General features: G+C 64.5%; 2 protein-coding genes across 2 annotated transcripts in view; one reads left to right on the top strand and one right to left on the bottom strand.

The window, feature by feature from the left end:
• The first annotated feature begins 6,618 nt into the window (after nucleotides 1-6,618).
• On the top strand, nucleotides 6,619-8,641 carry CDKN1C (cyclin dependent kinase inhibitor 1C). The gene is made up of 4 exons (XM_058304966.2): nucleotides 6,619-6,773; nucleotides 6,968-7,586; nucleotides 8,023-8,164; nucleotides 8,275-8,641. The coding sequence occupies exons 2-3, from the start codon at nucleotides 6,977-6,979 to the stop codon at nucleotides 8,157-8,159; spliced, it is 747 nt and encodes a 248-aa protein (XP_058160949.1). The 5' UTR covers nucleotides 6,619-6,773; nucleotides 6,968-6,976; the 3' UTR covers nucleotides 8,160-8,164; nucleotides 8,275-8,641.
• Nucleotides 8,642-38,273: 29,632 nt separating this feature from the next.
• KCNQ1 (potassium voltage-gated channel subfamily Q member 1) overlaps nucleotides 38,274-55,275 on the bottom strand; it is a 316,058-nt gene continuing 299,056 nt past the window's right edge. Inside the window, exon 16 of the mRNA XM_058304965.2 lies at nucleotides 38,274-39,168. Coding sequence (XP_058160948.1) covers nucleotides 38,959-39,168 — 210 coding nt within the window. The 3' untranslated portion in view covers nucleotides 38,274-38,958. The remainder of the gene's footprint in view (nucleotides 39,169-55,275) is intronic.

Below are 55,275 nucleotides of genomic sequence, written 5' to 3'. Positions count from 1 at the left end.
TGCGTGGACACAGCCTCTTCCGGGGGCCCCTCGCTTGCCGGGCTCCGCTCTGCACCTGGCCTGGCTGGGACCGGGGCTCCCGCAACCCCGAGGGGTCAAGGCCTCGATGGGGGGGCCTACAGTGGCTGCCGGGGGGGATGTGGGGCACTCGGGGCAAGAAGGCCACACGGACATGGTTCCTGAAGGCCGGAGGTGTTGGGGGCCCCGGGGTCCTGGGGTGCAGCCTGAGAGAAGCTGTGTCCTCTTCCTTCCATACGGCCAGCCTGCCAGGGGGGACAGGAAGGGGAGCTGGGATTCCCGCTCTTGGGGGGCCCACCCTGGGCTTGGGGGCACCCTTGTGTGGGGCAACCTGCTGCCCGGCACTGCCTGGTCCCGATTTCTCGGGACTGCTGGAACTAGGGAGGTGGGGGCAGACAGGGACGGCTGGTCACTCTGTCCTCGTGGGTCCCCTGCGGCCACACAGACTCCCGCTGGGCCTTGGCCTCCAGGAAGGGATGATGCTGGAGGTGGAGAAACAGTTGGGGCAGTAGCACAAGGGCCAGAGACCACGGGTCACGGGTGCCCAGTTTCCAGGACCCCCCCAAGGGATGCCTCACCCCGACTTGTGCACTCAGAAAAGAACGAGAGCTTCAAGGCAGAATGGTGACCGTCCAGCAAGGCCAGAGCGTTTGTCACCAGGTAGCAGGGTCCAGGGAGAGCCACCTCACACTTGCTCACTAGGCACCGGGCTGGGGAAACTGAGGCTGGCCAAGCCCTGCCCCCGCGAATGTGGCCCTGTTCATGAAAAAACCTTTGAAGATGTCCTGAGCTGAGTGGCCTCCTCGGCCAAGGAGGCTGGACCCAGAGGCCCCTGCGGGCCTCTCCAGCCCCTGTCCTCCGGGCAGCGGCCGCGGTGACGGCAAAGGCCGGGGTCGTCCCTGCCCCGGCCTGGCGGTCCAGGGGTCCCACTTACACAGCGGGTCGGGGGGAGGGCCGCTACCCCAGCCCGAGCTCCTACTGTGCGCAGCCCGCGGCCTGCAGCGCCTCTGTGGAGCTGTCCTGGCGGGGGGCAGGGGCCCCTTTGGCTCCCTGCCTGCCTCCTCGTGGCCGCGGGCCGGGTCTCGGCAGCCCCTCCCTGTGATGGGGGAGGGCTGGGGGCGCCCGACGGGATCCCCCATCGGCCCCTCTCTGGAGGTGGCTCCCCCAGCCCTGCCCGGCGCAGGGCTCCCGCTGGCCCGGTGGGCAGAGGTGCTGGCCATAGTGACCCCACGTGCTCATCAAGACGCCTGGGGGGCGCCGTGGCCGGGCGAGCAGGGAGGGGGGATCTGTGCACTCCCGGATTTGTTTTTCTCTGGCAAAGCGAGCAGCTGGGCCTGGGGACGCCCTCCTGGCTTCGACCTGCGGGAGGGGAGGGGGAGCCCATGGGCCCTGAGACCCCCCCATCCGTGTCTGTCCCTGGGGACCCCCCCCCCCCCAGCCCTGAGAGGGTCTGGCGGGAGCCTCGGATGCCCAGCTGGCCCAGTGTCCCGGCCTCCGGGGCTCAAACTAGTCAAGCCGCAGGCAAGCTGCGTGAGGCCGGAAGTCCCCCCACCCCCCTGGAGACCCCCGAGAGGAGCGGCCCAGGGCCCCTTTTGGAGGTGGGGTGGCCGGCTGTCGGCGTCCATTCCCGGAACCCGCTGGTTCCTTCCCGCGGCCGCCCGGGCCCTGCCCGCCCCTCCCGCCGGCTCCGGGGAGCTGGGACCACCCCCCTGGCCGGGACCCCGAGCACAAGGCAGCCCCTGTAATCGGAGCTCGCCAATCGCGCTCTGCGGCCTGTGGCCGCGTCTCCAGAAGGCCAGCACCTGCGGAGGACGTGCCTGGCAGCGCCCCGAGAACAGCCCGTCCTGGGGGGCGGGGAGGGAAGCGGCGCGCGGGAACTCGGTGCGGGAGGACGTTCTTGCCGCGCCCGGCCCCTGGGCCGCCGCCAAGCGTGCACCGGAAAGCTTCCCCCCGCGCCGGGCGCCGAGGCTGGGCCCGCGGCCACGCGGCCGCCCCGCAGCCCGGGGCCTCCCGGCTCTCGGGTTGGGGGTGGGGGGCGGTTCCCGTGGGGGGGGGGCGGTGGCGGCCACCGGCCCCGTTTTGGGGGGAGAAGGTGGAGGCCGGGAGGGTCGCGGCTTCCCCGGGGTCTCCCGCCGGCGGGGGCAGCGCTGGCTCCAGCTGGCCGCTGCCGGGCCCAGGCCCTTGTCCAGCACCCACCGTGGGGGACGGAGCTGGAGGCCGGGGGGAGGGGCGCTGGTGGGCTGGAAGTGGCCAGGCTGGGCCCTGTGCCGGGAGCAGACTGGGCGGGTGGGAGCCGGGGGCCCTCGGGGGGGCGTCCCAAGCACGGCCGGCGCAGATGAGCGGGCAGCCGGGGAGGGTGGCAGGCGTGGGGAGCCCGGGTGCAGCGGAGGCGCCCGAGACCCGGGGAGGGTGAAAGAGGGCCACGAGGAGGTTGCGGTCAGGGCCCCCACCCGAAGGGCGGTGGGGGGGGGGGGTCAGACACACAGGCTGCCTTGCGGGTACGCCCCTCGCCTCGCAGGCGTTTCCTCGAGCCTTTCCCAAGCCCCCCTGCCTGCAGAGCACCCTGGGCCGCCCCTGCAGCGGCCCCCCTCGGGCACCCCCCAGGCCGAGGAGGTAGACGTGGGGTGGGGGTCTCTCCCTGGATTCTGGGTCGGCAGGCGGCGGCGCATCCCTTGTCCGGTGCGCCCTGGCCTCGCTGGCGGCCTCCTTCCCTAGCCCCCACTGTGAAATAGCCAGGACCTCCGGCCGGCAGCTTCCTGGCGGTGTGCTGGACGGGGCACGGGGGCCACTGCAGGGGCCGGGCGCCGCCTGGGCCCTGGGGTTGCTGGCGGGTGGGCGGGCAGACCGGGCTTCAATCCCGCTCCAGCACCCGCACGCTGTGCGACCTTGGGAAAATCGCGTGGCCTCTCTGAGACTAAGGAAAGTGCTCCCCCAAGGCCCAGAAACTCTTTCTGGAACATTCCTCCCTGCCAGTGACGGGTTCCTAGCAGGGAGCGGGCTCCAGTGATCCAGAGGAGTCTGGGGGGGGTGGGCGCGTGGCCCGTGGCCCGTGGCCCGAGGAAAAAGTCCTCGAGGCCTTGACTCCTTCCCAAAGAGACGCCCCCCCCCCCAAGGCCTCAGAATCGGGGAAGGGGCCCCGGGCCGGCTTTCCCAGGCGGGAGACGGGGCTCGGCCGCGCCCCTGCCCTGGGCCGGGTGCCCCAGGGCTCCGATTTCGGGTTCCCGGGGGAGGCCAGCTGCGGACGCATTCCTGACGAGGCCGGGGGACAGCTGCGCAGCCCCCGCGCGGGGCCGGGGCCGCGGGCCGGGGGCGGCCAGGTGAGGCGCCGTGCGCGCGCCGGCCGCCAGGGGGCAGCGCGGGGCCGCGGATGGCGCCGGCCGCCTCCCCCGCCGGCCCGCCCAGCCCCGGCCCGCGCGGCTGCCCGTGGGGGCCCCCGGGGGGCGCCTGGTGAGCGGCGCCGGCCCAGCTGCCCCGGGCGCCCGCGGGGCCGGCCTGGGGGCTTCTGCGCGGCGCTGCCCGCGGGGGGGCGGGGGGAGGGGCTGCGGCTTGGCAGCACGCGGGGGCCCGGGCAGGCGGGGAGGCGCCCCCGCCCCGCCAGCGTCCCCCGCGCCCCGGGGGCGTCCCCCCCTGCGGCTGCAGGGACGTGTACGTGTGTGTACTTTGCCAGTGTTACCAATAAACGAATAAATATGCTTTGAGAAAGCCTAGGGCTCAGGGTGAGGGGGCGAGGGGCTGACGGCGGGGTCAGGCCGGCCTCGCCCCCCAGGAGCAGAGGCAAGTTCTTACATCTTCCCAAGCCCCGAGTCCTCATCTGCAAACGCCGAGGGGAGCGAGCCTCTGCCCCGCGGCCAGCCCGCAGCCTTGGGGGCCGAGGGCACAGGCCCTAGTTCCCCGTCCCGGCCGCCCTCGGGGTGCACGGAGGCTGCCCGCGGCCCCCAGGCAGGGACCTAACTCCTTCCACCTCCAGCCGCTGCTCTCCCGCGGGGTCTTGGGGGCCTCCCTGGGGCCCCCGTTGGCCGGCAGAAGGGGGCGGGAGGGGGGAAGGACCGCAAGGGTGGTTTGGCTGGGCCAGGCTCGGAAGGGGCACGTGGCACTCCTGCCATGCTGCGTGGCACATCCTGTCACGTGACTGGGAACCGTGGGCTCTGCTGGGAGGAAGACAAGATGGCCTGGTGCACAGCATGTCGACTCTGTCGCTCTGCTGGATCGGGCGAGGATTTCAGGAGATTCCGTGCAAATGCTTGGGGGGGGGCGGCCGGTCCCGCACAGAGCCGGGTGTTCCGCTCCCGAGTGGCCGCCCCACCCCTGCACGGCCAGGCCCCCGGGAGCCAGCACCCCTGGCCATCCTGCAGCAACTCAGCGCACACAGATTGTTCCTTTTGTTTCCTTTTTCTTAGGATATATTTTTAATTACAACATAGAGCCTGGTCGTTGTATCCAGACCAGATGTTTGCTTGCCTTGGGGACCCCCCCCCCCACGGGGGTGGGAGGTGGATAAGGCCCCTCTCAGGGTCCCGGCCTTGGACTCCCCGGTCCTCGGCAACAGGGCTGGGGGAGCAGGGCCCTCCCCATTCCTGGGTCAGGGTTGAATTCACCAGTCAGGGCCACACTCCATCAAAGTCAGGGACTCGGAGTCCAGGAAGGCCACCTCAAGGCTCCAGAGAGACAGGGATGGGGTCCCCAGGGCCCCTGGATTGCTTCACATTAAACTGGTCAAGTGGAGAAATACAAGTGGGAAGCCCCCCTGGGCGGGGCACGGTCAGCTCCTGCTCACTGAGCTCACTGGCCGTCCGGAGCCCAGGACCAAGTCCTCTGGGCGTCTTGGGGGGGGGGGCAATCAACAAAGAGCTGGGGTGGCGGTGGGTGCAGCTCGGCCTCCCTCCTGGTGAAAGTGACAGCCTCCGAGCAAGCCCTGGGCGGGGGCTCCCAGCCTGCCCCTGTTCTGGCTCCAGCTGGCAGGCTGGGGATTCTGGAGGATTCTAGAGGCTTCTGGCGTTGCCGGCAGTTCCTTGCCTTGTGGCCGCAGACCCACCCACCGGGGGGTGGGGGCTGGATGGTATCAGCCCTGTCGAGGGCCCCCGGGACCTGGGGAGCGTTTGTCAGCGCCCCTTTATTTTCCCGGAGATAAAACATGACAGCAGCCCCTTGAGCTGTGGGCTGTTTGGAATATACAGTACAGAAAGGATAAAGAAAACAAGGCAGCCAAGTGCTTGCACGCACGCCCCGCTCGCCTGCTCTCGTGGCCGGCCGCGCTTCCAACGGCACCTCCCCGGGCGTCGGGAGCCCCTCGCCTCCTCGGCCAGCTACGCCACGTCCCTCCCCCCGGGTTCCTGACTCTCGGAGCCCACTCCTTCCCACACACTCGCCTGCCGCCCTGGAGGCCCCTCACCTGCCCTGTGGCCTCCCCACTGGCTCCTCCCCTGTCCCCTGCTGGCAAGGCTGAGCAGGTTGACTCAGCCACGGGGGCTCCTTCCACCAAGGTCAGAGTCTCAGAATCTGAGAAGGCCACCTTTCAGGGGGCTGGACCAAAGCAGGGTCCTGTCTCCGACCAGCTCCCCCCCGTAGGAGGCCCTTCCCTCTCTGCAAACCTGTGGCGGGACCCTCTGACTAGCACACCTGCCCCCCCCCCCCAACACAGGGGAGCTGTGTCCCCACCTGGGTCCTGCACGCTGCCCTCCCTCCACGGACAGGCCTGTGAGCGTAAAGGGCAGCCAAGCCAGACCCCACTGTGGAGCTTCCGCCCTGTCCCTTATGCCCGCTCCGCATTAAGCTCCCGCAGCGGCCTGGGGGTGCTGCGCACGGGGTGGGTGATCCGGGGGCCCTGCGTGTCGTGTGTGTCGTGAGAGCTGGGCTGCTTCCCGGCACTGGGCGGGGTACTGGAGAGAGGGGGACAGGGATAGGCAGGCACGGTGGGCCCCGCGCAGCCAGGCTCAAGCTCCAGGCACCCGAGGACGGGCTCCCGGGGGGCCCGCCCCCCACCCCGGCGGCCAGGGCAGCGCCCGCGCTCGGCCCGCGGCCCAGCAGGTGTGCTCCAGCCCCAGGTGCGCGGGCAGCGCCGCGGGCCGCGCGGGGGCAGCCGCAGACCTCGTCCCGCCCGGGCCCGCGCAGGGCCCATCGGGCAGCGGCGGGTGAGGTCCCGGGGCGCGCCGAGCGGCGGCGCTGGGTGCCCGGGAGCCGGGCGGGACGCCGGGCCTGCGGGGAGGCCGCCGCCCGCGCCGCCGCCGCGCAGCCCCCGCCTGCAGACAAAGGAGCCGGGCGGGGGGCGGGGGCGCGGGGCGGGGGGCGGCGCGGGGGATGGGGCGAGGGGGCGGGGCGCCGCGGTGTCACGTTACTGCCCGCAGCGCCCTTTAACTCCCTCCCACGCCCCATTCACCGCCCCCCGGCCCGCTCGCCCGCGCCCCGGCCAATCAGCTCGCGGCCCCGCCGCGCGCCCCGCCCCGGGGCCCGGGTGGGTGTGTGCGCGCGGCCAATGGGCCGGCGGGGCGGGGGCAGCGCGGCGCCGGCCAATCGCCGCCGTGTTGTCGAAACAGAAAATACTATTTCATGCTAATCGCGGCGGAGCCCGCGCGCGCGGGGCGGGGCCGGCGCGTATAAAAGGGGCGTGCGGGCTGGGCGCTGCACAGGCCAAGTGCGCTGCGCTCAGGTTCGCGGGCCAAGCGGTCGGAACCGAGCGGTGGGCACCGAGGGGGCGCGGCCGTCGGCCGGAGGACTTCAGACAAGCCACACTGGGAGCGGTTTTCCGCGCAAACAGCCAGGTAGCGGGCGCCTCCGCCGTGCCACCGCGGAGTGCGCCCGCCGGGCTGCGCGCTCGGGGTCCCCTGCGCCTGGGGACCCCGAGCGCGCCGCCCTCCTCCTCGCCCTCTCCTCCCCTGCCTTCCCCTCTCCCCGCCCGGCCCCCGCCGTCCTCCCCGCCCGCAGCCCGGTCCATGTCCGACGTGTGTCCCCGCAGCACTTCGCGATGGAGCGCCTGGTGGCTCGCCGCACCTTCCCCCTGCTGGCGCGCACCAGCGCCTGCCGCAGCCTCTTCGGGCCGGTGGACCACGAGGAGCTGAGCCGCGAGCTGCAGATCCGCCTGGCCGAGCTGAACGCCGAGGACCAGCGCCGCTGGGACTACAACTTCCAGCGCGACGAGCCGCTCCGGGGCCCCGGACGCCTGCAGTGGACCGAGGTGGACAGCGAGTCGGTGCCCGCCTTCTACCGCGAGACGGTGCAGGTGGGGCGCTGCCGCCTGCTGCTGCCACCCCGGCCCAGGCCCGCCCGCGTCGTGGCCACCCCGCCCCCGGGGCCGCCCGCCGCCGAGCCGCTCGACGACGGCGAGGAGGAGGCGGCCCCGCCGCCCGCCGCCCCGGCCGCGCCGCCCGCGCCGCCCGCGCCGCCCGCGCCGCCCTCGCCACCCCCGGCCCCGGCCGCGGCTGCGGCCGCCGCGCCCCCGGACGACGACGAGCAGGACGCGGCCGCGGCGTTCGGAGAGCCGCTGGCCGAGCAGCAGCACTCAGGGATCGCGGGGCGCCCCGCGCAGGCAGCGGCGGCCGCCGCGGCCAAGAAGCTGCCCGGGCCGCTCATCTCAGGTGAGTCCCGCGCCGCCCCGCCCCGGCCCCGCTTTGTCCGGCCGCCCGGGCGCTCCCCGGCCCTCGGGGGCCGCGCTCGTCCCCGCCTCCTCCGTGGCATTAAAGGGCCCGCGCCGCCCGCCGCGCCCGCGCGCCCCCGCCCGCAGCGCCGCGGGACCCGGGGCCGCCCGCCCGGGGGGAGGGGGCGACGGCGAGCGCCGCGCCGCGGGGCCGTGGGGGGCGCGGCGTCGGCCTTGGCCGCGGGCGCGCGCGGCGCCGAGGGGGTTAAGTGCGGCGGCCGCCCCGGGGGGCTTGGCCGCGGGACGAGGGGAAATGCTTACACAGCACATTGCGCGGCGACGTAAACAAAGCTGACCCGCCGCGGACCTCGCGGGCGGGACGGCGCCCCCGCTCCGGCCGCCCGGCCCCGCCCCGACCCGCGCCGCTGTCCCCGCAGACTTCTTCGCCAAGCGCAAGAGACCCGCGCCCGAGAACAAGGCTGGCAATGAGGTGCCCGCCGGGTGCCCCTCGCCCGGGGCTGCTCCCGCCGCTGTCAGCGCGGCCGAGCAGACCCCGCGCAAGCGTCTGCGATGAGCGAGGTGAGTGCCGGGGCGCGCGCGGGGAGGGCGCGGGGTGCCCGCCGCGTCCCCGCCGCGCCCCCGCCGCGCCCCCGCCGAGCCCCTGCTCACCACGCCTCTCTCTCCCGCAGACCCGCACCGCGGAAACCTCGAGGATCCCGTCGGGACCCGGGAAGCCTCTTTCACGCGACCTCGGCTGGGGCCGCCCATGTAGCAGCAGCCGGCAGCGGCCGGCGCAGAGTAGCGATCGGTTTATGTCTAAAGATTATGTTTAAAGATTGAAAACTGTGCAATGTATTAATACTTTCTATTATACCTTCAATGTATTCTGCATGGAGTACACTGGTCCCGAGGTGTGAAGCTTTAAGAGTCATTTATATAAAATGTTTAATCTCTGCTGATCTCAGTGCAAAGCAAAAAAAACCAACAAAACTAACAAAAAAAGCTTAAAAAAGGACAAAAAAGAAAAAAAAAGAGAAAAAAGGGAAAAAAAAGCTTGTATATTTGTACAAAAAGCTTAAAAAATTATGCTAACTTATATTTTCTATTTATGCCAGGCGTGGGCTCCTTTGCCCCGCGCTGGCAGGGCCATTGGTTATTATGCCAAGACACGGTCGCCCGCGTCTGGCCACTGACAACTGGCCATTTACTTTCCATCTGACCGCGGGGGAGAGAGGGTGGCTCACCAGCCCTACCTGCCGTACCAGCCCATCTAGCTTGCTATCCCTTTGCTCTATCGCTGTCTTTCTTATTTTCAAACTTAGAGACAAATCTGTTAAGGCGCAAAAAAAAAAAAAAAAAAAAAAAAAAAACCAAAAAAAACCAAAAAAAAGCCTCCCGAGCCGTCTGTGCCACAGCCCTGGCGCCTCTCAGGTTGGGTATCGATGAAGGGGCCCAGCAACGCTGCACTGCGGGTCCCTCTCTGCTGGAACCCGCCCTCTGCTTGCTTCTCCTGCACCCCAAAATGCCAGGGAGGCAGAACAGCGCACCGGGGCCCAAGGGGCAGCGGGGGACTCTTGTCCCTGCTGTGTGCCCGAGAGGGAGGGGGCTTTCTCCTGTGGCGTCGGCCCCTACCAGCAAGGGAGGCCAGAACGCAGGACCCTCGCCATCCATCTTGGGGCAGGGTGGGCTGGCGCAGGCCGCCGGTGGGGACTTGGGCGCAGTGGCCCCATCGGGCCTGGGTTGGCACATACCCCCTCCTGTCTGCTGCACTTTAAGACGGAACCCCAACTGCTGGGGACCACCAGCCCCAGGGCGGGACACAGGACACCCTAGGGCTGAAACACAGGGGCGCCTGGTGGGGGCTGCGGCCCCGGGGAGCTGGGGGGAGGGGCGGCCCTCGGGCCTGCGTGGCGGGACATACTTCCAAGCCGTGTCCACTCCTGCACAGGGTCCTGTGGGCCCCATCGGTCTCCTGGGTTTACACTGTTCCCTTCTAGTCCAAAAGAAGAGCACACATTTTGTATAGCTGACCCATAAACCTCTGAAAATTACAGCAAGGGTGACACAAAACAGCAAAGACAGGCGGTCCCACTGCGCGCTCGCTGCTGAGCGCGGCAGGAGATGCGGAAAAAGGGGGCATGTTTTTGAAGTTAACCTTCCTGGGCCTGGAGGCACCCCCCAAGCTCACACCCCACACTGGTCAGGGACAAAGGCCCGGCTCAGCCACTAGGTTCAAGATGTGCCCAGACACGGAATTAAGCAGGGGAGGGAAGCGGGAGACGGGGATCACCCGGGGGACAGCAGCGCCCCGACCCTGCCGCCCGCAGCTCCGTGGCAGTTCTGAACAGGAATTGGGGGCCGGGGTCTGTCCTCGGGGGCGCAGGAGAAACGCTGCCGTGTTCTGGGGGGGCAGGGCCACCCTGCTCAGCCTGCCGGACGCCGAGAAGCACGGCGGCGTCCACGGTGGGCCCTGTACATGGGGCAGGCGTGCCGAGGGGGCTGCTGGGCCCTCGCTCACGGCTCCCCCAGTTCCTGTCTGTGAAGGGTCTGGCTGGGGTGGGGACGTCCGCACCGGCAGTCACACCTGCCCAGGTCTGCTCCCGCGGCAGGTGGGCCAGGCCTGGGCGCCCTGCTCTGCGCCCCACGGCCCGGCCTCCAGGCACGGAGTGGGGGTCTGCCCACGGGCCCGAGCCTGCTGGTGGTGCCTCTCGAGGGTGACTTTCTCAAAAACAGCACGAGGGCTGCATCGGGTCCCCCCCTTCTCCTTCCTGATTCTGCAGACACCCCCAGAGCTGTGAGCCCGGCCTGCTTCCTGGGTCCAGCGTTGGCAGCTGCTAGGGACTGGTGGGGGGCGGGCAGTACCCAGGGGTCGGTGTGATTCAACACACTCCAATGTCGGTGCTTTTTGGGGTGCGCCTGCCGGGCCGCCCCTTGCCCCCACCCCCTCCCATTGGTTTCTGGTGCTTTCCTGGGCCTGATGAGTGGTGGCCAAAGGCTGGGCTTTGTCTTCCAGGCAGTGGGGGACCCCTGGAGGGAGTGAAGCTGGGGTGGCAGGAGCTAAAGGGGTTTTTGTTTATTTTTAATTTTTTAATTAAAGTCAATAGATCACAAAAAATATCACATTAAAAACCTAAGGGGTTCCCATAAAACCCACTCCCCACCCTCCACCCCCATCATTTTTGTAAACTGTATTTTTTTGAAGATATATACATCTCAAAAAATGTTACATTAAAAAACATAAGAGGTTTCTGTATACCCTCCTCCCCCACTCCTCCCACACCAACAGCCTCCCCCATCATTGTGGCACACTCATCGCACTCAGTGAACACATTTTGGGGCGCTGCTGCCCCACAAGAGTAATAGTTTACCCTGTAGTTCACACTCTCCCCAGTCCATTCAGTGGGTTAGGGCAGGATATAGAATGTCCAGCGTCTGACCCTGCAATATCATTTAGGACAACTCCAAGTCCCCAAAATGCCCCTCATCACATCTCTTCTTCCCTCTCCCTGCCCTCAGCAACTATTGTGGTCACTTTCTCCACCTCAGTCCTACAGTTTCTTCCATTACTAGAACATAATAGTCCTATAGTAGAATATCAGTAAGTCCACTCCAGTCCATATTTTATTCCTCCATCCCGTGGGCCCTGGGATGGTGATGTCCACTCCACCTCTAAATTGAGAGGGGGCTTATATTCCACATGGAGATTCTCCTGCTTGCAGTTGTAGGCACTCTTGGCTCCCTGGTGTGGTCGTTGACCACCTTCACCTCCCTGTTAGCTGACCTGGGTAAGACCAACGAACCAGAGAGTAGGAGTCGCCTCTCTGCTGAGGCTCAGGGCCCAGCTGGCACATGGACAGTCCAGAGATTCAAGTCCCCTGAGTATATGCCATCTGAAGGGATTTTTATTTTTTTAATTAATTAATTACTTTTTATTATTTATTTATTTTTTCCCATATACCCCACTCCCTACCCCCCACCACATCATTTTTGTAAATTGTATTTTTTTGAAGATATATACCTCACATAAAAAATGTTACATTAAAAAATGAGTTTCCCATATACCCCCCACCCAACCCCCCTGACCCACTCCTCCCACACCAACAGCCTCCCCCATCATTGTGACACACTCATCCCACTCAGTGAACACATTTTGGGGCACTGCTGCACTACACAGATAATAGTTTACCCTGTAGTTTACACTCCCCCATTACATTCAGTGGGCTATGACAGGATATAGAATGTCCAGCATCTGACCCTGCAATATCATTTAGGACAACTCCAAGTCCCCAAAATGTCCCCACATCACATCTCTTCTTCCCTCTCCCTGCCCTCAGCAACGATTGTGGTCACTTTCTCCACCTCAGTGCTGCATTTTCTTCCATTACTAGTCGCAATGGTTCTATAGTAGAATATCAGTAAGTCCACTCTAGTCCATATTTTATTCCTCCATTCTGTGGACCCTGGGATGGTGATGTCCACTCTACCTCTATATCGAGAGGGGGCTTAGATACCACATGGATGATGGATGGGATTCTCCTGCTTGCAGTTGTAGACTCTCTCGGTTCCTTGGTGTGGTGGTTGACCATCTTCACCTCCCTGTTAGCTGACCTGGGTAAGTCCAATGAACCAGAGAGTAGGAGCTGCAACTCTTCTGAGGCTCAGGGCCCGGCTGGCTCATGGCCAGTCCAGAGATTCAAGTCCTCTTAGCATACACCATCTGAGGGGATTTTTATTTTTTAATTTATTTATTTTTATTATTTATTTATTTTTTCCATATTCCCCACCCCCCACCACATCATTTCTGTAAACTGTATTTTTTTGAAGATATATACATCACATAGAAATCGTTACATTAAAAAATATGAAGCAGCAGATTTGGCCCAGTGGTTAGGGCATCCGCCTACCACATGGGAGGTCTGCGGTTCAAACCCCGGGCCTCCCTGACCCGTGTGGAGCTGGCCCATGCGCAGTGCTGATGCACGCAAGGAGTGCCCTGTCATGCAGGGGTGTCCCCCGTGTAGGGGAGCCCCACGCACAAGGAGTGCGCCCCGCAAGGAGAGCCACCCAGCGCAAAAGAAAGTGTAGCCTGCACAGGAATGGCGCCACACACACGGAGAGCTGACACAACAAGATGACGCAACAAAAAGAAACACATATTCCTGTGCCACTGACAACAACAGAAGCGGACAAAGAAGACATAGCAAATAGACCCAGAGAACAGACAACTGGAGTGGGGGGAAGGGGGGCGAAGGGGAGAGAAATAAATAAATAAATCTTAAAAAATATATATAAGGTTCCTGTATACACCCACCCCACCCCCCAGCCCATTCCTCCCACACCAACCGCCCCCATCATTGTGACACACTCATCACACTCAGTGAACACATTTTGGGGCACTGCTGCACTACACAGATAATAGTTTACCCTGTAGTTTACACTCCCCATTACATTCAGTGGGCTATGACAGGATATAGAATGTCCAGCATCTGACCCTGCAATATCATTTAGGACAACTCCAAGTCCCCAAAATGCCCCTCATCACATCTCTTCTTCCCTCTCCCTGCCCTCAGCAACGATTGTGGCCACTTTCTCCACATCAATGCTACAATTTCTTCTATTACTAGTCGCAATGGTTCTATAGTAGAATATCTGTAAGTCCACTCCTGTCCATATTTTATTCCTCCATCCCGTGGGCCCTGGGATGGTGATGTGCACTCCACCTCTAAATTGAGAGGGGGCTTAGATTCCACATGGAGATTCTCCTGCTTGCAGTTGTAGGCACTCTTGGCTCCCTGGTGTGGTGGTTGACCACCTTCACCTCCCTGTTAGCTGACCTGGGTAAGTCCAATGAACCAGAGAGTAGGAGTCACCTCTCTGCTGAGGCTCAGGGCCCAGCTGGCACATGGACAGTCCAGAGATTCAAGTCCCCCGAGCATGCCCCATCTGAAGGGATATTGAAAAGCTCCCGGGACCCTGGGGTAGGGGGATGGAGCGCAGGGGAGATGGCACACGGAGGTTCGTTAGGGGCTGCTGGGGCCATCTGGGCGAGGGACGGGACCGGCAGATGCTCCACGAGGGCCTCCAGCAGGCCAGGCCCTGTCCCGGGTGCCAGAGGCACACCAGTGCGTAAGAGACACCGTTTCCTGGAGGCTACGTGGGGCCGACTCACCCAGGCCGCGGAGGCGGGCGCGGCCCTGCGGTGGGAGCGAAGCGGCCCTGTCCCCCGAGTCCCCGCCCGCGAGGTCCGGCCTTGGTGGGTGAGAGCAGGGCCGTTAGGGTCTGTGGGGAGGGGTCTGTGCAGGCAGAGGGACCCAGTCCCGAGGCCCGGGCTGTTTGCAGAATCGTGAGGGGGCTTTGCGGGGGCGGGGCTCTGAGATCTATTTAGAGGGGAAGCAGTGGGACCTGCTGCTGGATTGGGGGGGTGGTATGGCAAAGAACAGGGGCTCCATATCCGGTGATCGGGGGCTATTCTCAGAGCTGAGAAGCCCCTCAGGCATGGGGAGGGTGAAGGGTCGGCCCCTTCCTCTGGGCTCAGCCCCTGCTCTGATTTCCGCTCTGAACCAGCCCAGGGACCGCGCTGGAAGCTCCGCATCTGAGCTCATCCTCTCAGGGGCCTGCCCGGGAGGTCTGCGTCCCTCCCCTTTCTGTGGGGACAGCAGGGCTCAGGCAGGCACAGCAAGAGGTGTAAAAAATCCCAACACCGACCCCCGGGGCTTTTTCTCCGGGATGGGTGGAGCTGGCTCGGGATGGCGAGTTGAGCCAGGGCTCTGTCCTCCTCCCACTGGCGCTGTGGTCAAGTGCATCCTTGTCCAAATAATCGAACAGTGGCTGCCCCGCCCGGGCAGGGGGTCGATGCCTCCTGCATTTGACATTGGACGCGGCCGAGCGACTTGGTGGATGAAATGGGATCCACGGGACACAGGCTGCTGATGTTTTTTTTTTTTCTCTATTTTTAAAAAATGTTACATTCAAAAAATATAAACTAAGAGGTCCCCATATACCCCCCACCCCCTCACCCCACTTCTCCCATATCAACAATCTCCTTCATCATCGTGGCACATTCATTGCACTTGGTGAATACGTTTTGGAGCACTGCTGCACCACACGGATAGTGGTTTACATTGTAGTCTACACTCTCCCCCAGTCCACCCAGTGGGCCATGGCAGGACATACAGTGTCCAGCATCTGTCCCTGCAGCACCACCCAGGACAACTCCAAGTCCTGAAAATGCCCCCACCTCGTATCTCCTCTTCCCTCTCCCTGCCCTCAGCTGCTGCTGATGTTTGAAAGCCAGCACGTTCCCACCTGTGAGCGCTCCTCTGCTGTGAGACCAGCAGGAGCCTGGTGGGGCAGCCCCGTTAGGGCACATGAAGTGGGGGCTTAGCCACAGCCCACCATGGGAGGCCCGGTGAGCCCCTGAGGCTGTGGGGGCAGTTACTGCAGGGTGATGCACCTTCTCTCCCGACTCTTCTAGATTCTCCTAAATGAGGAGTCCTGTCTCACAGGCACAGCGCAAGGCTCCCGGCACCGCCCAGCTGTTCTGGATCCTCAGCCGCGAGCCCAGGAATTCTAGAGCAATTCCTCCTGAGGGCCCTGCAGGTGCCAGCTCGAGCCTGTCCCTTTCGAGGGCCGAAAGTCGCGCATCCAACGTGGCTGCGCACGGGTCCCTCGTCTGCTTCTTGATGGCGTGCTATTCTGCTGTAGCATTTGCATGCGCTGTAAAAAAGCATCCAATAATCCCTCTGATTACTTTTCTCCTCTGATGAGAGAAGGAAACGATCAAGCGTTGGAAAGGGTCAGAGTCTTACAGAAGGAGCTGTTGGCCTGCAGGTTGGCACGCTCAAGTTCCGTCGGCCTCTTCCGAGCATTCGAGGCGCGCTGCTAGGCCCTGCAGTGAGGGCTTTGGGGCAGCCGAGATGGCGATTGTGTATGTTGTGTGGACAAGCCCCTTGGAATAAGAAGGCGGAAATAACCTCCGCCACCCTGAAATGCTCCGGCATGGGTCTGCCTTCTCAGCGGCCACCCGCCGTGGGGCCCCGTGCCTGGCTCTGTGGGCACCGTCTCCTTCCACCCCCAACCCCAACCACGGCCCTCCTGCCCAACTCCAGGCACAAACGGGCAGGGTGGACTCACGTCCGGGGACTTCTCTTTCGATTGCCCGACAACCCCGGTTCCAGCTACCCATGGCTGAGGAAAAGCCTGTGCCAACACTTGGTGGTTTAGACAACCGTTTTATGGATGCCGACCAGTTTATGGGGCAGGACGTTGGGGGCGTTTGGCCGGGCCGCTGGTCACTGCTGCGGCAACTGCTGCCACGCATCGCATTAACTTCACAAATCCTGGGACTGTGAGCTGGCAGCTTGTGTCTGCCTCTGGACTTGGGGCCTGTGTGGTCGGGCCCTGGATCTCTACAAGCGCTTCGTGAGGTCTCGGCGAGGGGGGCGTGTTTGGGCTGGAGGACCCCTCCAGGAGCACTTTCCGCGTGGCCTCCCCATGGGCCTGCCTGGGCACCCTGGCATCACGGCAGCTGGTGCCACGAGGCCGCGGGGGCTGCCGGGGGGCTGCCGGGCACCTGAGGGCCTGCCCCGGCCCGGGGGGGGCCTGCGCCGCTGCCTTCCGGCGGTCGAGCGGGTTTCCCAGGCCGGCCTGGGTTCGGGGACTGGGGCCCCCTCTGCGCTGTGGCGAGCGGCAGAGCCCGCCGCCCTCCGTGGCCGCGCCCGTGCTGGTGCCCAGCTGCGCCCAGGCCGTTCCGGACAGCGCCTCAGGGCTCGCCAAAGCGCGCGAGCCGGACTGAAAACAAAAACGGAAGCTCTTCCCGCTAGCGTGGATTTTCAGTAATAAACAGAAGAACAAGGCTTTGAGCTCTTCTCCTCGTGCGCTTGATGACCAAAGGCCAGGAGCGGAGTCCTGCCCGGCGCGTCAGAGCTGGGGCCAGGTGCGCGGCACAAGCCGCTGGCACGCGCGCGTGGCGGGACGCGCCCCTCCCCCCAGGGCCCTGCGCGCAGGGGGAGACGTTCCCGCGGGGCCTTGGCCAACAGCCCGCCCCGCCCCTGCTCGGCGCGTGCCGATACCGAGGTACAGAAGTTATGACATGGGCATGTTACACACGTGCATACACAGGGTGTACACGTCTGTATATGTAACGTATAGATGATGTGCGTATACACGTATATATATACTTTCTGTTAACTCTGTAGCCAGTTTTAAAGGCCGCCAGCAACAGGGATAGTACCACTTGCACCTCCTTTGGAAAAATTCTTAGGGAAATTTCCAAACATGCCACACGCCCCCCCCCCCCCCCCCCCCCCGCGCAGACTCAGCAGAGCCTGTGGAGAACTGTCACCATTTCCCAGTCTTGTCCATCGATTTCCCTCTCCCCCCCTCCTTTTTTAAACATTACTATATTATTGGGCTTTTTTTTGTTTTTTTTTTTAAAGATTTATTTATTTTTATTTATTTCTCTTCCCTTCCCTGCCCCCTGCCCCAGTTGTCTGTTCTCTGTGTGCATTTGCTGCATTTTCTTTTTGTCCGCTTCTGTTGTTGTCAGCAGCATGGGAATCTGTTTCTTTTTGTTGCGTCATCTTTCTTTTGCTCTGGGCGGCTCTCCTTATGGGGCGCACTCCCTGTACGTGGGGCTCCCCTATGTGGGGGGCACCCCTGCGTGGCACGGCACTCCTTGCGTGCATCAGCACCGCGCATGGCCAGCTCCACACGGGTCAAGGAGGCCCGGGGCTTGAACTGTGGACCTTCCCATGTGGTAGACGGACGCCCTATCCACTGGGCCAAGTCCGCTTCCTTTTTTTTTTTAATGTGAGAAAACATTGTCCTTTATCAATTACAGCAGAAGGTGATAGTTTTTGTTTTACCCAACCAAACAATTAAGGATTTGACAGAGCAGCTTGGATTTACTCTCTCGTCCTCATTGTTTGCCCACTTCAGGTTTTTAAAAAATTCTCCCTTATTTTTACAGACACATAGATCACACAAAATGCTACACTATCCCTCCCCCTCTTTGTGTAACTAGCATTCTTTTTGGTGGGAGCATTTTGCAGCATGTTTTACAGTCACCCAGCTGGAACCTTCCAGGTGCCCCTCGGGCAGGCCTGGCTCTGGGGAGCCGCCGCGGAAGGAGGCGCGGGGTGTGCTCCCACCTCCAGGAGCAGGGGCTGCCGCTTTGTCCCACAAGCTGGACTGTCCACCTGGCCACGAGCACTGCCAGCTTCCAGGGGAGGCGCCGCGCTTTGTTTGAAAATGACACAAAGCCCGCGCTGACCCCCCATTTGGGCAGCTCCTTTAGGGACCTGCCACCGTCGCGGGCCTCGCTTTTATCCGGCCGATCCTGTGGGGCCATCGCTTTGGCGCACGTGTCCCGGCCTGGGCTCCGGGGGCCCCTGCGGCGCTGCGCCCCCTTGACGGCTCTGCCGTGGCGGGCTGCTTCTGAGTTGTGGGTTTCTGGTGGACATGAGAGTCACACAAATGGACACTGAGAGACGCCAACAAGGCAAGGGGGTCTGGCTCCTTGGCCCCGCTGACCTGCCCTGTGGGGCCACGGGGGTCTCACGCCCGCCGTCCGTTCGTGAACGGAAGCCAGCTCTCCGCTTGCCCTTCGGAGCTGCCCTCTGCCTGCGGATACCTGCCAGGCTGCTGGTCAGGGGACGGTCCGCAGAGGGACTCTGGGCAAGGGGGTGGGGCGAGCAGGGGGCGCACGGGCAGGCGCGGGCAGGGGCGGGGGCGTTTCGCCAGCTCCATCTCAGGGCCCTCAGAGGCCCCAGCCCAGCTCTCCCTGGTGGGGTGGCCTGGCTGGGGGCAGGGGAGTGGGCCTCTGTCCTTTCGCCCTGCCTGGACTCAGCGCTCCTGGCTGGATTCCCCTCCCCCTCCCCACGGGTCCCCTGGAGGTCCGGGGATGGGGCCCGCCTAGGGTGGGAGCCACCAAGGGTCCCCGCTCTGGACCTCAGTTTCCCCTCCCTGAAGGGAGCGCGGGGAGGGGGGTCAAGGCTCGAGGGCCGGCGGGCTGCTCCTGGGCCCCGGGCAGGCCCCCTGGCTCGCGGGCTGCGTCCCCGAGCCTCTTCCGCCGCGCTGGCAGCCCGCACCCGGGCTGCGCCCCCCCCCGCCCCTCCCCCAGCCGGCTCGGCGCTGGGTCACGTGCGCCTTATCGCGGGCCCTGCAGCTCCCTCGCAGGCCTGCAGCAGCGCGGCAGCGCCGCCGGCCTCGACCCGATGACGTGGCGGGCCCGGGGCAGGGGTCTGCGGCGCCGGCGCCGGGGACCGGGCAGGGCCCTCGGAGCGGGGACCGGCTCTGCAGCCCCTGTGCGCCCGGGGCTGGGCGTCGCTCAGGGCCCCCTCGGGATGCGGGCTCCTGCCCCCGGGGGAGGCGGGAGGGGGTTCCTGGGGCTGGCGAGCGGCGGTTCCTCTGTTTGCTCAGGAAGCTGCTCTCCAGTCTCTTCCCGTGCCGAGAGCCCCCTTTCTGGACTGTCACACCCCACAGAGGCAGGGACAGTGGCTCAGCACCTGCTCTGGACACCCCTGTTTGTTCTTGATGAAGCTTTAAGGTCCAAGGCACAAATCTAAAATAGGAAGGAAGGATGGAAGGAAGGGAGAGAGGGAGTGAGGGAGAGAGGATGGGAGGGAGGGAAGAAGGACAGATGGATGGAAGGAAGGGAAGGAGAAAAGAAAGGAAAAAGGAAGGAAATAAGAAAGGAAGAAAGAAGGAAGTAGAAGGAAAAAGGAAGAAGAAAGAAGTAAAAGGAGACAGAAGAAGAAAAGGAATAAAGGAAGAGAAAGAAAAAAGAAAAGGAAAAAGGAGAAAATAGAAGGAAAAAAAGAAGAAGGAGGGAAATGGAAGGAAGGGAGGGAGAAAAGGAGGGAGGATGGAAGGGAAGGAGGAAGAAAGGGAGGGAGGGAGGGAAGGAGGAGAACAGATGGACGGAAGGAAGGGAGGGAGAAAAGAAAGGAAAAAGGAAGAGGAAGGAAAGAGGAAGAAAGAAGTAAGGAAGTAGAAAGAGGAAAAAGGAAGAAAGAAGTAAAAGAAGAAAGAAGGAAGAAGGAAAGAAGAAAGGGAGAGAAAGAAAAAAGAAGAGGAAAAGGGAGAAAATAGGAGAAAGAAGTAAAAGAAGAAAGAGGGAAATGGAAGGAAGGAGGGGAGGGCAGGCAGGGCCTGGCAGCGTCATTCATTCTTTCTTGCTTTGTTTTGCTTTTCGGGGTGCCATGGGCTCATGTGAGCGTTTTCCTTCCTGCCATGCCTGCTGCTTTGGGGTCTCGTGGAACATGCTGGGGCGCTGGCCGGCCACCCCAGCTCTGAGAGGGGTCTCACGTGCTTAGGGTGCCAGGAGCCGCCAGCCGCCCACCCTCTCCCCACACCGTCCAGCCCGCCCTCCCCAAGGTGGCAAAACAAACACAACCTGCAGCGCTGGGGAGGCAGAGCTGGCAGATCCCGGGCGGGGGGGGGGTACGAAGGGGGGAAGGTGGGGCGACACTGCCCGGGAGGACGGGTCCTCTCCAGAGGGGTCTTGGGCTGGAGTAACTCCAGGTCAGAAATGCCCAACAGGAAATGAGATGCAACTTGTAAAAGACATCAAAGGAAACGGAAAAACATTCTTCTGCGCTGTCAGGAAGGCGAGAGGGAGCGGGAATGCAGCCGGGGGCCGGGGCGGGGGTCGACCAGAAGGCCGCGGCTAATTAACCTGGGCAGCGGGGGGACTTGGGGGTGGGCGCGGCGCCCCGCGCGCCTGTGCTGCCTGGGGTCCCGGGGCCGCCCCCGGAGGCCTGGCCGGCTCGTCCAGGCCCAGGGTGCGCGTGGTGGTGGGCGCTGGGGCGCGTGACCCGTGCTGATGAGGCCTGCAAGCCGAGCACGCCCCTTTTCCGGGCAGGAGACTTCAGCCGAATGGCACGTCCGTTACTGCAGCTCGCGGCCGGCCCTGCCTAGCACGCGCTCTCAGAGCCCGCGTCCAGCTGCCCTCCCCGGGGAGGGGGGCAGGCGGCCAGCGGGGGGCCACAGCCCCCTGTACGAGTCCTCAGGAGAGGTGACTGAGGAGTGTGGGGCCTTCTGTTTTTAGGGGGTACGGGGCACTGAACACAGGGTCTCGTGCATGGGAAGCAGGCACTCAACCACTGAGCCACATCCGCTCCCCTAGGGAGCCTTTTTTTTTTTGTCTTTATTTTTTTAATATTACATTAAAAAAATATTAGGTCCCCATATACCCCCCACCCACCCCCTTCACCCCACTCCTCCCCCCATAGCAACTATCTGCTCCATCATCATGAGACGTTCAATTGCACTTGGTGAATACATCTCTGAGCACCGCTGCACCTCATGGTCAATGGTCCACACCATAGCCCACACTCTCCCATGTTCCCTCCAGTGGGCCATGGGAGGACATACGATGTCCATTAACTGTCCCTACAGCACCACCCAGGACAACTCCAAGTCCTAGGGGGCCTTTTAACAACCAGCCCCTGAAGCCACAGCTGCCCCAGGCCCCCAGAGCCCACCCCCCCGTGTCCCTGACACCCGTACTTCGTATTCTGAGACGTCCTGCAGGCCCCACATTGGACCTCACAGTTGGGACTCACTCCCAGGCCCGCCTCTCCGGCCAGCTTGACCTTCCACTCCGTGGCGAAGAGCTGGGTCAGCTCCCCGCCCAGGTGGCCACTGCTGGTGGGGTGTGGCCTTCGTATGTCACTAGCATCGGCTTCCAACAGGGTCCCCGAGGGCCCCGGGGAGCTGTGGCACCCGCCCACTGCTCGGTCATCAGGCCCGGCCCTGCCTCGCTTGCCTTCCCTTCTGTTTCCTCCCTCTCCCCCCGCACGGATCCCAGCAGCCCCCCGGAGCTGGCCTCCTCCCGTGCCCACCCTCCACCCACCCCCGTCTGGGTCCCTGCGTGCCTTGGCCGTCCTTGGCTTCTCCGCCGGCCACCGTCTCCTCGCCCTGCGTTCACCCGCTTGCCCGCCCGGGGGTGGCTGGCTCACCGCGTCTGCTCACCCACGTCGGTGCTCAAGAAATATCACCGGGACAAATAAAAGAGCGGTGCAGTGAGGGGCTGGGCCTCCGTGCGCAGAGCCCCCCTTGGCTCTCACCCGCCCCTCCTGAGCCCCGGAGCCCCCGGCGGGCAGCTGCTGAGTGTTTCTGCGGTGGTTCCCTGGCATGACCCCAGCCTCAGGGGGCGCGCTGCCTGCCACGTCTGGCAAGCCCGAAGAAGCGGGAGCTGGCTCTGCCGTTGTCCCAGTGACCTTCAAGGGATCCCTGTCTCTGGCCGTCTATCCCCAACTCTGGCGCCTAGGGGAGACTTCGGGGCGTAGCGCCCAGGCTGGCCTCTCTGCCTCTGGGAGCACCCCAGGTGGCACTGCCGAGCAGCAGCGCTCCACCCCCAGGGGCCCCTGACCCCTTCTTGCCGGGCCTTGGCTCCCACTCCTCTCCAAGGAGGGGGATTTGCCGCCCCCAAAGACGGTTAAAGGACCACCTTCCAGCCATTTCCGAGAGCAGAGCCCGGCCGGGGAGGGACATGGCTGCGGCGAGGGGTTGGTGGACACAGCCCACCGGTCTCCAGCCTGTGCTCTGGTGGGGGGCCCATCGGGGGCGGGCTGGCCAGAATCCCCTCCCCCGATGCCCCCGTGGGGGAGGGTCTCTTGCTGGCCGCGGCCTGGGGCTGGTTCCCACTGCCGTAAGAGGGGCCTGCAGGTGGGCACACGTGGAAGGTGCTGGGGGTACAGCCCCTGGGGCCTGCGTCCCACCTGTGCCAGCCTCAGGGAGAAAGTGGAGGGGGCCGGCTCCCCCGCCCCCAGGAGAAAGGCGTGGTGTGGCTGGGGACAGGCCGTGCTTCGGCCACTGTCCTTGGGCCTGGTTCGGCCAAATGGGGCTACCAAGAAGCCGGAGGCCTCCAGAGGCCTGCAGGGGCCTGCAGGGGCCAAGCACAGCAGCTCTGGGGGGCAGAGGTGGGGTTGTTTTTCCCAGGCCCTGGGGGAGCCGCTCCTCTCCTCAGCGGTTCCCAGCTCGCTACTCTGTAAACAGCGGCAACTGTAGCGAGTGGGTTTCAAAAGCAGCCCCCCTCCACGGCGGCCGTGCCCTGCGGTGGGCTCCGGGCCGAGCACCCGGCCAGGCCGGCCGCAGGGGCCCGGGGGTGGGTGGGCGCGGGGCGCGGGCAGGGCCGCGGTGCTCTGGATCCTGCGCCCTAGGCCGCGAGGCCCAAGTGCGGGCCCCGGGCGCGGATCCCCGCCGGGGCGCGCGGGCGGCTGCGGGAGGGGGCGCGCACGGCGGCCCCGGGAGCCCGGGCGGGCCGGCGGCGCGCGGCGCGGGGCGGGGGCCTCCCCCTCGGGGTCCGGGCCGCGCCGGGCTCGCGGGGCCGCGGGGAGGGGCGGGAAGGCAGCTGGACGCGGCGGCGATTTATGGGCCTTTCAGGCGAGCAGGTGCCTCCTCGGGCCGCCCATTGTCTCGGCCGCGGCACAATGGGGCCGCTGCAGCCGCACCGCCGGCCCCCGCCGCGGCCCGCGGCCTGCACGGGCTCGGCGGCCCCGGCGCGGCGCGGGCCCGGGCGCCGACTTGCGGGGCCGAGGGCCGGCGGGCCGCGGGCGCGGGCGCGCTCCGTCGGGGCGGGGAGCGGGCCCTCGGCCGGGCCCCGCGTCCGGCCCCGCGCGCCCCGCGGCCCTGGCGCCCGCTCCTCCCGCGCCGGGGCCCCGGGCTCGGCCGCGCTGGCACGGCCCCGCGCCGCCGCGTCCCGGGCGCACACACAGGGCCCCATTCTTCCCCGGCTCCGCGCAACCATATGGCAAATCCGCGTCGACACAGCAGCCCCGGCTCATTCAGGCGCAGAATGTCCCGCAACAGGGAACAATCGCAACTCTGTTCGCGTCTATTATGGATGCGAACGGGGCGAGAAAAAAAAAATCATTTAACTCCGAGAGATAGCCAGCTAATTACCAACCATATGTGAGCGCGGATTCAAAGCCGCGCGAGGACTTCATTCTCAATCGGGCGACTTTATTAGGTATAGAAGACAGATGTCCCAACAGCCCAGGCTTCACAGAAAATCGTGTCGGGAGCTCTTTAAATATTAAAGGCCCAGCCCGCCGATCGGGCCCTCTGGGACCCGGGGCCGCAGAGCAGGACGCGGGGACCAGACCCCGGCAGACGCCGGCCTGGCGGACCCCCGTCCCGTCCCTGCTCAGACACTTCTCAGGTGCTCCGGGGACCCCGGGGGCGGGGACAAAGGCGGGCCCTTCTCATTCATCCTTCAGGGCAACGTGTGTGTGTGTGGGACATGGGGACGTGGCTGGACCGGACGTTGGTCCCTCGACGGTCCCCAAGGACGGTGCTAAGAAGCAAGTGTCCAGTCAAGCCCAGGCCAGCTGTCTTGCATTGGAGTCAAGGGAATGAGTGAAGGAGTGAATGAATGAAGCAGGGTGGCGGCCAAACCAACGCTAGGAAATCACTTGGCGGGGTGGGGGGGGGGGAGAAGGAGGTGGAAGTGGGGGGGACAGTAGCGGAAGGACAACCCTCCTGATTTCTTTACCAAGAAAATAGCCCCTGGCCATGGCGTCCAATTTTTGAGGAAGGAAAACGAGGAAGCTCGTTAGAGAGAGAGAGAGATCGGTCTCTGTTTTCCGTGCAATGCAGTTACGTTCCAGCTTTTCCTCCTTGTTATTCTTTTAAGCCCAATGTCTGAATAAAAGGATTATTCCCCTCCTTCTCCCCCTCCCGGACCGAGGGCGGCGGTTGCCAGGCGGGGCCACCGCGGCTAAATTGACCGCAGCCCGTGGCTTCTGCTTCTCTGCTCAGGAAAACCAGCGAGGTCAGCCGCTATTCAGAGCGCGCGGCATCTATATCTGAGAATTTAAATATTCGAATCAAAGGGACACGGGGGATTTGCATTTCTGCCAAACGCGGCGAGCGCGCTGGGTACAATGGAGGCGTTTCGGTCGGGGTGAATTGTCTTCGTTCTGGAGGAGTCGGTCTAAAGGCAGCCAGCGCTTTCCCTTTTGTTTCTCCTGCTTTTGTTTTGTGTTGTTTTTCTTCCCTCTTCTTCTGAAACTTTGTGACTGACTCTGGTTTTGAGACATAAAGAAACAAGGGAAAACTCCAAGCAACGAGCCCGTCAGGGGCCCCTCTGGCACAGAAGCAACATTTAATTGAACGTGTGCGGGGGAGAAAGCAGACCCGGGGACATCCCAGGGCCCTCTGCCACGGGCTGCTCAGGTGGCTCCAGCTGGCAGGGCGCGCCTGTCGCCCGAGCCCCCGGCCAGGCCAGGGAGGCCCCGGCTGCCCCAGCCACCCAGCCATGTCCAAATGCCCACGCTCCCAAGCTAGCACGGGGGTCACCCGCGGTTGACCCTGCACGTGGCTTTTCCAGCGCGAGCCTGGGAAAACGGCATCCGCCCGCGCGCCCGGCTGCCAGACGTGTCCCTAGGTGTCGGGACGATGCTTGTGAGGGAAACTCGCTGGAGACAACTTAATGCATTAGGTCGGACCAAAAGCTTAATGCAGTGAGCTCCAGGGAGCGGGTGGCGGGGTTCAGCCCGCCCGGGGACCCCGGCCCGTGTGGGCTGCGCAGGTGTCTTCCCTCTGCGGGGTGGGCTGGGTGGCCGCGGGGTGAGCCTGGCTGCTTCAACCTTCGGGGGGGGCTCCCCGGGGACCTGGTTCCATGCTGGAGTGGGGCGCGGGCTGCGGCACCTGCTCTGAGCCCGGGGCGTCGGCTTGCCACCAATGCGGGTTCCAGAACCCTTCCATGTTCCAGAGGGCCCCTGGGTGGCGGGGGGACCCCCGTTCTTGCTAGGCCCCTGCCCCCGTCCCCCGAAGCGTGGTGTTCTCTGTGGAGAGCCGAGCACTGAGGTCCCGGGCTCCTTTATTTTTTCAATTTTTCAATTTTATTTATTTTCTTTCTTTTTTCAATTAAGATTTCTTTTCTTTTTGCCCGGCTCCTTTAGAGCCTGCCGTTCTCGCAGGGCTGCCCGGGGGGCACCACGTGGCTGCTCTGCCAGGCTTTGTGCCCCGGCTTTCCTCTCCTTTATTGCCCTCTCCTCATCCTTGCTCCCTCCCCAACAAATTCCTAAGCCAAGTCGAAGCCCAGTGCCTAGGGGCCTGGGGACCTCGGCCCTGCAGGGTGATGCTGGGCCCAACCAGACATCCGCTTGTGTCTCAGCTGTGCCATTGCTGTGTGGCCGAGGCAGGTTGCTTGACCTCTCTGAGCCTTGGCTGGCCTGGTGAAGGGGAAGCAAAACGCTGACCCATCTCGGGGCTGAGTCAGAAGGACCTAATGAGAGTGGCTGAAAAACCTCTCCAGGCACTTAAAAAATGTCACGTAATTGCAAAATAATAACGATAACAACAATACTCTTTGGAATTTTGCTGGAACAGAGAGCAGTCCCGAATGGAATTTGGCACAAAGCGGGTCTGCCTTGGCCTCTGTCCAAGGGGGTTTAGTTACCGAGGCGCCCCCAGGACTCCACGCTAGGCAACCCGTCTCGTAAGGTGGTCCTGCCTCAAGGCCCCGCTGCCGGGCTGGGGCCGGGCTCCCCCACGGGCCCCGAGCCAGCTCCGAAAAAATTGTTGCCACGACCCCGGGGTCACACGGCTGGCGAGCCAATGTGCTTTTATTTTCCCTTATTTCCAAAATGAAAATAGCCCTATCCCCCGCCCCCACTGTAGAAATATCATATGTTCGTTGTAAAAATGGAAAACTCCAGAAATGTATAAAAAAGAAAGTAAAAGATCCCCCAGAGAGGTTCTGCTATGCTGCGATAGCCATGGTTGGCATTTTGGGGTGGGGACCTCGCCATTTCCCATTGGTAGGAGCCACAGGTCCTTTTTTTAAAAAGATTTATTTTACTTATTCCCCGCCTCCCCTCCCCCCCGGTTTTTTGTGCTCACTGTCTGCTCTCTGTGGCCGTTCTCTGTGTGCTCTCTGGGTCTGCTCGTCTTCTCTTTCAGAGGCACTGGGAACTGAACCCGGGACCTCCTGTGTGGGAGAGAGGCGCTCAATTGCCTGAGCCACCTCACTCCCTGCTTTGTTGTCGCTCTCAATGGGTTTCTTCTTCGTGTTTCCTTGTTGCGTCGTCTTGTTGTGTCAGCTTACCATGCCAGCCTGTCATGCTGGCTCGCTGTCTTGCTCATCTTCTCCAGGAGGCACCAGGAACCAAACCCAGGACCTCCCATGTGGTAGGCAGGGCCTCAATTGCTTGAACCATTTCTGCTTCCCCACAGGTACTTTTATTTTTAAGATTTTATTTATTTTTCTTCCTTCCCCTCCCCCCATCCTGCTGTTTTTGTTGTCTGTGTCCATTCGCTGTGTGATCTGTATCTATTTCTCTTTTGGGCTTCTCATTTTTTCTCCTCTAGGATTCACCGAGACTCAATCTTGGGGACCTCTGATGGGGAGAGGTTCCCCGTCAGCTGTGCCACCTCAGTTCCTGGTCTCTGCTGCGCTTCAACCTTGACTCCCCGCTTTGTCTCTCTTTTGTTGCTTCATCATCTTGCTGCGTGACTCCCTTGTGTGGGCACCGGCTCGCCGTGTGGACCCTCAGCTCTCCCCGCGGGCACCGGCTCGCCGTGTGGACCCTCAGCTCTCCCCGCGGGCACCGGCTCGCCGTGTGGACCCTCAGCTCTCCCCGCGGGCACCGGCTCGCCGTGTGGACCCTCAGCTCTCCCCGCGGGCACTGGCTCCCCACACAGGCACACTTTCTCTTCTTCCTTTTCACCAGGAGGCCCTGGGGATTGAACCCAGGTCCTCCCGTATGGCAGGTGGAGGCCCTATCACTTGAGCCACCGCTGCTTCCCCACAAGTGCTTTTTAGGTACAAAGTAAGGCATTAAGATTCACACACACACACGAAGTTTCAAAACATTTCACCACGACAAGAGGTTTCGGAGACCCGCACCAAGACCCGCACCACAACGGTGGAAACCAGTGTGAAAAGACGCTCGTCCCGCGAGCGCCTCGGGCAGCAGCCGGGCTGGCCCAGCCTCCGGGGCTTGTTGGAAGCAGCGGCACGTGTCCGAGGGAAGCGCAGCAATCCAAAGAAACACCCCCCTGGCGCGGGCCTTGTGGGGGGGAGTGGAGGGGCCGGCCGGGCCCAGTCCAGGCCACCCCCCTGGATGCCTGCGGAAGGGACCCCCGACCAGGAGCAGGCTGCAATTCCAGGGAGGAAGGTGGGGGCCCCTCTTGAGCCAGTGCTGGGGGGTGTTCGTTGTAAATGGGGGTCACACTTCTAGTCGAACCATTTTCATTTCTTTCCTGGAAAGTCCTGCGCAGGGGCTTGGGGGCAGAGGGGCTCTCGTTGTTTCCACACCGATGGGGATGGATCCGGCTCTGACCGTGGAAACGTCCATGCGGTGTCCCTGCCGTGCCCTCCCCTGAGGTGGCCCCCGCCCCGGGCCTCGTGGGTCAGGGGCAGCGCGGCACTCCCTGGCCAGGATGCGTGGGGGGTCGCTGCTGACCCCCGGGATGACCCCACCTGGGCGCTGGGTGCTGGCTGCAGGGGATTCCCGGGCGCCCAGAGGTGAAGGAGGCTGGGGGTCCCCCGAGCAGTCCCCGCTCTGGAGCAGGAGCCGGCCGAGGTTCCCGGGCCCGTCTAGGGAAGCCCGAGGAGCTGGGGGGAGCGGGAGCCGGGAGGAGGGCACGCCTAGGAGAGGCGGGCGGGGGCCCGTGGCGGCTGGCCCGATCCCCCCTGGCCGGCCTGATCCCCTCCGCCGGCCCGATACCCCCGGGCGGCCCGATCCCCCCGGCCGGCCCGATACCCCCCGCCGACCCGATCCCCCCCGGCCGGCCTGATCCCCTTGGCTGGCCTGAACCCCTGGCCGGCCCCATCCTCCCAGCTGGCGTGATCCCCCCAGCTGGCCCCATCCCTTCCGGCTGGCCTGACCCCCGGCCGGCTGGCCCCTGGGCCCGCTGGGCCCGTTGCTGCAGGGAGCCCTTGGCCCAAGCAGGCCCCTTCAGACCAGCTAGTCCCCTCCTCTTTTTGATGACTGCTGGCTTGGGCTACACGTGGGGTGCTGCTCGGCCCCCCAAAACGGCTCTCTCCCTGTGTCCTGCCGGCGGTGGAGCAAACGAAGCAGGCCGGCAGGTTTTAGGGGCGCTTCCTGGCTGTGGGAGCGAAGTGGGCGCACGGCAAAGGGAAGCCGCGCCCTCGGCCAGCCTTCGCGCGCTCCTCCTTCATTCGTCCACGCTGTTTCCAGACGCTTTGCCGAGCTCTGGCCTTGGCGCACCCTGCCCGAGCCGGCTCTGCCCGACCGGGGGTGCGAGGGCCCTGTCCCCCAAGGGCTCCCGCTCTCCCCGGGGTCTCGGGGGGTCCCCGCGCTGGTTTCCGCTGGGACCCCAGGGTCTGCCCGGCCTTCTGGTTGAGGCCTCGGGGCTGGTAAAACGAGGCCCCCCGGGGCCCGGTGCGGGGTTGGGCCCAGGTGGGTCATGGAGGAGGCCGCGGCTGGCCCCCTCCTCCCCGCCCCGTGCCCGCCGCCCCCGCCGCACCGTGAGGCTGTTTGGAGAAGAAAGCCGGCCAATTTGTTTTCATTCAGAATCACTTAAGATCCCATTTTGGAGAAATGAAAAGAGAAAAGCGCGCTCCCCGCGCCCGGCCTGCCGGGTGCCCGCCCGTGTTCACGACGCGCTCGGCCAGGCCGGCGGCACCCCCCTCCCCGCGCCCCGCACCCTGGCTGTGGCCCCGGCTCCCGGCCCGGGTCGGAGGGCGCCCGGGCAGCCCGGCGACGGCCACGCTCATCTGCATGAAGCGCACACTCGCGCCCATCTGCAAAGGCGGCAATTAAGCGGGTGGGGGGGGTGCCCGAAATTAGCATTTCCGCGGCCATCTGGCGCGAGGAGCGGGCCCGGCCGGACAAAGGGCGCCGGGCGAGGGGAGCGGCGAGTGTGCCGCGGCATTGACCTGCAAATGAGGCTTTGTCCGGGCATTAAAGCGCGCGGGACCCCCGACCCCGGCCCCGGCCCCCGCCCGCCGCCCGGCCCCTCGCGGCCAGGCCCGGGCCAGCCTCGGCACCCGGAGGCCCGGCGGCCGGGCCCTGGGCAGGCTGGGCGCCGCGGGAGCCCGCCCGGGCCACCCCGTCCCCAGGCCTCGGTCCTCGACTGCCCGGCCCGCCCTGGGCAGGACCTCTCGGGGTGGGGGGCCTCGGGGGCCGCTCTCGTGTTGGGGAGATGTTGGAAGCAGCCCGGGGACGGCCTTTGTTTTGCCCACGGCCCTGGATGCCCTGAGTCTTTGAACGCGGTGACCTCGAGGCGTTTCACAGCTCCTAGATGTCAGGGAAGTCTTTGCAAACGGCCACGTGGCGTTCCTGCTTGGGGCCTTGGGCGCCGATGACCAGTGAGGAGGGCAGGGCTGGGGGCTCTGCCCTCGACGGGGACCAGCCCGTTGAGAAGGCAAAGTGCGTGTGTACATGCCTGTGCACAGGTGTGCGTATGTGAGTGCATGCATGTGTGCGTGTGTGAGCATGCGAGCGCGTGTGCATGCATGTGAGTGTGCGTGTGAGTGCCCATATGCATGCAGGTGTGCACTGGTGCATTTCTGCTTGTGTAAGTGTGAGCATGCATGTGTGCACATGTGAGCATGCACACGTGAGCGCGAGTGCATCACACATATGTGTGCACGTGTGCATGCGTGTGTGTGTGTATGCGGCAGTAGAGGGAACCCAGGCTCCTTGGCCAGTGCCACTGAGCAAGGGTCAAGGCCTGGAGACAGGGGCCGGGCTGGGGACCCCAGACTCTGGAACCCACTAGCCAGGCTCCCTAGGGGGCAGCCCGTGGGGGCCTGTGGTCCAAGCCAAAGGCAGTAGCCGCCCCGGCACCCCACAGGCCTGGAGGGGCGCAGAGCAGGAGGTGGTGGCAATGCCCAGGCGAGGCCCCGTGGCCCCTGCCGAGCAGGCCTGGCCGGGCTCGAGGGAGTGGCAAGGGCGGGGGCGGGGGCAGGGCGCGGGGCAGGGCTGGAGCGGGGCAGGGGGTGTCGGAGGGCAGGCCGGGCGCCGCGTTGAGGCCATGCGTGTGAGGCCGAGTCACGGGGTGCAGGATCCCCCAATACCCCCAGTCCAGGGACCAGAAAGCCAAAACCGCCCTGGAAATATCCCGTCTCCAGGTTCTACTTCTGGGCCACCGACTCTGCTGCAAAGAGCAGGCCAAAGGTCGGACGTCCGCGAGGAGAGGGAGAATTCGTCAGCAGCGCGTTGTCCTGGGGTGCCATGGCCTGGGGGTGGGCGAGGGCACGCAGCACCGAGGACCGGTGCGCGGGGTGGGCGCTCGGGGCGGGGCTGCCGACCCCTAGCCCAGTGACGGGCCGCAGGAGTGGGCCGGCCACCCCGAGGGCAGGCGCCCTCCCAGCTGGGGCGCGGCTGCGTGCCCGCCTTCTCGTCCGCGGGCGGTGCGTGGGAGGTGGGCAAGACCGCCGGCCTGGGAGGCGGGCGCAGGGCGGGGGCGTTTCTGGCGGTGGGGACCAGGGAGGCCCCCCTCCCACCCCCACGGGTTGCTGGGAGGTGTCCAGAGCACTCAGGCCCTGCCCTGGGCCCGGCATGTGGGGGCACCCGACACCCAGGTGGGCTTCGAGGCTGGCCTATGTGCGGGGGGGTGCCTGGAAAAGCAGAGAGGGACGGGCATCACGGCGGGGAGGACGCCAGGGCGGGGAGGACGGGCCGCCATCTGGCCTTCTCCCCACGACCCCGCGTTACATCCGTCGAGGACGCCGAGGACGTGCCCTCCGCTGCCTGTTCGGTGTCACGGGGCTCTGGGGGACACGGGTGGGGGTTCCGGGGTGGCCGGTGGGGATGTGGAGCTGGAGGAAGGTGGGGCAGGCGGCGGTGGCAGGTGCCCCCTTCTCGTCTGAGCTCCACCGGGCGCCTCCCCTCCCCGGGGCCAGCCGATGCCTGGTGCCGCGAATGGCCCCACGCTCTGCCCCTCATCCTCCGGCGTCCCCAGAGCCAGCCGAGCTGACTTCCTCCAGGTTGGCTTTTCCCAAAGTCCCCACAGAAGCATCTGCAGTCACGCCAGGACGCTGCCCCTGCTGGGGGCGAGGCTGCCTCCAAGGAAACGTTGCCCGGGTGCCCCGAGCGAGAGGGGCGGCCGGCTGCGTTGGGCTGGCTCTTTCAGGAGGGCTTCCTGGGCCTTGACGGGTGAATAGGAGTTTGCCGGATGGAGATGGGGGAGAAGGGCCAGCCGTGGACCTCGCCAGGAGGGCAGGCGGAGGGGCTGGGCCAGCTGCTGTTGGTGTGGAGGGAGAGCAGGGGGTCTCCCTGGAGACGGGGGACTTGTGCCTTTGCTCCCCCAGCCTCAGGGCAGAAGGGCTTGCAGGTTGCCTTTGGGGACCTGGGGGGCTGGGGCCTGGGCAGGCCAGGGCTGCCCCGACGCTGGCCAGTCCCATGGAGACCGGCAGCTGTCAGCTCTGGGCCGGACACCCACAGACACGTCCTTTGCCTGCCCGGGAGTCAGGCCTCACCGGGCTGCCCCCAAGCCCTGGCCCGGCCGCCCATCCTGACCTCTCTCCTTCTCTCCACCACTCGGGCCACAGGCTCTTCTTCCGAGAAGTCTTTCCCATAAGGGGTGAGGTCTGGGGACCGGCCACACCTGGCCCTGCAGCCCTGCTCCCCAGGACACAAACCTGGGCAGGTGAGTCCAGCCTCGGTGCCTCTGTGCCCAAATGGGGCATAGTGTCTGGCAGGTGCCGGGCCCAGGCTGGGGGGCCGTCGTGCTCAGCACCCAGGTCGGAGGGGCCCCCGTGAGGCCCGGAGGTGGGCCGGGGCCCTGCCACCCTGTCCTCCGCCCACTCCTGCCCGGGGCCGGCGGCCTGGGCAGCTCTGGCCCGTGAGGCCCGTGCCCGGGCAGGGTGCGGCCAGGTGGGGGCGGCGGCCGCGGGCTGAATGGGCGCTCTGTCCTGCGCGGCGGCTGTCATCTGCCGGCCGTCCTGGGGCTGCTGCGGTGCAGGTGGACTCCGGAGGACGGAGGGCTGGGAGCTGGGAGCCGGGCGCCTCCGAGCCAGGCGGGGGCCCGGGAACAATGGGCCCTTCTCCCCCGAGAGCAGGGCCCGGGCGGCAGGGGAGAGCGGCCGCCCTGGTCCCCCGGCCTCAGCCGGCTCGAGGCCGCGGCGCCAGCCCTTGGCAGGGCCAGCGGGCGCCGGTAACCGAAGCCGCTTGGTGGCACGCGGGGGTCCAGGGCCCTCCAGGGTGCGGCTTGGCCTGCTTCACCTCGAGGCGGGGCCGGGGAGGCGCGCAGGAGCGTGTCGGGGGGCCCCTGCCGCAGGAGGGCAAGTCAGGGCGGGCTCTCGGCCACTTGGGCACCGCGGGGGCGGCGGGCGGGGGGCATTCACTCGCCCGTGGGCCTTGTGGGAACACGAAGCCAGCAGCGGCCAGCCCTGACGTGGCCAGGGGCTCCCCGGGTGATCACGCCCTCGTCACGGGGCCGATGCCAGCAGCCGGGCGCTGACGAGGAGGTGGTGAGGGCTCTAGCATCCAGGGCCGCCCACAGGCCCCCCCAGGCCCCCCGGGTGTCTCCAGGGAAAAGGGGAGCTGAGAGCCCGTTTGGGGTTTTCCAGGGGCTCACCGAGTCTTTTCTGTTCCACTCACAGCCACCCCCTTGGGGTGTCCCCCTGGCCAGCAGCTCGGGTCCAGAGGGGCTTCTGTGTGGTGCTTTGGGGGCAGGCCTGTCCACGGGCCAGCGCGGTGCAGGCCAGGGCGGTCCAGGCGAGGGAGCTGGAAGGGGCACGCTCACTTCCAGAGCAACGGGCAGACACTGACGACGGAGCCCCGCGCAGCTCCGGGCAGGGGCAGGACGCGCAGGCGGTGGCGGGTGGGCTGGGCGAGCCCCACGGTGGGCTGGTGGGCGGAGAAGGCCGGTGGCCCCTCCAAGCCGTGGCATCTGCCCCAAGTCTGGAGAGAGGCGGTGCTGGGGGGCGAACGGGGGGCCTGCCCTTTTGGAGTCCGTTGTCTCGGGGGCTTCGGGGCTTCACAGTGAGACCGTTTTGATTCGTTACAGGAAGAGCAACTTGAGAGTGGTTTAAAAGGGGAAACTTTATGGTGAAAACATGTTACTACAATAAATACTAAAAGGACAAAAAAAAGAAACTTTATGGTGAAAATATGTTACTACAATAAATATTCAAAGGACAAAAAAAGAAGAGCAGGGGACTCTGACCGACCAGGGCAGGAGCCCCGGGGCTGCGGGCTGAAGTGTCACTGCAGCCCTTGGGCAGCTGTTAGCGCAGGCGGCCTGTGGCCTTGCTCAGCGCCCACCTGCTCACAGACGGGGCAAACTGAGGCACAGAGGGGTCAGGTCACTGGACTGAGGACAGAGGTCAGAAGTTCAGCTTGGGGCAACTGTGGCCCTCCCCATTATGAGGCTCGCCCGTGCCTCAGTTTCCCCGTGAGTGAAGTTCTCAGTGGCTGGGGGGTGAGCGTGGCCTGTGGACCCCTCCTGAACGGTGGGGATGGGGTCCCGGGAAAGCCCGCCCCCACCCCCCTGCCTGTGGGGGAGAGGACGGGGGCTCAGAGAGGAAGCTGGGTCAGGGTCAGCAGCTCGCCCCGGGGGAGCGGCGCCCCGAGTTCCCTGAGGCCCCCCTGCCTGGGCACGGGATGCTGGGGTCGACCGCCCGGCCCTGCTCGCCCTCTGCAGCGTCCTTGGGGCCGCGCCTGTGGGGGGCAGGGGGTTTGACGAGGACCCTTTGCAGTTACGTGATGACATCACCCCCTCCCCGGCAGCCCCCTCTTTGGAAGGGCTCCCATGGGTGACCCCTGCCCGGGCCCGAGGGGGGAGGGGCAAGCAGCCGGGCTGTCGTCTGAGAGAGAGGTGGGGGCTTCCGCCTGTCCCGTGGGACGGTGTCTGCCCTCGGGGCCCCTGTGTGGTTCTAGAGCCTTCCCTCGGGGGCCTCTCGGACAGCCAGGGGACTGGGCAAGCGCACCAGAGGGTGGGTGATGGAAGAGCTGGGCGCCCTGGGGGCTGTGGGCCCGTCCCCGCTGGGGTGGGCATGGTGGGGAGGGGGCCTTGGAAGGACCCAGGCTGCCAGGCTCTGTGGATGGGGCTCGGGGACCACTGCCCACCTGGGATGGCCACCCTGTGCCTGCCTGGGCCTGGGGGCCCTGCCCACTGTGTCTGCCCGGGCTGCAGGGCACCGCCTGGACCTGAGCGGGGACAGGGGCTGCGGGGGGCGTGGGTGGGCACTGGACACAGCCTTGGGGCCCCGGGACGGCTGCCCTCCTCATCGCAGGCCCTGGCCCGGGGGCTCCCTGGCGACGCCGAGACGAGGGCAGGAGCTGGGTGACCACGGAAGGAGCAGCACAGAGCGGTCAGCCGGCACCGGGGGGTCTGCTCAGGCTCTGGGGGGGGGCACGGGGCAGCCCGCACCCCGTCCTTGGCCAGGCCCCAACTTTAGGGAGGACTGAGTTCAGGCCGTGCTGAGAGCCCCCGCCCCACCCCCCCGCGGTCCGGCCTCAGCAGGTGACCCAACAGCAGCTGGCCGCCAAGGTCACAGGTCGCTGGCCATTCGCCCTGCGTGCCCCGCCCGGCCCCTGCGCTGCACGAGACCGCTGGGAGGGGCGGGTGGGGCTGCAAGAGCCCAGGGCTGGACACGCAAAGGCTGGTGGGAACCTCAGCCCGGTCTGCTCAGCTCCAGCCACCCGGGCCCCACTGCCCTGCGTCGGCCCACGGAGGCCACCTTGTCACCCGGCACCAGCTCTCGGGGCCACAAGGGGAGGGCAAGGGCCAGGATGAGGCAGGGGCGAGGGTGAAGCAGCTTTCTGCTTGGGGAGGGGAGGGTCCCCAAACCAGGACATCACAGCAGCTAGGGGGTCCCTGCCCCCAGCGATGCCAGGCCAGAGCCCCGGAGGGCTCTTGGAGGGTCGCCAGCTTCTTGGACTACAGGGGCCAGGCTTTGAGATGGCCGTCCCCGGGGGTATAGCATCCCGGTCCCCTTCCCTGCAGGCCTGCCCCTGCCCGAGCCTCCCGTTGGGGACAGAAATCCCCACCCAGTGTCCCTCCTGGGACAGAGGCTGCCGCGAGGGGCAGGTGGGCTCTGCCGGGGTGCGGGGCCCGGGCAGCGGGGGGCCACGGACGCCTGGGGAGCGGTCAGCTGAGCAGCCAGCCTTGGAGGGGTGGGGGAGGGGGGGAAAGGCTGGAGCGGGGCCCAGCCCCCATGCCGCCCCCCGCGGGGTGTCCAGCCGGCGCCGGGGCGCCCGCAGCGCCACCGTCTTACCTCCATCACGGCCACTGTGCCCCAGGGAGGGCACTGCTGCCCGGCCCCCTGGTTTCACAGATGCAGGGGCAGGGGCGGAGGGGGGGGGCGTCGGGCCAGTCTGCCTCCCGGCCCGAGGCCTGGCGGTGCCGGACGCTGGCCTCCCCGCGGGCCGGCCGGCGCGCCTCGGTGCCCCGCAGGGCGGGCAGGGCTGGCGTCCGTGCCCTTCCAGGACGGGCCGGGGGCCCTGGGTGCCCTCGCCCCCCGGGCGGCAGGCGCAGCCGCCCCCGCCCCCGCCTGGCAGATGCCGCGGGCACCCACCGGACACCGGGGAGCGCCACCGGGAGACAAAGGCCGGCCGCAGCGGACGAAATGCTCTGGAGATTGTCCGGGCCGGGCGAGGCCCACAAAGGGCCCGAAGAAAGGGCCGGGGGAGGGGCGCGGGCGGGCCGGGGGGCTGCGCATGCCGCCGTTGCCCGGGCGACGGCCCCTCGCTGCAGAGGTCCGCGGGCCCATTGTCGGGAGCGCCCAGACGTGTCACACACCAGATGGTCGTGTGCTGGCCAAGTCAGCGATCGGGGGGCACAGTGAAGGAATGCGGCGGCGCGGGGGCCGGGCCGCCATCTGTTCTCCCGGACCCGCCGCGCGGGCACCGAGCGGGCACCGGGCGGCCCGGCCTCCCCGGCCGCCTTTAATGAGCTAATTCCATAATTGGGCTTTATTTCAGGTAAATTGCATTTCACACCCCAGAGGCCGCGGCGGCCGCCTTCCCCTCGGGGGGCGCCGCCCATCGGGCCGCACGGCCCTCGGGACCCCGGGCGCGCGGCGGATAACGGGACGACAGAGCCGCCGGGTGCGGGGCCGGCCGGAGCTGCCCGCGCCGGGGCCCCCGAGGACCCCGCTTCCCGGCACGTCGCTTCTCAGGTTTCCACCGGTGTTGGCTCACCAAGGAGGCCCCGCTCCCGCCCCCCGGTGTGGCCACTGCCCCCTCGTTGGGTGCCGGGGCTGGGCAAGCCACGGAGGCCTCGGCGCCCGCGTCCCGACCCATGCCGGCCCGCGCCCCCGAGCTGGATGCCTGGGCCCTGCGGGAGGGGGCCAGCGCTGGGCTGGAGGACGCCCCCCCGGGGTGCGGGCGAGCGGCGAGCGCCCTCCTGGCCATGCCTGGACCCCTGGGCGGGGACGGCCCGCAGTGGGAGTGGCGCTCTGGCGGGCAAGCCTGCCCCCGCCCACTCAGGAGTCCAGCCCGTGCCTCCCGCCAGGATCCCGGCCGGCTGAGGGCAGGTGGCGAGGGACCAGTGCTGCCCGCAGGTGGCTGCCAGGCCCGGGGGTCCGCCAGGGGCTGCGGGAGCCCAGAGGGCAGGGGGTGCCGCCGACGGGGGAGTCTTCAAGGACTTTCCGGCTCACGGCCGATGCGCCGCCAGGGACGTCACAAAGTGGAGGGATGGTCATCTGCCCTGCGCCAGGAGGACCGCTGGGCAGGGCTGGGTGCCCACGGGCAGCAGGCGTGGACGGGCAGGGCCTGTGGCCTGGAAGGTGGGGCGGGGCCAGGAAGGGACACCTGCCTGGGGGTGGGGCGCCTGCCTCTCCATCCCCGCCGGCCTCCTTGCCCTCCCCGCCGGCGCCTCGAGCACCCCACGTGGTGTTTTTTTAATTTATTTTTTAAAGATTTATTTACTTATTTCTCTCCCCTTCCCCCCGTTGTCTGCTGTGTCCACTTGCATTATCCTGCGGCACTGGGAATCTGTGTCTCTTTTTGCTGCGTCATCTTGCTGCGTCAGCTCTCCCTGTGTGCGGCGCCACTCTTGGGCGGGCTGCGCTTTTTTCATGCAGGGCAGCTCTCCTTGCGGGGCGCACTCCTTGCACGTGGGGGACCCCTATGCGGGGGGACACCCCTGCGTGGCACTTGCGTGCATCAGCACTGTGCATGGGCCAGCTGCACACGGGTCAGGAGCCCTGGGTTTGAATCCTGGACCCTCCCTATGGCAGGTGGACGCCCTATCCGTTGAGCCACGTCCCCTTCCTGCATGGCGTTTTTTAGGTGGAAGTCTCCCCGAGCCTCCCGCCTCCCCCATGCTTCCTGGGCCTCGCCTGCAGGCCCAGCGTGTGGCCCTGCACTTGGGGGTCCAGGGCGAGCTCCTGCCCCCACCCGTGTGCCCACAGGCACCCATGTCCGAGGGCGCGAGCTCCCATGGGCGCCAGCGTCTGGGGCGCGAGCGTGTGCTCACGACAGGGCCAGGCAGGGCGCGGACGAGCCTCCCGCCGCTGGGTGGGGACCCGGCCCCCTGCTTACCCCTGTGGGCACTCTGGGCCCCGCGAGGGGGACGGGCTGTCCCGGGGGCCTGTGAGGGAAGGCTTCCCGGAAGGGGCGGCTTTGAGCAGGGCCGCAACCAAGGGAGCGTGTTCAACGCGGTGCCGGCAGGGACAGGAGGCGCCTCCGGTCCCCGGAGACCCGAGCCCAGGACCACCCCTTGGCATCAAGGCGGGGCTCCCTCCCCCCATGGCAGCACCAGGGCCGGCCCGACCGAGCACCCCGGGAATCAAAGTCAGGGTGCATGCGGGTGCGAACCCCAAGATTCTCCACTTTATTAGGAAGCTCTGCGCGATCACCGCCACCACACCGTGACCCAGATCCCCAATCACAATTCCACCCTATTTCTGCAAAACGTGATTCCCAGGAGGGTGCCCGGCCACCCTGCTCGGCCCGGCGCGTGTCTGTCCAGCTGCTCGGACCTGGCGGCAGCGGGAGGCCGCAGGTTGGGGACCCTCTCCCCCCTGGAGTGGGGGGCAGCGGCCCTCCCAGCAGGGGCACGCTCGCCTGGTCCGCGGGCGCCCCCACTGGCACGTGGGCCCGGCAGCGGCACACCCCACCCCCGGGGGGGGCTCAGATCTCTCCAGAGTGGGCAGGGGGCCTAGGCTGGGACCTCCCGAAGAGGCGCGCGGCCCTCACTGGGGCCGTTTCCGTCCGCTGGGCCGGGCCTGCCCCAGCCTGGGTCCACCTGGGCCCCGAAGGCCAGGCTGGGCGCCGCCCCCCATCCCCGGCTGTGTAGGGCCACGGCTGGCCATGGACGTGGGGGCCGGGGTGACAGACCTGGACCTGAAAGGGGCCCCACCCAGCCGAGTTCAGTCCCCGCTGCCGAGGGGCCGCGGCCACCCTCGGGCCGTCCTCGCCGGGCGCGGCCGTCTCCTCGGGCCCCCAAGGCAGCGCTGAGGCCGAGCAGGGGGGGCGGCCGCTGGCGACTCCCCCTCAGGACGCCTCGTCGGGGCCCCCGCGGGGCACAGTCAGCTGCTCGTAGGTGGGCAGGGAGTTGCTGGGCAGGAAGAGCTCGGGACCGATGGAGCCACCGCACGGCCGGGCCTCCAGGCCTCCACCTCCAGGGGGGCTGCTCCGCTGCAGGGCCAGGAGCTGGTGCAGCAGGTCCGTGATGAGCAGCAGCCTCTGGTCCAGCTGCGTCACCTGCGCGACAAGAGAGGGGTCAGGGGTGGCAGGGGGTGAAGTGGCGGGAGCAGCGGGGGTGGGCGGGGGCGGCCAGCTCGGGCTGGGGGGTGGACGTGGCGGGAGGAACCTGCCCTGCGCGGCCCCCGCCAGGCCGGCGGGCACGTGCGACTTGAGCGCGTCGGTGAGCACGGCGCCTGCGGGCGCGCACGGCGGGGACTGGCCTCACCGCGCCCCAGTCAGCGCAGGTGCTGGGGGCCCCTGGGGGGTCCCGGCAGGTGGGGCCTGCCGCGGGGGTGGCCGGCCTCTGGTTTGCTGCAGCCTCTCGCCTCTTGGGCCGGGCGGGCGGGGGGCTGTGCCTGCTCCACCTGGAGGGGGGCCGGAGCGGACACCCTGGGCTGGGCTTGGGGGTCGGGTCCGCAGTGGCAGCCGAGCACCTGCCAGGAGTGGGCCCAGGAGGCCAGCGTGGGCGAGGGCGCCCGCCGTGCCCCTTGCCGGGCCGGGCCTCCCCTCTGCACCTCGGGCTCTTCCGCCCGGGCCCCCCAGCCTGCGTTTCCCCAGGCAGCCGTTCCTGGAGCCCCCTGGGAGGGCCAGGAGGCAGGGGAGGGGGCAGGCCAGGGGAGGGACTTTGGGGCCGAGCCCCAGGGGGCTGTCTGGTGGGGACGGCCTATCTGGGGGTGGGGCAGGGGCCCAGTGGGGCCCAGGGCAGGTGGGGGTCGGGCCTGCCCTGGCTGTCGGCTGAGGGGACCCTCCAAGAGGGAGGGTCAGGAATGGGCCAGTGAGCGGGGAGCCAGACTGTCCTTGGGGCACACCTGGCGCCCTGGAGGGGCGGGAACAGAGGAGGTGCTGGTGGCGGCAAGAGCCCCGTGGCACAGCCGCTCCGGGGAGAGCGTGGCTTTTGGGAAACCTGCACGATGACTCGGCCGTGCAGGCGCTGGGTCCCGAGTCCTGGCCGCTGGGGTCCAAGGACAGCAGCTGGCGAGCCCCTGCATCCCCCGGGCTCCCCTGCCCAGGACAGCGGCGGGTCCCGGGCGCGCTGGCCTGAGTCCCCATCCCAGGTGAGGCTGCGGCCAAGTGCGGGGGCAGGGCGAGGTGTGCGGGGCCTCCCTGGGGCCCCTTGCTTGGGGCCCCACCCGCCCGTCCCCGAAACCCACCCCGCTCCCAGCCCCAGCCCCCCACGGCGCCTGCTGTGGGGGTGCAGCCCTGCAGAGCTGGGGGTGCTGGCGGTGCACCCTGGGAGGGCCCCAAGTCACCCATGCGGAGACCCGAGAGTGCGGGCGTGCCAGAGGGCACCCGCGGCCCCGCACGCTGGGCGCAGTTTGGCGCCGCTTGCTCTGTGCGGGCCCCAGCTTGGCTATCGATCGGTTTGGCATCAATTAAAGCACCAAATCAATCCCAGAAGAAAATAAATCTGCGGTTTCGTAAATTTTCACTCCCCGGCGCCGGGACATCTGTGGGAGCCACGGCACGTGCGATCGGCGCAGGAGCCCGTGTGGGTTCCTGGGGACGGGTGGAGGTAGCGGGGGTGGGAAACGCAGGGGGGGGGGTGGGGGCCACTGCATGGGGCTGGAGGGGGGTCCCGGCCCCTCTGGAGGTGCGGGTCCTTCAGTGGGGACTGGCCTGGCTCATCCCCCCTCAGCCGGCGCCAGGCCTGGGTGGGCACCCCCTGCCCTGGGGGGCCCCCCTCCGTTGCTCACCCCACACCGTCTAAGGGACTCCCTGAGCCTGTCCGGATGCCTGGCCCCGCCCTCTGTCCAGCCCTTGAGCAGATGTCCCCCCAGATGGCCAGTGGGGCTGCCTGCGCTGTGGGGTCGAGTCCGGTGCCAGGGCTGTGACCTGGGCGTGGGCTTTCCTTTCTGGGCCTCAGTTTCCCCAGCTGTGAAGTGGGGGCTGCTGGTCCACCTGGGTCTTGGGGCAAGGAGGGAGCGTGTACGGGAGCTGGCACGGGCGGGCGCACCAGTGTGAGCATGACACGCATGGGCTGGTTGCTTTTCTTGGTGTCTGGGGACATGGTGGGGTGAACGGCGCCCCCCAAAAGCCACAGCCGAACCCCACCCCGGCACCTGTGCCCGTGACCTGGTTGGAAGTCGGGTCTTTGAGGTGCTGCAAGCTAAGAGGCCGGCAGGCCCTGAACCCTACGACGGGGAGGGGACAAGAGGTGGTGCTGACGGAGCCAGAGCCCCGGGCCGTGGCCAGGAGGGGACAGACGACCCCTCAGGGCCCTCAAGAGGGCGGCCCTGCCCACCCCGGGCTTGGGGACTCTCGGCCTCCGGAGCCGCGAGAGCACGAAGTTGCGGCCCTAAGTTGCCCCATTTGTGGCCCTTGCTCTGGGTAGACCCAGGAGATGGACCCCGGCCGTCCCCCACTTAACCCTGGGGCTGTCCCTCGGAGGTGGGCCGAGCCCCCACTGATCTCTCTGCTGGGAAACCTGGCCAGGCTTGCAGGTGGCCCCTCAGCCCTTGCAGTCCACTTCTCAGAGAGACCCCCAGGAGCTCCCTCACCCAATCTTCCCCCCCCACCCTAATCACAGGGGGTCCTGATCTAGTTCTAGATTCGAGTGCAACAGCCAAGCCCCTCGACTGGCCTGAGCCCGGCATGGAGTGCGGGCAGGTGCCCAGAGAGGCGCCACCACCTCTGGGGGAGGCCGGGCCCGGGCGGGCACCAGGGAGGCTTCCCCCAGGGCTGCCAGGCCAGGTCGGTTTTGGGGATCTCACATCTAGTCATTATTTGCAATTTGATAGCGATTACAAGGGCAGGGGAAACAAAAGCTCCTTGTCACTCTGCCTCGACTCACCAAATTAATAACTGTGCGGGAACGTGCGCGGCTCTCGGAAGAGAAAAGAGCAATTAGAAGCACAGCTAGTTAGAAAGTCGCTGGGGCGGCGGATGATTAAACCCAGGGCGACTGGGTGCCCGTTTGATGTGGTCACGAATTTGTTTTCAAACGAAAATATTGAAAAAGAGTCTTTTAAGGGAAATTTTCTGCAGAACCTGCCTGGCCCCGATGTCAGTTCTGCACTTGCCACAGTCCCTGGCCCCATGGGTGCCGGGCAGGACGGGGTGCCTACGTCTGGGGACCCCAGGTGCTTGACGGGAGGGAGCCCATGACCTGCCTGCCTGGAGACCCCCAGGAGCCACTCCCTCCACCGACCCTTGGGCCGCCCCTGGCCCTGGCGTGTGCCATGGAGATGCCCACCCCGCCCGGGGCTGGCGTGGCCGCTGGAGACCACCCGGGAGCGCCAGGCCCTCTCCTCGCTCCTCTGAGCCCCCCCGCCCAGGCCAGGCGCCTGCCTTGCAGTGAGGGTCATGGACACCTCCAGCCAACGTGCTCCTGCCCCCCGGCCCAGCCCCTCCCGGCCGCCGCCTGCCTGCGCGTCTCCTCTCAGACCCGAGTCTCCGCAGAGCCCCCGCTGCCGAGGGTCCACGCCCCCAGCCCCTCACGCTGTCTCCCCTGACTCCCACCCCTGCCAGGCCTTTGTACCTGCTCTTCTCTCGGCCTGGGACGCCATCCCCGGCCACTGCGCACACTCACTCCAGCAGGAGGGAGGCCTCCCTGACCCGTCCAGCGCGGGACAGTGCACCTTCGTCCCCGCTCCCTCTGCAGCCCTCGCCACCCCCCGAAACGCCCTCGCGGGGTTGGACGACTTGGGCGCCCCAAGCAGTTGCTCAACGAGCACAGGAGGCCGTGGCCCTTCTCCCGGGGCCCTGGGGCCGGTGGGGTCGGGGTCTCGCCACGCCTGCTGCTCGCGGTCCCCTCCTTTCCAGCCGGCCCTGGCAGAGCAGCAGGACCAGGAGTGCGGGGCCCGCCGCCCGGGCCTCTCATTGGTTTCTAAAGGCTCTTTGTATATTAAACCTACCCCTTGACGGGTTCGGAGCACTTTTTTCGGCCGGTGTGTTATTTGTCTTGTGAATTGGTTCAAGGCAATTATTACCCTTAGTTTCTGCTATACCGAAGTTTTATTTTTCGGCTTTTTTACGTAGGCAAAGTTCTCGGTCCTCTTGGCTCCTAAATTCTGGGCCTGCTTGGAGCGGCCATGCACGTTCCAGCGTCGGACGCTTCCTTCTAGGGCTTTGCCGACTGACCGCCCGTCCCTCGGCCCTCGTTCTCATGGGGGCGACTGCCCTGGAGGACCCCGTGTGGCCCGCGCCCCTGAAGCGCCGGCTTCTCCCCACTGCCCAGGCACGGCCTCTCCTGCGTGTCCTTGCCACGGGCCTCGCGCTGCCTCCGGAGCCGCTGTGGTTTCGTGGGGGCGGCTTCCTCGCCCGGTCTGAGAGCCGGCGGCAGACGGCCTCTTGGGCGCCCCCGGCCCTCTCTTCCCCACCTGCCTCGGGTTTTCTTCTCGCGTGGCCTTTGCCGTCCTCCAGCCGACCCGGCGGTCCCCGCTCATCACGCCACCTCCCAGTGCCATGCTCCCTCCTCGCGAACGGGACCCCCCCGAGGCGCTGGAGCCGCCGGCCTCCGCAGCCCTTGGACAGCGCCCGGTGCCCGGCAGGGGTGGCTGCGTCTGTGCCGCACCCGGCTGCCCCCCCCGGGCCCGTGCCCCCACCGTGGTCTCCCCCACCCCACCCTGGCCAGCCAACCTCCCAGTCCTGCTGGACTTTCCTCTGGGTAAGTTTTCTCTATCTCCCTACCACCCCCTCATTTTTTCCTCCAGGGTGGAAGCAGTATCCCCCGTCCCTTCTCCTGGACGCAGCTGATCATGTCACCCCATCCTGCCCTGCGTAAGACCCCATCAGGACAAAGGCCCAGCTCTGCCTTGGTGCAGCGCGCCCTCTGCCCCCCGCACGCTCCACGGGCCTCCTTCCAAGCCCTCCATATGCCATGCTCCTTCCTGCCCCAGGACCTTTGCACGAGCCAGCCCCTCTTCCTGGAGCGCTCTCTCATCAGCCAGTACCCCCAAGGTACTGGCAAGGCTTTTCTCCCACACTGCATCCCCTGATCCGCCTGGTGTGGTTTCCCCTCTCCTCCTTCTGGGCACGTCCGTCCGCTCTGTTTGCTTCGCAGCTGCCTGCCTCCCCGTGAGGCTGGCCACCGCGTGGTCAGGGTGCCGGGGCCCGTGGCTGAACTGCGGGTGGCTCTGGGCCTCGGTCTCCTCCCCACAGGGACGGGCTGGCGTAGCAGCTGGGGCGCACCGGGTCGGAGGATGGAGGCCTTGAGGGCTCGGGCCGTGGTCTCCCCAGAAGTGGGGCCTGGGACAGACACAACCCTGGCGCCCCTGGACGGACCCGCGGGCTGGCGAGAGCTGGGGAGGGCGAGGTCTGCGTGCCCCGGGGAGCCTCCTCCCCACACGTTCTCCCAGCGCCGCTGTCCACCCCCGGCCAGGCCCACATCCTCTCGGACTGCGACAAGCTCCCCACTGCTCGTGCCCTGAGCCCCTTCCCCGGACAGCAGCCACGCCGACCCACCTGCCCCTGCCCACCTGCCCGGGGGGCACCGCTGAGCCCAGCGCGAGTCCTTGACCTCCCCCCTGTCGGCCCCCCGCACGTGGTGCAGCAGTTAGCGATAATTGATGAATTCCAAAAAGAAATACTGGATTAAGCTGAATTCGGATCTGTACCTGAGGAATAACAATATGAATATGCACATGTTTTTATTGCTCGGTTAAAAGACACCAAGGTAAAGCCAGAGACAGCTGAGAGGCGCAGAGCTGCCTCTGGAACAGGAACTGGGGAGAAGGACGGTGAGGACACGGTGGGGCCCTGGCCTCCTGTCACAGCTCAGGAGGGGCCTCCAGAGACGAGGCTCGAGGCTGGAGAGGGGGCTCCCATGTTGGGGACCCCAGAGCAGCCCCTTCCCAGCTGCTCCTAGGCTCCCTGGGCTCTGCAGATATTGCTATTCTTCGTTTCTTCAATTTCAGACGTGACCTAGTGACTGCCCAACCTGGAGCCTGAGAGCTGAAGATTTAGTTCTCACAACCCCCATTCCTGGCTCTCCCTTATCCCTCCAATACAGATATATCACAATTCTAAGCCAATTATTAACTGTGTGCATTTTATGTAAACATTATGTAACAATTTACATCACTCCATAAATACTGTTCTTAGCTGAGTCACATGGTCTTCTATGATGGTAACTTTTTGTTTTCCCTGGGGTTGAGCACTGCCTTCATGTTTTCCTTTGTTTTGAATGTTTCTGCCACTATTTCGTTTCTGAGCTCTCTGGCAGAATGTAAAGCTTCTAGTCATCCTGTTGAACATCCTGGTAATCAATTGGCTTCATTATTTCTTTTCCTGGAAGTTCTTCCTGGAGTCCTAGCTGGACTAGTTTCTCTCCAAACCAGCCGAACAGTTGTAATCTTTTTTCCCCCCAGCATGTTGGGAACTTTCCTGGCCTTTTTTTTTTTTGGTGTTGCAGTCTTTTGGTTCCTGGATTATATGCTTCTCTCTCTCTTGTTTTTTCCCCTTATTTTGCTGGAGACCATCCTCAAGTAAGTTTCTGAGAAAAGGCATGTGGGAGGAACATGTATTTATTCTACTCCCATACCTGAGAGTTTGGGTATAAAATTCTAGATTGGAAATAATTCTTTTGCTCAGAAGTTCAAAGGCATTTCTCCAGTGTGTGATGGCTTCCTGAACTACTCTTGAGAATTGTGATGCCATTTTGATTCTCTGCCCTCTGCGTGTGACTTATTTTTCTCTCTAGAAATTTAGGATGTCCACTTCATTGCTGGTGTTAAAAAATGGAAACAATGTGCCCAGACGGGGACTTTATGGGAGATGACTGGGAAGAGCTGGGGGGCTTGTGAGCAAAGAAACATTCCCAGAATGCCCCTTGTTTTCATCACCAGAGTTCACCCCCTCCCACAGCTACTCCCAATGTCCCCCAGTTCAGAACATCTGAGGTTCAGCTTTGCCAGAGACCAAACCTCCTGTCTTTGCCTGGGTTGGGGGAGAGACAGGACTTGGCCTCATGGGCAGTGGGGGAGGGAGACCCGGGGGCATCTGCTCATCAGACTGATTTCCAGTGAAAAGTCTGTTTGCAGCCCTTCTCTGAGCCCCTGATTTGGGGCTACCTGTGCCACGGGTCCTCTAGCCCGTCCAGCCTTCTGGGCATGGAACGACTCGTTTTCCACAGCTCTTCCTCCCGCCAGGTGCAGCTTCTGCTTCCTCTGGTGTCCTCGGTCGGTCTCTGCCAGTCCTTCTGCTTTCCAGCTTCCAAAGTGGCCAACATTTGTGTTTTGGTTTTTTGTTTGCTCATCTTCTTTGTTCTTTTTTTTTTTTAGAGATTAATTTTTTATTTCTTTCTTTTCCTCTTCTCTGCCCTCCCCCCACCATTGTCTGCTCTCTGTGTCCATTCGCTGTGTGTTCTTCTGTGTCCACTTGCATTCTTGTCAGGAGGCACCGGAAATCTGTGTCTCCTTTTGTTGCGTCATCTTGCTGTGTCAGCTCTCCGTGTGTGTGGCACCACTCTTGGGCTGGCTGCGATTTTTTCAAGAGGGGTGGCTCTCCTTGTGGGGAGCACTCCTTGTGCATGGGGCACCCCTATGTGGGGGCACCCCTGTGTGGAAGGGCACTCCTTACGTGCAGCAGCTCTGTGCATGGGCCAGCTCACCACATGGGTCAGGAGGCCCTGGGTATTGAACCCTAGACCTTCCATATGGTAGGCGGGCGCTCTATCATTTAAGCCACATTCGCTTCCCTCTGTTTTTTTTATATTTGTTAATTTATACCCCTTTAAAAATGTCTTTACTGGCATTTTAATGGGGTTTGGGGAGAGGAGAAATAAATGCAGGTGCTAATTTGCACGTTCAACTATGTCTTCACTGGGCTTTTGTCCCCAGGACCCCACTGGTGCTTCTCTGGTCACAGCGACCCCTTCAAGCAAAGCTGGTGGCCCCTTCTTGGGCTTCTGGCCCGACCTTTCCTCGTGTACTTCTGGGGGGGCCGGCCCCTGCCACTCCCAGGACCCCAGGCTCTCCAGGGCTGCCCCTGCCTGGGGTGTCTCCTCCGGGGTCCCGGCCTGGTGCCCCCTTGCCCTGGCCTCCGCAGGCGCCGCCGGCGGCCGCTGGCTCTTCAGCCGCCCTCACCGTGCCCGAGCCCCAAAGGCCTCCCGCCGGGACCTCGGGCCCCACCGTGCTGCGGGAACGCAGGCCCCCGCCTTCCGCGTGGCTGTCTGGGAGCATCTCAAATTCCACACACACAAACCCAGCTGCCGCTTGCCGCCCGCTTCATCCCACAAGGCAGCACCACCTGCCCACGGCCGCTCACCTCCTAGGCTGAGCCCCCCAAGTGGCCTCCCCTTTCTTCCCCTCGGACGGCCAATTCCTGTGGCCAGCGGTCCCCACATCCGCTATCTCCTTCTTTATTCACAGAACCCCTGACACTCTAGCTGGACGTTCTGCCACTTGGAACAGAGACTTTTCTAGGCACCTGTGCCGTGACAAGGGGGTGCACTAACTTCTTGTCAATGGGATAAAAAAGGGTGGCTTCTGTGCAGGGTCCTTATGGGGGAGGGGCCTGCCCTTTGTATCCCTGCTGGAATGCAGACGTGACGGTAGCCGCAGGGGCAGCCACCGGGGGCCCCAGGACAGGAGGCTGGTTTTGCAGACAGCGGAGCAAACAGAGAAGCGCCTGGGCCCTGCTCTGCCCTCTGTCTGCCTCAGTCCTGGGGGCTTCTGATAGACTGGAACTCTGCAGGTGGCAACTGCTCTCCTGGCTCAGCACCCCCCCCTATTGTCACTGTAACAGTGGCTGGACAAACAGTCCCTCCCCCCAAATCTAGCCCATCGTCTCACCTGGACGACCGCAGCCCACCACCACCTGTGCTCTCTGCCTCTTCCCTGGCGCCCCACATGGCTCAACAACGGGTCACCTGGGTCCCGCCACTTCTCAGCTTAGACCTTAAAACAACCCGTGCTTCAGACCGAGGGCGATCCCAGAGCACTCACGGAGCTGCCGGGCCCTGCCCTGGCCCCCGCGGTGGCCGGCTCCCCCATCGGCCCCACCATGGGCCTTGGTCCTGCTGCGCCCAGAACCGCTGCATGCACGCTCCCAGCCCACCGTGCATCCTCAGCGAGTTTGCCGAGCGACTTAGTGAGTGCGTCAATGAACACTTTAATACGGGAATCGCAGGAAGCTTCTGAGGCCCCGGAGCTCCTGGGAGGGTGGTAACCTGGGCCAACCCTCCCTCCCTCCCGGACGTCGGTCCAGCTTCCCCCACTCACTCCCATAGCCTCGGGGACGTCTACCTGCCCGTCCTAGGGCTCTCTAAGCCCCGCCCACAGCGGCGGCTTGCTGGCTCCGTGCCTATCTGCCCGGCCCGCGAGCACCCTGAAGGAAGGGGCTCGTGCCCCCCCCCGCCTGGCACGGTCCCTGGCACACAGCAGGTGCTCAGGTTGCCAGCCTGGCATCTGGGTAGGGGCAGAGGGGAGGGCCCCCAGGGCCCCCGTGCCTTCCCAGCCCCCCGCCCAGGCTCACGGGCAGCCGGCTGGGTGCCCGCCATGTGCCCCAGTGCCCAGCGGGGGCGTCTCCACCCCTGCTGCAGGCCTGCTGGGGGGAGCCCCGGGGAAGCAGGCGGCGGCGGCGGGCGGGGGCGCGGGCCGGGCCGGGCACACGTGCCACGTCGCGGCCGTCCTCCCGGGCGTTTCCGTGACTGCTCTGTCCGGTGTAACCGTGTGGCGGTTTCCGCAGGCGCTGCCAAGCGGGCAGTGGCGGCCGCCGGGCCCGGCCGCGGGTTCCGGTCCCCGACAAGCCTGCCCTCCGCCAGGCCATCGCGGGGACGCTGGGGGTGACGGGGAGCGCAAAGAGTTAACCCGCCCGAACCCCCTCCGCCTCCCTCCCCCACCCGCCCGCTCCCGATTTCTTCATTTTTCAAAGGCCGGGGCCCTCTTTCCTTCCAAGTCACAGCTGACGTGAAATGTAGCCTTAAAATGCAGCTGACACGGGAAACAATGGCATTCCCTTGGAGGGGTTCCGCTGCGGGCTGGGCGGCCCCCGCCCCCCAATAATTACTCAAGACATTGGCACGAGCTGGCTCCGGTTAGGTAACGGGCCGCTTGCTCCGGAGGCCGCGCGCGCACAGGCGGCTCCACGTAATCTCCGCAGACAACAAAATCGTTTCCAGGACGGTTGGCGGGGCGAGGCCTTGGGGAGAGGGGACGGGCAGGAAGGGCCGGGCTGGGCTGGGGGCAGGGGCTTCTGAGGGAGGGCCTCGGGGGGCCCGAGGACGCAGCCGGGGAACCTGGGGAGCAGGTGCCCCTGCCCCTTTCTGCTCTGCCCCCTACCCTTGCTCTCTTCCCCTGGAGTGTGTGGCTACCCGAGGTCCAGGCAGGTCCGGGGTGCGGCCGCTGGACACGCTCATTCATACTGAAGAGTGAATGGCTAACCGTAGCCCCACAGAGGCTAACTCACCTGCTCGCTTCCCACTGCACACGATGCCCTCAAAGCCAGGCCCACCCGCTCTCGCCCCTGCTCCCAGAGCCCAGTACAGAGCAAACATCCAGAAAATATTCAGTGAAGACGATGCTGAACCCGAAGAAGAAAGCATCGCCGGTGTGACTTCAGGGGAGGGGCCTCCCGGAGGCCCGCCCAGGGGAGATGCTGGTGAGGGGAGGGCCCCGGACGCCCCGCGGATACCCGGCCCCGGCGCCTGCCCGTTTCCCTGCGCGGACACCTGCGCCGGGGTGTGTGAGTCCAGGGGTCAGTGTGGGGAAGGCTTGCCCCCACCTCCACGGGGGGGGCTGGGCCTGCTCGGCGACCCCTGGCAGACTGGCAGTCGAGCCCACCCAGCTGGGAGCCTGGGAGGCTGGGGTGTAGAGGCCCCCTCCCCAGCAGTGCTGGCATGGCCAAGGGGCCTCAGCTGTGCGGGGGGGCTCCTCTGTGCTGGCTGGGTCGCTGCAGCCTCCCCTGCCCCACCACAGGGCCCGGCCAGAGCTGGGGGGTGGCCTTTCCTGACGGCTCCCCCTCGAGCCTCCCCATCCCCAGGTCTCGGGACTTGTCCCCCCAAACCTCCCTCTCCTTTCTCTCCCCATCTGTCTCGCCTCCAGCACTCAGCCTCACCTTCCAGCCAGAGAGTGGCCCTTTCCGGGAGAGTTCGCCATAAGCACGGGGTGTGTTGTCAACAGCACACGCTCGCTGTGCAGCCGGGATGAGAAACCACCGTCCTGCCCTCAGGCCGCGCCCGCAGGCCCAGTCCTGGGCAGGCCTTTGGTGGCGACTCCTCGGCTCTGAATGACAGGCTGGCATCGTAGTTCCTTGATCTTTTGCTGACTTCCTTCTATGGAAGGTGAGGACTGAGCTCACTTATGTCAATCTCTACTTCTCCTTCCTCTAATTTCTCAAGATAGCTTCATCATTATTTGAATTTAGTCCATAACTAAGTCCCGAACTGGTACTGAGTTCCCTGAAGAGCTGCGGGGTGCTCTGTGATCACGTGTCATTTCCTGAAAGCCTTGCGGGTTCTGGCTCTCCACTTTGCTCCCTGACAATGCATTAAGGTCTTCTACTCAGCCCCAATCTCCTTTCATTTCCAAGAGGGCTCCTCTGGAGCCCCCGTCTGCGGTCCCTGCTTGGGTGGGGGTCCCCAAGTTGGACATATACTGGGCTCAGCCTCCCCTGACTTCTCCCTGCACGGAGGCCATGGTTCCTTGCCTCCCTGCTTTCTCTTCCTTGGTTTATGCCTGCATTTTGTTGGAGCACATCCTCTGTAACCTTCTCAGAAGGGGTGTGGACTATCAATTTTATAAGCCCTCATCTGAAAATGTCTGTGTTGTATCCTCACATTTGCCAGACACTCTGGACGGGTATTGTAGCAGTCTGATATGATTATGAATTCCAAATACAGATATTGGATTATGTTTGTAATCTGGTCTGTACCTGACTAGGGCTTTGATCGGGCCATGTCATTAGGGCATTGAGTCCCCACCCCTTGGTGGTGAGGACTCACAGATAAAAGGCATGGCAGAGGACAGAGGTGGAGGGTTTCTGATGTTGGAGTTTGATGCTGGAGTCTTTAGCTGGAGCTCTGGGAAGTAGAGGAAAGAGAAGTCAGCCCCAGGAAGAGAGGACCTGAGCCAGGAGAAGAACACAGAAGAATAGAGATGGCTCCTTAGACACGGCAGAAACCCCAGGGAGAGAGACAGAGCCATTCACCTCATAGTCTACAGTTGACCTTGTGGAGAAAGCAGAGGAGCAGAGCCCAGTGGAACCCAGGAAGCCTGAGCCCTCGCAGACATCAGCAGCCATCTTGCTCCAACACATGGAAATAGACTTGGTGAGGGAAGTAACTTATGCTTTATGGCCTGGTATCTGTAAGCTCCTACTCCAAATAAATAGCCTTTACAAAAACCAACCGATTTCTGGTATTTTGCATCGGCACCCCTTTGGCTGACTAATACAGGTAGAGAATGGTATTTTCCTTCAAAAGTTTGAAGGTGTTTCTAGAAATCTTTTCTGAAGACTGACCCTGTGAGAGGTCCATGGTTGGGTGAGTCATCTGTTCATTCTTTAAGGAGATTCTAGGCTGTTCTCTCCACCCCCGCTACTTGGGAGGGACACACCAGCACCGCAGCAGCTCCGCGGGGCCCCCCTTCTGCTCTGCATTCTTGGGGGCGCTTTCCTTTCCGTCTCCTCTCCTTTCTCCTCCTGCAGCTTCTATTAGCTGGGGGTTGGATTTCCTTGGACCGAGACTCGGCGCGTCTTGGCTGTTCTCTCTCATTTTCCATCTCTCTGTCTTTATTCCACTTTCTGGGAGATTTACTTCAATCTTTTCCTGACTTTTTTTATCCAGCAGCCTACTTTACATTTCCAAGAGCTCTTCTGGGTTCTCTAATTGTTTCATTTTTAATAGCATCCTGCTCTGGCTTAATGGTTACAATATCTTCTCGAATTTCAGAGCCATCTTGTGAGTGCAAATTTTCTTCCTCCCACGCCCTGGCCTAACACCTTCCCGGGCTCCCCGCTCTGGTGCGAACAGAGCCTGGGCTCCACGGCCTGTGCCTCCCGCTCCCGGCGGCCCCGTCCCCGCGCTCTCCCTCGGGCCGGCCTGCGCAGCTGCCTGCACTGCCTGCTGCGGGGCCTTAGCTCGTGCAACGCGCCTTTTCTGGAAGCTTCTCCCCGTCTCTGCACACGGTCTAGCTGGTTCCACTCCTCCTTCTGTGCTCAGTGCACAGGGTGCTCCTGTGGGGAAACCTCTGCTAACCTCCCGGACGGGGTCACGGCCCTGGGCACAAGTCTAACTAAGAACCTTCATTCCGCCCCAGCAGCTCAGGCCTTACCCTCGAGCCACCCGCCGCGCCCCCAGGCGCAGTCCCGCGTGCCCACCGCTCTACCCCAGGCCGGCTGGGGCCTGGTGCCCGGGGAGCTTTCTGGGGCTGCTGGAACGAGCTGCACAGAGAGCACAGCTCTGTTCTCTTCCCCTGCCCAGAACCGGCCATCCCACCGGGCTGAGACCAAGGCTCGGCAGGCCTGAGCGCCTCTCTCCGTGCCTTTTCCAGCTTCTAGAAGCTCCCTGCCTTCTTTGGCTCGTGGCCCCTCTCCCCATCTTCGGAGCCCGCCGACCTCGGTAAACACTCCCGCAGGCCCTGACCCTCCTGCGACCTTCTCGGCTGACCCCTACCCCGGGCCGTGCAGATTCGTCTCCCCGCGGCGAGGCCGGCCGACTAGAACCCTTAACCCGCCACGCCACGGAGCCCCGTGGAGTCTCAGGCCAAGGGGGCGGGCGGGGCCCTGTCTGGCGCCGAGCAGGGGCCGAGCAGGGACGCGGTCCTCGCGGCGAAGGAAGAACACCCCATGAGGGGCCACCACGGGGGCCGGCGGCAAGCGGCCAGGGAAAGGGGGACGCCGCAGGCAAGGGGGAGCCGGCGGGCCTGGAGGCACCCGGGAGGAGCGCGGGAGCAGGCGCCGGGAGGGCGAGGGGCCTGGAGTCGCAGGAAGGGCCCGGGGAGCGGCGGTGACTGTGTGGGGTCGGGGGGGACGCCCCTGCGCAGGGCTGGCCCGAGGCCCTGCCCGCCCAGCTCCCCACGCCCTCCGTGGCTCCGGTTTGAGCCCACCCAGCTACAGCTGGCCCCTGTGGACTCTCTCCGCTGCAGCCGGAGCAGGGGTCAAACGCGCAGAGGCCCTCGCAGCCCCTGCCGGAGCCCTTTCGAGGGCTTCCCGCGGCGCTTGCCATGCCAGGCCCGTGCCGCCTTCCCACTCGCTCATCCCGCCGCCACCTGCGCAGGCCCTCTGCACGCGCGGTGCCCTCTGCTGCCACGCTCTCCCTTCCCTCCCCTCTTCCCTCCCTGCTCGGCCCCAGGGTCACTTCACCATCCCAGACCCGCCAGGCACAGGCGAGTCCCCGCGGCGTCACCGCTGCGCTGCCTGTGTTTTAATTTCCCACCTCCTGCGGGGATGCTCAGGGCCCCCCGTGGACTGTGAGCACCCCCAGCAGAAGGCGTTTGTGGATTTCGTGCCCCCTGCCCCGCTTCCTCGCCCGCTGCCCAGCACACCACCTGGCATATGTAGTGGTTCCATAAATGGGAGTTGACGCAAGAGTGATGCCATTCATTATGGGACCATCCCTGGGGCTGGAGAGTGACCGTCAGTGCCTGGAAGGCAAGGACCCCACCCTGGGCTACTCGGGGGCCCGGCTCCATGTGGAGAGGACAGGGCGGGAAGGCCTTGGTGAAGCCACAGGGAAGAACTGACACCTAAGAAAGCAGAGTTGATAGAGCAAGCCCAAGGGCTGATATCCTCAGGCAGGTGAGAAAGGACCAGGCATCTGCACAAAGGGTGGACAAAACCCAGCCCCCCGGAAAAGGGCCAAGTTGCAGAACGGGCCTCAAGGACGGGCAAGGGGTGAGCTGAACGTCAGAGCCCAGGAGCTTTCCTGGGATGCGGCACAACTGGAGAGAGAAAAAACAAGGGGTAAGGGGAACGTTGAGCGAGCATGAGGGCTGGAGTCCATGTTCCAGAACTAGCGGAGAGTTCTAGAAGGGGAGAGGAAAGGGAGTGAGGGAGGCAGATATAAACAATGAACAGCGCGCACAGATCTGAGGAAAAGGGAACACATCCCCAGATGTTACAGCCGGAGCGCGAAGCGGAAGAAATAAAACAAAAACAAAAACAATCAAGAAATCCACGATATCACTGGCAGCATTAGCACCACTCCTTAGGGAATGACATATCACAGTGGACAAAATAATGGTGACATGGAGGGGTGGAATGGCTCAAGTTAGCTCAGTGACTAGAAAAGACTCAACAGCCACCACACGTATGGGAGGGTGTCACAAAAAATGATGATGTATTGGGCTGAAAGGAAAACAATACATTTCAACAAACCTATACTTTGAAATAAAACTAGAAATTGGCAACAAAAAGCCACAAAATTGGTACCTCTGGAAGTTAAGAAATATACTGCTGAGTAAATTTTAGATTAACAGGAAAATAAAATGTAAATTAAATCTACTTAGGACAGATTGACAATGAGAGTATGACAATGAGAGTTTGTCGGGTGCTGCCAAAAAGGTATTCAGAGGAATATTTATAGCCCTATCTGTGGTTTCAGAAAATAAGAAAGGCTGAAATAAATGTCCTGAGTTGTCAATTCAAGCGCTAGAAAGAGAACCCCAGAATAAACACAGAGAAAGAACAAGGAAGGAATAAAGATAAAGAAGGACATTAACAAACAGGTAATTTTTAAGAAAATTGAGTTGATCAATAAAACCAAATGCTGGTTGTTTAAAGAGTCAAGAAAACAGATAAACTTTAAGCAAGTAAAGTAAGGAATAAAGACTCAGGAATGAAAGGGGAGTAATAACTGCAGATACAGAGGGAATTGAATAATTACCAGTGAGTATAATATATACCTTAACGTCAATAAAACTGAAAACTGAGATGCAATGGATGCTTTTCAGGGAAAAAATTACCAAAATTGCCTTATGAAGCAGAAAATCTTAGCAGACAAATAAATAAATTGAAGAAATTTAAAAGGTAGTCACTTATTCTCCCAAAGTCTTCACTCAGTTTACTGGGTGATTTCTAGATCTTCAAGAAGCAGGAAACAGCTACCTTGTACAAGGTATTCTGGAGCAGGGCAAATGTGAGAAGTTGTCCAACGGATCTCATGAGATAATACCAGGCACCAAAACTGAGCAAGGAAACGAAAGAAAATTCTAGGCCAAGCCAGTTACGATCACAGATGCCTGAATC

This window comes from Dasypus novemcinctus, chromosome 10 (assembly GCF_030445035.2).
Source record: "Dasypus novemcinctus isolate mDasNov1 chromosome 10, mDasNov1.1.hap2, whole genome shotgun sequence".
Taxonomy (NCBI): domain Eukaryota; kingdom Metazoa; phylum Chordata; class Mammalia; order Cingulata; family Dasypodidae; genus Dasypus; species Dasypus novemcinctus.
Note: the sequence above shows the minus strand (reverse complement) of the source record. Positions and strands in the feature narration are given on the sequence as shown.

Coding starts and splice junctions, on each gene's coding strand:
- CDKN1C (XM_058304966.2), top strand. CDS start 6,977: ATGGAGCGCCTGGTGGCTCGCCGCACCTTCCCCCTGCTGGCGCGCACC. Junction 7,587..8,022: donor GCCCGGGCCGCTCATCTCAG/GTGAGTCCCGCG, acceptor CTGTCCCCGCAG/ACTTCTTCGCCAAGCGCAAG.